Source organism: Macrobrachium nipponense, chromosome 23 (genome assembly GCF_015104395.2).
Source record: "Macrobrachium nipponense isolate FS-2020 chromosome 23, ASM1510439v2, whole genome shotgun sequence".
Taxonomy (NCBI): domain Eukaryota; kingdom Metazoa; phylum Arthropoda; class Malacostraca; order Decapoda; family Palaemonidae; genus Macrobrachium; species Macrobrachium nipponense.
The window spans coordinates 31,337,900-31,402,899 of NC_061090.1; the positions used below are offsets into that span (position 1 = coordinate 31,337,900).

Sequence of the window (65,000 nt, forward strand, 5' to 3'; positions counted from 1 at the left end):
AGAGAGAGAGAGAGAGAGAGATTATAAAGTGATTCTATTTGAGTTCTGACAGAGCTTAAAGGACTGAGAGAGAGAGAGAGAGAGAGAGAGAGAGAGAGAGAGAGAGAGAGAGAGAGAGAGAGAGAGAGAGAGTATTTGATAGCTATCATTTAATACAAGGTGCTTTACCTGAATCCCCAACTTTATTTGAATAGTAAACAAATATATCCCTATATCAGTTATCTAAGACAGATGCAACTGAGCACGACTTAACCAGCTAGAATAACGTTCATAATACATGGCTTGAATTGTGTAGAATTATCCGAGTTAGAGATATTTTTTTTATTTATTCACCACCTCTATTTATGGAGTATAGTATATATAGTAGGTTAGTTCAGGATTATGTTGTTTCACACTTAATCTTATTGATAAATATAGGTTATATGAACAGCAGACGTCAAGTCATTTTTTTTAATATTTATCATGAAGAGGATAGATATTACGAAAATATTTGTATCTTGAATGTAGTAATATTACAGTATTAGATTAGAGAGAGAGAGAGAGAGAGAGAGAGAGAGAGGTGGGAGGGAGGGAGCCTTTGACAATGACAATAGCGACATCTGTGTTAACATGAAAGAAAGCTGAAATATTATGATGTATATACTAGTGTTTTATTCACACTTTTATAAGATTATATAAGAAGATTTTTATGGGTCTGTACATGGATTCTTGTCATGGAAAAAGCTTCACTAATGCATTTTCCTTACCTTAACTCACTCAAAGTTAGAGAGGTCATAACAGTTTAGGGTTTTGTTACAAAGTCAAACTTGGGCTAAACTTTTTGGTAACAGCAGTAATGTATACTATGCTTAAAAGAAGAATGTCCATTTCCACTGCCAGATGGTGGTCGCTTTATTTATTTTTTTTTTTTGGCTCAGTCAATATCTGTAAATAATAAAACCAGTTTTTTGAAGAAAGTTGTTCTCATATAGGAAAATGGGGTATTATCATTAGTGAATTATAATCGAGTGATATCCTTGACTATATTACAAGGGGAATTTTGTATTCCAGATGTTGTCCTCAACAAACAATCCAACCACTGACTTCCATGAAAGTACATTACAATTACTAAATGATTCTGACATGCGTTTGAAGTTGTGACACATATAAAGTTTTCATAATGTTTGTATGGTGTTTTTACATTGCATGGAACCAGTGGTTATTCAGCAATGGGGACACACATAAAGTTAATCTTTCTCCAAAACTTGAGCAAGAAACGAGTGTAAGACGGATTTGACATTGAATCCAAGGGAAGGGGACCAAAACTCCTGCAAACTTAAATACTAGTCACCTTAGCTAAAAGCTAGGTCACAACAGATAAGATGGTCATCAAAGCTGAATTGGAAACCGACAGTAAAAAGGTCTGATAGCTGCAACAGGAGGAAAACGTTTTGCCATTGCAAGTCAGAAGAAAGAGAATATGAATGAAGGTACAGGAAGATGAATGACAGAGGTTGCAGCTAGGGGTTGAAGGGACGCTGCAAAGAACCTTAAGTAATGCCTAAATAGCACGGCATGAGGTGCATTGATGGCAAGGCCCTTGTGGGGAAGGCTAGTTTGGTCAGATTGTACCCCGCAAGTAGTAGGAATGGTACAGAGGGAGCTAATGAATGTAAGCCTCAATTGTTTACTGTAAGACTGCATCCTAAGTTAGGTTAAGTTGCATCCCTATAAGTAGGATCATTAGACAGGCTACATGACATAAACAAGTAAAATAAGTGCCGAAGTTTCTTCGGCGCAAAGTTTTCTGTACATCGTATAATCAAGGCGACTGAACATAGATCTACTAGGTATAGGTAATTCGATTGTCTCAGTATAATGCTGTATGAGCTGCGGCCCATGAAACTAACCACAACCTGCCCTACATCATTACCAAACACACGATTATGGCCAACTTTATCCTTAAATTAAATAAAGCTACTGAGGCTAACAGGCTGCAATTTGGTATGCTTGATGATTGGAGGGTGGATGATCACATACCAATTTGCAGCCTTCTGGCTCGGTGGGTTTTGCGATCTGAGGGTGGACAGAAAAGGTGGCAGGGGCAGTCGGTGAGCAAAGCAAGCACAATACTGGGGCTTAGTCTTTTCTTTTTCAAAAAAATAAAAAACCAAAAAAAATAAAAAAAAATCATGACCAATAGGCATTTTTTATTTTAAAAGACATTTTGGTTATCTCGGGTACCCAACTCCTAGTAATGGGCCCAGCCACCACATTGGTCTACTAAGCCTGAAGGAAAAACAAGATTTGTAGGCAAATGCTTAAGCCTATCTGAACTTTCCAATGGGAATGAACATCAAATTAGACAGCATAACGTAAATAATTATTATCTAAAATAAATTTTATTGACTTTATGATGAATAGACAGCAAATAGCGTACGCAATTTAGGCCTAAATCCCAGTCTGCCCTGCAGGCCATTACGTAGACCTACTACTACCTAGTGGTACGTAGCTAGTACTAGCTACCTAATACCTAGCTAGCCTACTACCCAGGAGTACCTAGGGTTAAATATCTACTATGGTTGTTTTTTTTAATAACTTAATGATAACAAAGGTTTTTCACGCTAAATACATAGTCCTAGAACGAAGTAATGCGAGATATATTAGCTAGGTAGTAGAACATGGGCCTACAAAAAAAAACTTGGAAGGCATAGAATCATCCTACTAGCTAGGTAGGTATCCATTTTTATACAAATTACATTTTCGTTCTCACGCAACTCCATTTAGAAATTAAAAAACGTCCATATCACACTCACACACATATATATATCACTGGTATGAGATTACATTAACATTAGTATGAACAAATTGACATTCACCTAAAATAAACACTTTACGAGAACCAAAATCAAAGTGGCGGTCACCATAGTAGTAGTAGTAGGTGGGATATGCCTTTGAAACGGCTCCCTTGCTTCTATTATTCCTCCTTTGTGCTTGTTTGAGCTTCTTCTCTGTGACATACCCACTTTTCTTTTATAAAATCTTTCCTATTCTCCACTTCCTCCCTCAGTAGAACTACCAATAAGAGTTTGCTACTAATTCTTCTTTATTTTTTCTTGATATGGTTGCTGCATAAAGCTATATCTATTTCTAATTTCATTGTATGCTGGACAGTAAAGTAAGACATGTTTCTAAATTTTCATTTTGTTCCTCACAGTATAAACATTTTGTATCTTTTCCTTTTATCCTATTTCTGTCATTTAATCCTAGTTATACCTAGTCTGGCCTACTGATCAGCATTGTTTTTTCAGTGTTGTCATACCAGATTTCTTCTCTTATGTTTTCTTTATATTTTCTGTAGATTCTTAACGTTGACTTTTCATTCATTTCTTTCTGCCATGTTTTTCTGTACCAATTGTTTATCATTTCTCTTAACTGTTTATCTTTAAATGCTTCAATTTTACTTTAAGTTTATGTTTAGTTCTTTCATATACTCTTTTACTTGCATTATCCAGGGTTTTTTTTTTATACTAATCCATGGTTATCTCATATAGGAGCCTATTTCCACACTCTTCAGTGTGTGTTTCAGGTAGAATAGTTTATTCTTGATATCTCTAGAGTGGCAGGAAGAGGCCCCTATTTCAGATCTTAACGCACAACTTGCTGTGTAACTTGGCACTTTCAAAAATTGCTCTATATACTTTATATCTATCTTCTGAAATTCATTTATTGTTTTCCTGTAAAGTTCATGACTTCCCATTGCATACATTAATGAAGGAAGGCATCGCTAGTCCTTTCCAGTACAGTGTCCTATTTTTACTCTGCTACAGCATTTTATTGATGACTGCATTAGCCATATTTGCCATCTGCTTTGCTTTAATTTGGGCCCTTTTTTATCGTTCTCTGAAGCAGTCTTTCATGTTGTTGATGTTACTCCTAGGTATTTAATATTCTTAACTATTTTTACGCCTTCTATGTGCTCCACATTCTCCACATCATCGATACGGTACCAGTCGTTGTATATTAGTATGTTACTCTTGTCCTTGTTTATGTTTAGGCCACATTCACTTGCGATTTCCATAAGGGTTTTTATTGATTTTGTTATTTCTTCTAGTGTGTGCCTCTAGTATTAATCCGTCGTCTGCATATAATAGTGCCACTATCCTTATTACTTCATTTCTAAAACCTTCTTGTTGTATTTCTAATTTTTCTATTATCAGGTACGTCATTAATAGAAAAATATGGTTGAGCCATTGCATCCCTGTCTTATTCCATTAGTTACATTTAGTTCTTTTTGTTGTATATTGTTAAGGCATAGGCTTGTTACATCATTTGTATATATCTTTGCAACTGCATTTATTACTTCTGCATGTAGCCTATATTTCATCATGACCTCAATGAGCTTTTTTCTATTAACTGAGTCAAATGCTTTTTGGAAGTCTATTGATACTACAAATAATGGGTCCTTTCTTCTGTACGTTTCTTGTATGCAGTATTGTAAGATATATAAATTATCGATTCCACTTTGTGCGGTAAAGCTTGATTGCAGTTCATTAATTTTTTCCTATATTTCTAATATGTTTTTCTATATTGGTTTCTCAGGATCCCCATGAAAATTTTATATGATGCATTTGTTAGAGCAATTGGCCTTAGTTTTTCAGATTAACATTCATATAAGGACGTCCTTCCTCTGTAACGGCACCTCCCATAACTCACAAATTCTTCATAATTTTTTGTTTCTTTTAGTATGTTACAAAATAAGCTTTATTTCGTTTGTAATTACGGCGAGCAACCATTTACACGACGATGAATGAACGATTTAAGCTGCAGGCAATGCAAAATAGGATAACTATCAAAGACGAACTGTAGATAAAACTTTCGTTAATTCGATCTTTGTTTTGCTTCACTTCTTTCGGTATTCTGATAAAAATTCTTTACTTAAGCGTACTAAAAATACGGACTAAAATATGTAAACGCTTTAGGATATTCAGTTAACCAATATGAGGGAAAACCTAAAAAAATTCTTCACCGGATGGCTGCAATTCGTATTTGAATAGCTAGGCCTATATAAAAAATGAAATTTGTTTGTGGAAGAATTTATCTCATTACTGATGAACAAGAAGGTTTATTCTGTGAGTTTAATCATATAACAAAAGAAAATTCACAAGAGGATTCCGTTCATTTGAGATATTTTCTCTGACAGGCTTTTTTTTTTTCTCTCTCTCTCGCTCTCTCTCTTTAGCGCCAGAATAGGAGGAAGAAATAAAAAGAATGAATTGGAAAATAAGGAAATGGAAACGAAATTCGCTTTTAATCCTTCAAAGCGCGAAGGTCCATTGGACTGGGAACCTAATGCCCATTTCTAGCCTAGGCCAAAGGGAAACTGTAATCATTAGAAGAAGAAGAGGGAGGAGGATAGGTTTTAATAGTAGTAGTGATTTTCCTTTGAAACGGCTTACAACATTTCATCGTGAAGTAGACATTGCAAGATAAAGGAAGACGAAAACACAGAAGAGAGAAAATGACAAAGCACAGTGTCGCTTTCGTATCATTTGCAAACAAACTGGGGGGGAAAATCCTCCTGTGAAAAGAAGAATAGGAAATCCAGAGCGAAAGACCGAGAAGGGAAAAAGGGAGTGAAAAAGGGTGCAAGAACAGCGCGAGAAATTACTTTGGATCAAAAGATACGCTGAAATATGTGATAGAATCTTGCATGAAAAGTGGGGGATAAGGGCTTCGAAAGATTAATAGGAATCGATATGGAGAAGAGGCACGAATGAGGATCGCTTTGAGGTTGATAGAGATCAGAGAGAGAGAGAGAGAGAGAGAGAGAGAGAGAGAGAGAGAGAGAGCAGATTGCTCCGCTTTTATCTTTTGGCCTTTTTTTTCCCTTTGATGGTGGTGGATTAGGATAGAAAGGGGGGGGGGGGGGTGGGGGGGGGGGGGGGGCGAGGTCTGGATGTGACGCTGCTCCTTTTTGATTTTCATCTTTTTTTACATCAAGGTATTTTTGTTTTGTGGAATATTTCCTATTTTCTATTTTTATATATTTTTTAAAACTTGATTATGTTTATTTCATATACGTATTTTACAGCACTGTTCTCTCCTTTTGTTGTACTTTTCAGAGATTCTTTCAACACGCAGGTATTGTAACGCCAGATAATTACATTTACACCCAATCAGTTACACCGCCGGCGTTTTACCTGAGATATATTTTTCAATATTCATTTGTTTTTCTGCAACTTGTCTTATCTGGATTTTAATTCCTTTCTGTATTTTATCTTGTTTCTTCTTCTTGTTCTTCTTCGATATTCTAGTCTTGCAAGTCATCATTATCTGTGGCTTAGTCCCTCTTATGGACGATTTGTCAAGTTAATTCACCCCTTCCCCCATGGGGACTCGCCTCTTCCTCATGGTGATGCACCTCTCCCCAAATCCGACTCACCTGCTGGCATAAGGTCGGTTTGTTACTTTTATTTCATTCTCCCTGAAGATAGAATCGAGAATTTCCGAAACGTTTAGAATTTAAAATTTTTTTTGTACCAATACAATTCCATTAAATTTTTACCTTACAATAAAACAATAATAAAACAACACAGTACTCATAAAATAATCCATGGAAACCTCCCCATGAAAAAAAAAAAAACAAAAAAAAAAAATCAGGGAAGAATTGATTTACAAAAAAAAAATATCCCGAATTTCATCCCATCCTTATTATAAAAAAATATTTTTTTTTCATCATCATACATAGCGCAGCGACTCATTAATATCTGTCGTTCGGGGGCGGCACAATATTTCAATTTCCATCGAAATGAAAAAAGCGCATGGTGATAATTCAACATCACGCAAAATACGCATCAGTTTTTCATCATGATTTTTTTTTTTGTCCTTTTTTGTTTTCACGGACCGATGGGTGTTTTAATGGCCAAACAATCTTTGTACTGTATGTTGTCACCTGTCAAAATTGCTGTGGATTCATGATAATATATATATATATATATAATATATATATATATATATATATATATATATATATATATATATTATATATAAGGTAATACCACAGGCAAATGATAGGCAGACATCTAAGCGCTTTCGTCGTTACTAAAGACACTGTCGAAAGTGCTTTGGATTTCTACCTATCATTTTCCTGTGGTATACGCTTATTTAATGAAGTCACGTGCGTCTACTGTGATTTTTTAAAGCACACACACACACACACAATATATATATATATATATATATATATATATATATATATATATATATATATATATATATATCAACGTAGCACAAAGGAACACGTACTTGAGAATATCCTTAAATCCACGGTACAGAGGTAAGTGAAATAGGGACTTGGAACAAGTACTTTCGTAGTATATATTCTATATTTTTCAAGTTCGTTAGCTTCTTTTGTGTTGATTGTGATCTTGAAAATGTGGAATATAGCACGAAAAGTGCTCGGTCCAAGTTCCTTGTTTCACTTACCTTTCTATACCATGGATTTAAGGATATATACATATATAGTTATATATGTGTGTATAATTACATTCTAGACCTCAAGATTTTCATATTGAAGTAAAACTCAGTTCACGATCCCAAAACGAACTCTTGGTACAAGAAAGAGTCCGTTTCATTTTCTCCCTTCCATTAAACGGGACAGAGGAACATACGAACGGAACAGAGTGGACAAAGACTATCAAAACCACACTATCAAACGAGGAGGAGGCGAACCTTCTTCCTCCGATTTTTTTTTCGCCATTTTTGCGTACTTCATTTGTTCCTTTCGATTTAGTGTCACGTGTACCTTTCTCCCTTCTCTCTGTTCCTTTGTTCTATCTCTAAAACTATTTCAAATACTTTACTGTCCTAAGAATTTACGCAATTAGAAGCCTCTCCCCCCCAACCCCCACCCAAATGCTCGGGAACCAGGCAGAAAGGACACTACGTATCTGTTGAGAGAGCATTGTCATAAATTGCAGCAATAAACAGTCATAAATTACATCAATTACAGCAATAACCAGTAAACTGGAAATTTGCAACGACGATAAACAGCCCTGGCTAAGTGAGAGGTTTTAAGCATCACTAATAATACCAGTAATATCGATGAAGGTTTATTAGAAAAAGTTCACGTAATTGGCCTCGGGTTATTAAAAATAAAATGAATTTAAACTAAAAAAAAATTGTCTATGAAGTGTGGTTGGTTTAATGACATTATATTTTAGTCAATGTTTAGACCTAGTTATCAGACAGTTTTTTTTAAGGATGCAGGCCTAGTTTATGTCTTAAAAAAAACTAGGCCTACATTAGAATTTAGATGCAGAATCTAGTCATTTGTCTTAAATAACTCTTTAAGGTGTCTTGTTAATGCTTATATTTTTTATGTTCCAATTAATAAAAAGAATTGTCCGATATCAATTTGGTATTGAAAAACGACAAGGAATTTTCACTGAAGGTTGGTTTGTTCCAAAAGTCAGAAACGACAGCATTTACAACCGCTACCATAACAAAATGTTACCCCCAAGTGCTCAGATTAGGTCTAAGGTCTACGGGCTGCTCTATGAGCAAGAGCCCGTGCTGGCATAAGGCCAGCTTACTCTCAAACAACAACAACATAGGTCTAACCAACAACAGTAATTTCTACAACAAAAACTATCACAATTTCTTCGTCTTCGCTATCACAGTGAGCACAAAATCGTAGCAAACCTTACGAAAATCAGCATTAACAACAAGTTTTTACAACAAAAATCATCACAGTGTCTTCACTTCCACAATCACAGTGGTCACAACCACTCAAAAAACCTCAAAACAAATCACCAACCACCACAACATCTTCACAGTAACGGCCTCACCAACTTCCACAACACCCCTTTACAACCTTGACAAATCAATAACACCCCAACAACCTCCCTAACAACCCCGGGAAGGAAAACAACCGCTCGTGAACGCGTAATGGCTTCATTAGCGCACGAAATGTTTATGGTTAGCTAAGATACACAGACCAGTCATCTAGAAGCAATTTATGTTAAGGGGTTCCGATACTTGGAACAAATGAGCGAAATACATTATATCTTTGACATATGGTTTCTTGGTATGACTCAATGGTACTCTTCTTCAATAACGAGAGAGAGAGGAGAGAGAGAGAGAGAGAGAGATTTTTGACACGAGTCAAGAAATGTGGCTTTACGGAATCATACATTATGGTACAACTGAGCAACGAACAGAGGTAATGGCAAATAAAGCTTATATATCTATATCATATTATTATCATTATTATTATGGGTAAACTCAGGCTTATTTTGATATTGCTGGTTGACGGACAGATACAAAAACACAACAAAATAAAGAAAGAATAAGGGGAATAACAATAAAGCCACAGAGATGAAAGTAGTATGAATTCCCTTACACTACGTGACGCTATGTTGGTCTAGGTCTCTAGGAGAAACTACTGTGAGAGAGAGAGAGAGAGAGAGAGAATTCGCAGGCTTTGAACTTGGCTCAAAAAGACAAAAGCCTCTGTCGTTGTCAGCTAAAAAAAAGGCGACAGAAAAGAGTCGACGACATAAATAAGCCCAGTAACGACAGCATCTTCGAGATCTGGGGAGAGAATAGACGTTGCGCGGGAGAACTATGAGCATTGCGTCTCAAAAGGAATCCGGAAGAAGAAGAAGCTGAGGAAGAAGAAGAAGAGGAGAGATAATGCCCTCTTTTTAATGGAAGAGGAGAACGTGTATGGAGGAACTAAGAGGGAGAACGATGTGTAGGCAAAAAAAAAGGAGGAATGAGATCAAGCGAAAAGGGGAGAGAGAGGAGGTAAATGAGGGAAAATAGTCCGATGCCTGTATTTCATTTTTTGTATAAGGTTTTTCCTTCGTGATGTATATTATAAATAGCTACTACATTTATACTTAGATCCTCTAGGAAGACAGTTGCTTAAACCTCTTTCTCGTTGCAGATGTGTTTTCTAAATGACTGTGTCTTAAGGAAGCTTGTTTTTGTTTTATCCTTCAGCCATATTTAGTATTCTCTCTCTTCATCATGAAATATTCTTGAATCTTGCCAACGTTGACTGATTGAAGCAAAAGCCTACGTGACAGCGCGCATTGATATATTTGGGATTTCCGTCATAATTATATTTCTAATCCTTTGATATCATTCACTTTTTTTTGGTGAGGAAATCCAGTGGCCAGCTATCTTATCAAAGGGTATGCGTCACCCTAGCTCCCATTTTCTCTGTCCTCTGCCTCTTTGTTACACACTCTCTCTCTCTAGTTGTCTGTATCCGTCTTCATCTGTCTCTGTTAGTTAGATTCCAAGCCTGCTTGTCTCTCTGTGTTGGAATCTCAGGCTCCCTCTCTTTCCCTCAGTTGGAATCCCAGAATGTTTCACTGTCTTTCTCGTTGTTGGAATCCCTGACTGTCTCTGTTTCTCTCTGTTGGAATCCTCGACTGTCTCTCTCTCTGTTGGAATCCCTTATTGTCTCTTTCTCTCTGTTGGAATCCCTGACTGTCTCTGTTTCTCTCGGTTGTAATTCCTGATTGTGTCTGTTTCTCTCTGTTGGAATCCCTGACTGTCTCTGTTTCTCTCGGTTGTAATTCCTGATTGTGTCTGTTTCTCTCTGTTGGAATCCCTGACTGTCTCTGTTTCTCTCGGTTGGAATCCCTGATTGTGTCTGTTTCTCTCTGTTATGAACCCAGCCTCTCTCTCCCTCTCTTGCTCTCTCTAAACCAAAGACAATCTCGCGACACACCATTTTCCAAAATGTTTTAGGTCATGTCACTCATGCACAAATACGTAACCCCGTGACACTCGCAGACTAGCATTAAAACCTAATTAGAAGGACAGTCGGTGCACAGGGAATCCCAGCATCCTTCAGTGAGGGCTCGAGGCTGGCTCGGTCTAGGACAGAGCACGGCCAGGACCTGGTGGCAGTCGGTCTAACATTGCCGGAGGTGAGGGTTAGTGTTTAGTCTGATGGTGCTGAGGCTCAAGTTTACGTGATTGTGTAGGAGACTGGTTTGGGCGAAGTTTCGTCACATATACACACGCGTGACTTTCATTTACTCTCGAATATTAAGCCAACAAGTATCAATGAATATCAACTTTATTTTGCGAATAACTTGCACTAAGCGCATTATAATTGATAAAGCCTCGATTATTGAGTCCCAAATATCTACCGAATTCACTTTATTTTGGGAAGAACTTACACCCATGGGGAATGATAGCTGATAAGTTCATCTGGCCCGCCCAGGATTCGATCATGGGGCTCTTGTTTAGTTACAGTGATGCAGTCTACTTAATCACTTTCAGTTATCTTTGGACAAAAAATGCGCTTATCAGTCATAATTTCCCTCGTGTGCAAGTTATTTTCATGGGAAAAGTGAATTCGATATTAAGAGATATTTGTGGCTAATTTGTATTTAGTTATACATAGTCATATGCTTGTCACTAAATGGCGCGTGACGATATATTCAGCTAAGGCCACATCTTTTATTTTTTATGTGGCCTTAGTTATGTGTATATATATATATATATATATATATATATATATATATATATATATATATATATATATATATATTAATAGGTTTTCTAGTATATTGTAAAGTAATGACGGCCTCTCCTGTAATTGTCTACTGTGAAATTGAACATTTTTAGGAAAATACTCATTTTAAATACTCCCTGTAGTGCTTTCTAACCCTGAAACTTGCAACAAACTTCAACAGTCTAGTGAAATTGGCAATGGGTCTCAACGGCGATCGAAAACAAGCAAAAATAATGATCAAAAGGGAATTGTGTAACGAATTTCACATTTCTAATTTCGTCCGAAGGTTCGACTGAACGAAGATGACCAAGATGGAGTGGTCTGCAGTCTTATTAGTCTTTCTGTCCACGATCATGTGCACGACGGCATTCGACAGCGACTGTCCAATAGGCGACGCCGAAATCTGCTCGACCGTTATGTCAAACCAGCTGAACATCACCGAAGTGAGAGGCGGTAAGATTTTAGACACTTAGGCCTTTGTCTCATTTTCTACGTAATTTATGTACTACAATTTTAACTTTCAGTTATCTGTGTGTGTCTTGATTTCTTCCTAATATTTCGTACACTTTTTTTTATTCATTTATACGTTTTCTTTCCCCATAATTGATTTTGCTTTATAGTTTTCAAAACCATTGTTCTGATATCTTCTTATGTATAAAAGTGAATGTTTGTATGTTAGTCTGTGATAGAAATTCAAACTGCCTGACCGATCAGGGACAAATTTGGCAAGTGGGTAGGTATCAAACCCGCACCCCTTTCCCCTCCCTTTGTAACCAATGTGGTACATACTCTCTACGGGTTGATCATACACATTTAGTGTACTAGAGACCATAGAAATATATTATTGAAAATGCTTATCAGTCGCCACAGTAATTCCTGGATTAAAGGGTCACACAGAACAGCAATATTTGGATAAAAGGGACAGATCATAGTAATACCTAGATAAAGGGGACAGTCACCACCGTAATACCTGGATAAAAGGGACAGAAAGCACAGTAATACCTGGTTGAAGGGGACAGTCATCACAGTAATACCTGGTTAAAGGGGACAGTCATCACAGTAATACCCGGATAATAGGGACAACCATTTCTATTGTCCTTCCCCCTACTCGTAAACTGTCATTCAGAGTTTTCCCAAGCAACGCCAGGTTGGTCAGCTATTATATATATATTATATAATATATATATATAATATATATATATATATATATATATAGTCGTGTGTATATATGTATGTATGTATATATATATATATATATATATATATATATATATATATATATATATTAGTTGTATTCCACATAGGAAAATGAAAAAAGGTATATCTCAGAAAATGGCCCAACAGTTCCGTCCTCCAATGGACCTCTTCTTGGAGCGTTTATTAAGGAAAGGCTCTTTCCTTAATAAACGCTCCAAGAAGAGGTCCATTGGAGGACGAAACTGTTGGGCATTTTTCTGAGATATACCTTTTTTCATTTTCCTATGTGGAATACAACTGAATTACTATATCTTCGTGCCTAAGAAGATTACCAGTACTATATATATATATATATATATATATATATATATATATATATATATATATATATATATATATATATATATAGTCGTGTATGTATATGTATGTATGTAATATATATATAATATATAATATATATATATAATATATATATATTATATACATCATACATATATACACACGACTAAACGAACCCAATTGCTCTCCGAATATCTGGCCTGACAAAATTCCCTTTTAACTGTTGATTAGTTGAGAGGAATCCAATTGGTGGGAGATAGACTGCCTCTTTCCCGGTCAAAATAAACGTCACATCTTTTCATCAGATCGTTTGGCAACGCAAACAAAAGATATCGTTAGATTTAAATTTTTTGTTTTGATTGTTACTCAGTTGTCATAAGGAGGTTTTTCTTGCGTTGTGGTTTTCGATGATTTTTTAATAGACTGAATAAATTTTCAATAAATCTGAATACATTTTCGGGACGTATGAGGTCATTCAGCGCTGAAACATAAAATTGACGATAAAAAGTTTTCGAAGGTGTAACCAAAGGAAAATCTCGTAGTTGCTGCTCTATTAATCAATTGCTAAAAGACGGTGGGAAGTAAGAAGGAAGAAGGAACATATGAAAACGGAAGAACAACCGAAGAAATGAATGGGGTTGCAGCTAGGGGCCGAAGGGACGCCATAAAGAACCTTTAAGTAATGCTTACAGTGCACCACAGAAAGAACTGCCACACGGGGGCATCCCATCCTCAGGCTAAACTAAACAATTACCCAGTTCCTTTCTCCTTTTCAGAAATGGATCAAGTTCTCGCAGACATCAAGGACGAGCTTCGGAAAAACAGAGAGGGTAGGTCTAGAATCCAGAATCACAAAGACTTAATAATATTCTTATAATATTAGCATAAAGTATGTATATATCTCCTATACATACACATACATACTGACAGCTCTACTTAGTCCTATGAATACATAATTTTGAATTTAAGCATCTGGTTCCAATAATCCTGAATTAGATATAAAACAGTCCTGTTAATCTTATATGTTTACCTTTATTTATTTACCAGACATGAAGGAGCTCATGGTCCACTTACAAAGGGACACAGCCCAGGAGGCTTTGAAAATCGAATGAAGGTGAGAAAAACTAGATGTGTTTAATCTCTCTCTCTCTCAATGTATCTGGTTTTCCCCAGACCCACAGGTTTCCCATCTTGGTACTTTAAGATCTAAATATCCACTGGTCATTACTTTCAAATCCTAGACTTATAGCAAAGTCACCAATTCTCACTAACGCCGAAGCCTAACCTATGGACGGACTCTCCCACTTCACTATAGAATTGGAGTACAAAATATAGGCATAAGACCAAGCGCTGAGACTAATGACGTCAGCGATGGTAATAACGTCTTCTTTTTTTCCCCTCGACGAACAGAGCTCGCCAAATGCCAGACACAGACCAGTGAGAATGTCGAAGTCAGATCGAAGCTCGAGACTAAGAAGAAGGAACTCATGAAGGAGACGCAGAAGAAGTTGGACGCCCGCAACCAGTTGCAGGAGGAAGTGGAGTCCCTGAAGCAGAGGAAGGAAGCGGCCGCCTCCCTAGAAGAAGATCCAGTGCCTGAAGGGTCAGATCAAGAGTCGAGAGGAGCTGATCGCTAATCTCTCCATTCTGGCTCACGCGTAAGTCTAAATGTTCGATTTTTCAGCGTTTTGGCTCCGGTTGTGGGTCTAGAATGCACGCGCGAATACATTTATCCGTAAAAGCGTACGGCATACATACTATGTTGGTCTAGGAATGGCATATATAATGTAGGACAAAGGTCAAGCGTATGGTGGTTCCAGGTATGGTTGCCAATTGTTACTAGTCATTCTGCGAGACTCAAATCAAATCAGATGGCTTGAACAAGGTGGATCCATGACTAAATTCCTCTTCTTTCAGATGAAACTAAACCTACAAGCTATGCGCGGGAACAGAATGCGCGTCTAGAAAAAAAACAAGAGCAAAATGCGCGGGAACTCAATGTGCATCTGTTAAAAAAAAAGCACGGGAACAGAATGCGCATATGTTAGAACACCCCCCCCCCCCGCCCAGTCCCCCCCCCCCACCCCCCCCCCCCCTACACAAATGCGCATCTGTTAGAAACAAAAAAAGAAAGCAATATACTCGAGAACAAAATGCACATTTGTTAGAAACCTTCCCTCCACCCCCCCTCCCCAAAGAGCAAAATGCGCATCTGTTAGAAAACAAAAGAAGCACAAGCACAAAATGAGCATCCGCTACAAACCGATAGCATTGCCACAACCTACCAAAGGAAGTGCAACTGTACGTCACCGAGATAAGAAAAGTTCGCCCTTGGTGATTTCCTGCGCAAAACAAATGCAGGAAAAGGATGCGGTTTATTCTCTAGGCGTCCGAATCCTCAGTCGCTTTTGTTTATTAGTATCTCTTAGAGTTAAAGAAGTATCTGAATTAGCTAAGTATCCCAACATTAGTTGGGAAAAACTCTCTATCGCGAGAGTATATATATAATGTTCTAAGAGGTCCACAATAATAAAAAAAAAAAAAAAAAAAAATGTTGCGAGTTCGTGTATGATTTAAGAAACACTTCACAAAGCTGTCGAACCCTTCCTTGGGCTCATCTTTAGTCCTGGGTTCACCTTCAGTCCAAATATCTGGACTGAAGATGAACCCAGGGAAGGGTTCGAAAGCTTTTTGTAAAGGGTTTTTAAATTATACACGAACTCGCAACATTTTTTTTATTATTGTGGACCTTTAAGAATATTCCAATATTATTATTATTATTAATATAGACCGACTTTAAATTCAAGCTTCCAAAGAATATTAAGGTGCTCATTAGGAGGCAAGGAAAGGTGAAAGGTAAAAGGAAATATAGAAAGAAGAAATCTCATTTATTAAAAGGACCAAAAAATTAGTAGATAAAAAGTAAAAAAAAAAAATGCAGAGAAAAGCCCTGCATATTCTCTTGCACTTTTGAGTTTACCAAGTTAGTTAAAGTAACCAAAGCGCTCTGAAATTGCAAGATATAATTGCACTGTTATATAGCTTCATTGTCTCAACCTCTTCATACGAATTCATTTCCTTTAAGAATAACATAGAATATAGAATTTAGCCAAAGATTTGTTTATATGGTGTTTTTACGTTGCATGGAACCAGTGGTTATTCAGCAACGAGACCAACGGCTTCTATCACCAGAAATATACATCTCTCACGCCTCAATGGAATGCCCGAGAATCGAACTCGCGCCCACCGAGGTGGTACGCCAACATCATACCGACCACGCCACTGAGGCGCTTTTAGGGCCAAAAGTGTCAAGAGCTGGGACGTATTCAGAACTGAGAAAGAAACTGATAGCAAGAAAGTTTGAAAAGCTGTAATTGAAGGAAACCTCTCAGTTGTACTACGGAATTCTTTTTACAGAGAAGATAGAAATCCAGATGGGAGAGAAAGAATATGAAGGGAGGTACAGTAAAAGAAATGAGAGAGGTTGCAGCTATGGTAGATTCACATCAAACGTGCATTTGATGTCTAGGCCAGTCCCTTACGACGCTCCTGATTGGCTGTTGATAAGCCAATGACAGGGCTGGAAACTCTCAGTCTCCCTCGAGAGTTCATATAGGGAGGATGTATGTTCCACCTCTCCTGAGGAATGCTTTTGGAAGACGTATCCCTCAGGAGAGATGGAATATACATCCTGCCCATGTGAATTCTTGAGAGGGACTGAGAGTTTCCAGCCCCGTGACTGGCTTATCAACAGCCAATCAGGAGCGTCGTCAGGGACTGGCCTAGACAGATGCATCGGTGATGTGAATCTACGATAAGGAACATTTCCTTTAAATTCAATAATTTTGTTCAACTTTCAATTTCATTTTCATTTCAGACCTCTGGATTGCGCAGACTTGCAACTGAAAGGACTGAAAAAGAGCGGAGTTTACACAATTCACCCCATGCAGTAAGACACTCCTTGTGTTCTTCAAGAGAGAGAGAGAGAGAGAGAGAGAGCAATGTCACCCCCAAATTGAACATTTATAACTAAGGAGAAAATGCTTATGATGACTAATACTTAAATAGTTTTTAATAATACAAGTTCACAATGCTTTAATGGCATTGTGAACCACAGATTGTAAAAACACTTGTAAAAGCATGTATGTAGAAGCATGTATGACATTTTCCGTATAGGTTCAAATGGACTATTTTACATGTAAATAAATATATATTGAAGCGTTATTATTAAACGATAAGTTGTAAAAAGTGTCAAAACTATTTGTAAAAAAAAAAGTAGAAAAAGAAAACGTTTCACCCACTAAAACATCTCATTCTCTCTAGCGTTAGTGATACAGAGAAAAGGTTATTCTGGGGATAACTTGCTCAAGATGTCCTGATTGTTTCAACATTCTTGAGAGTCCAAAAATATTTTTCTTTTGCTGTTTCCTAAAGACTTACTTTTTTTCCCCAAAAAACTAAATGCTTAGATTTCCAAGAGGACTGAACCAAATTCAGTGGAACTTCTATACTGTGTAGCATTACTATACTATATCTATAATTACAAGATGGAAAAATGATCGTTGAGTGTAACTTTTTTTGGGGGGCTATATTATTTTGGAAGTTTCAAAACTGTTCTTTTAACAGCAAAATTTATGACCTTAGAGGTCGAATTTCTTTATTTCCTCACTGGTATTTTTTTCAGTATTAGTTGTATTGTAAGTGGTAAAAATTTAAAATGAATCTCTTCAATCATAAGGTAGAAACAAGAATTTACTTTACGATGGGCCTATATTTAACTAGTTAAAATAACATTTTAATGAAAGGCATTTAACAAATTAAAATCAGATTCCAGCGAAGGAAAATCACCTTGCACTGAATAAAATATAGTGGCTCATTCAGTTAATAATATATTTAATATATTCACCAGGAACGAAACTAAGCTCCAAGTGGTATGTGATTTCGAAACAGACGGTGGAGGGTGGACCGTCTTCTTCAACAGGGCAATTCAGGTCAATCCTGTGAACTTTAACCTCCCTTGGAGCGATTACAAGAACGGTATTGGAAATGCCTCCGGGGAACACTGGATGGGTCAGTATCCTTTAACGTGGGTCAACATTCTTTAACTTGGGTCATTATCCTTTAACATGGGTCAACATTCTTTAACTTGGGTCAGTATCCTTTAACTTGGGTCATTATCCTTTAACATGGGTCAACATTCTTTAACTTGGGTCAGTATCCTTTAACAGGGGTCAGCATCTTTAAACTTGGGTTAGTATCCTTTAACATGGGTCAATATTCTTTAGCATGGGTCAGTATCCTTTAACAGGAGTTAGCATCTTTTAAACTTGGGTCAGTATCCTTTAACATGGGTCAATATTCTTTAACATGGAGCATATTCTTTAACATGGTTCAGTATCCTTAACATGGATCAATAATCTTTATCATAGGTCAGAATCCTTTAACACAGGCCAGTCTCCTGTAATATTGGTCAATATTCTTTAACACAGGTCAGAATCCTTTAACATGGTTCAATATTCTTTAACATGGGTCAGTATCCTTTAGCATGGATCATATTCTATAACATGGGTCAATATTCTTTAACATGGGTCACTATCCTTTAACATGGTTCAATATTCTTTAACATGGGTCATTATCCTTTAGCATGGTTCATATTCTATAACATAGGTCAATATTCTTTAAAATGGGTCACTATCCTTTAACATGCGTCAATATTCTTTAACATGGGTCAGTATCCTTTAACAGGGGTCAGCATCTTTAAACATAGGTCAGTATTCCTTAACATGGATCAGTATCCTTTAACACTGGTATTACAAATATCCTTCAATTAATTTAGAATTCGCTCCACCTTGGGAATAACTTACACTCCAAAGGGAGGCTGGGATTTGAACATAGGTACTTTTGGATTAGATATAAGGATAGGCTGTTGATTCATCCATTCAGCTATCAAAATGGATAAGTAAATGGATAAGTTGACAGCCTACTACCTCTGTATCAAATCCAGGAGCCATTAGTTAGAATCCTAGGTGGGGTAAAACATACAATTATACAGTATATAGTATATACATACGCACACACGCATATACATATATATGTGTGTGTGTGTCTGTGTGGATATTACTTCTATATTAACACAGCCTCTACTGGCACCTGTATCCTAAGTATTATCCTTTACAGGACTGGACTTCCTCCATCTGCTGACGTCCTATTATCCGACAACCCTGCGATTCGAAGCCTCAGACTTCAACAGAGTCGAGAAATTCGCAGAATATAACACCTTTCGAGTGGACAACGAGGAGAACAAGTAAGTTTTTTTCTTATCACCAATAGATGTTAACAATAACGTCAATATCCATAAAAATGTCCAGATGTTCAATAAGGTTCTCCAGTGTTACTTAATTTCATGACTTAATTTCAGTTACAAGCTCACCCTTAATGGCTACCAGAATGACAGCACTATGCTCGATAACCTGTTGATAAACAACGATTGCTACTTCACCACAAGTGACAGAGACAATGACAATTCCATTTGTAAGTATGGTCAAAGTAAGACAGCAGCTTCAATCTCTGTAGTACCATGTTGCCAAGTATTTCTATTGGAGGGCATCAACTGCGCTTTGAGATAATTTCTTTATGAACCCTAATTTTTGTGTTGTCTTCTGCAATTTCTAAAACTAGGGAGGCAAATGATTGTAGCCTGCAGCCCCGTTAACACGGTCGAACTTTGCCCGACAGACTTTGTTCAATGTAATGTCAGAAGTGAAGAAACTATGGATAAGGTTCTGACTTTTTTCGCTTCTGGTGTCACATCGAACAAAGTCTATCGGGCAAAGTTCGACCGTGTGGACGGGGCTTAATTCACCTGAAACCTGCTAGGCTACTGACCCCAGAACATTTACTATCTGTTATCCTCATTGTTTTTTCAGTGGGAAACTGTGCTACATACACTAACGTGGGCCATGGAGGATGGTGGTACTCAAATTGTGGTTACAGCCGTCTGACAGGGCCCCTATTCAACTCGGTGACTTGGTCTTCAGCTAGCGTGTATAATTGGGACAAACCCAGGACAACTGTGAGCTTGAAGACGATATCATTGAAGTTCAGACGCCATAACTACAAAGACTTCGCTAATGTTAGGGGATCGGGCATCTGAAAAGGATACTAGAACGGCGCTCTCAGCTGAGTGTGGGGTGGGTCTACGCCACTTCTAACTCTTTCTATATTTCCCTTTCTGATATAGGTACTATTTCCCCCATCTAAACTATCTCACACCTTCCTCTGCCTAACCTTAGCTTTAGTGAGATGCATATTAAGTAGGAACCTGTCCCTAAGAAGAATGTAGTGAGGTTAAGGTCACTCCTGACATCACACTAAAGAAGAAGATTTGAGTCAGTTCTGAAGTCAGAACCAAAGATAAAAGAGAAAAAATTTGACAGAGAATTTTGTTTTATTTTTTTATTTCAAGCATCCCCACTTTGATTGCTCCCCCTACTGGCGCCTACCAGAAACAACTAAAGCACTCATACAGTATCATCAAGAACTCCAGACAAAACCCATCTGGGTCTGTTACACAAGTCCTGATTGCAGGTCATGGTAGCTACAGATGTTGTTGCACAGTCTACAATCTGACAGTTATCACTGTATGCTATACCTGGCAAAACTCAAGAGCATCCCAATTAATCATACTTCCATCTATCTGCTAAGTGATGGTAAGGGATTATCATGCTGGTATATGTGCTGTTATATCAAGCGTCATTAAAACACTCTTGGCAGAGTATTATAAATTTATTATTAATGTTCAACCTCTGTATTAGACTGGCGGAATTAATTCAATACTATAAATAATAAATAGTCCTACAGTTAGCAACTTTATATGGAATTGTTACAACTAAATTTCCTGCTAAGTTATGAAGATATTTTCACATAAAACAAAGGTGAATCCATTTAATTCCTGACAAACGTTTATTCGTGAAATTAAGATTTATATTAATATCTTTTCCTAATCATTAATAGAATACATAATACTTTTGTGTAACCTTTTACTCTAAAACAAAATAGGCGAGTTGTATGATTTCATATTCTGTAACGTAAATTTGATACTTAATCATGCACATAATTGAACAATAGTTTGAGGAAGTGGACCAACGAAAAAAATTAACAGGAAAACATGAAATCCATGTTGGAAATTACTGCTTGTATTTGATAGAAAATTCAGGTAACTGAAAACTGTACCTACCACTGCATTCAAGGTATTGATAAGTTACTGTAATGGACCGAGAGACAATTAATCTGCACATTTAAGTCTGCAGGTTCTTATAGCATCTAGTAAGGCTCCTTCTTGTTTCTGAACTCACAAGTAGGGGACATACCAGTACAGTCACTGGTGACTCAGCAATTCATCCCAATTTAGCTATATTAATTTCCAAGCCAACATGTACATTAGCATTCGCTAGGTTTATAAAAAATTGGTTCTACTCTGCTTTTCCTTATTTACTGGTGCTTTTATATGTAAAGATTGAGGTAATGTAACAGATGCACATCTTCACACATTTTAACACCTACGCCAAAGCTGCATACGGGAATGCATCCTAACCTAACCTGAAAAGATAGTGGCTCAGGAGCCTTTCATAGAATCAACCTTAGGAATATGGTGTCAAAATGCTACTTACTACAACCAAACCTAACAATAACATTGAATGTAGTTGCCTAGGTAGCCAAAATGACTAGTAACAGGCAGCAATAGAAGTCTTTGACTATCTAGCCTATATTGTAAGGTAAACTAACCTAACCTGCAAGGCATTTGAACCCTGACTCCTGAGTCCTGACCCTCTTAACCTTGTACAAAACAGTGTGAAAATGCCACTCAGAGGGATAAAACCCAACATAAACCTAACCTGGTATGCGATCCACATAGTCGCAGACAGCTTGGCAATTATGCCTAAGGCTGTCTCCAGCTACCACCAAGCATTTATGCAGATGTAGGCTAAGCAGCTCGGATGGGAAATTTGTTTTACCTCCCATAACTACAAACAACAGGAAATACGTAACAAATAATTAAGATACAACGTCCTACACAAAAGTGGGGTGGGGGAGAGGAGGGTGATGGTCGGGGCACCTGGTTACTCATTAACATTGGTCACGTCGCCGGAACATGTTACTTACATAGTTTAATCTTGACCTGTCGTATGGTGCATGGGATAAGTAGCTGCTACTTAAATGCAATTAAGGCAGACGTAACATGAGAGAGATACTTGGCTAAGTAATCAGATTAAAAAGAAATATTAAATATGCGACGAACAAAAAATGGAGGGAGTCTTACATCATTGATAGAATAGGCCTATACACCACGATACTCTTTATTGATTACTACTAAATTTTAACAGCAACGTTAAAATAATAATAAAAAGTACTTACTCATTCACACTGTTCTTGCTGTACTACCGTTTCACACTAACTTCTTCAGAAAGTTGTAAAAGACGAAAACAGCAGCGGACGGAACAGCACTGTTGTCCTTGCACCGAGATAGGTATTTTCTATTTACCGCTTTTCTTCACTAAACTTAAGGCCGATTTCAACAACAGCGTCAACACAGTGGAGGAAAAAACAAAGGAATTACTTTCAAACTATTCTTGCTAGACAATTTCACACTTACAACTTCTGAGGAGATTGCTAAAAAAACTTAATACAGCGATAAATGTGGTACGAGCTCGTTTACATTCAGTCGATTGCTGAAGTCACCTGACTGAAGTTTGAACAAAATTTACACGTGTTTGTATCCACTGAAGAAAACAGTGGATAGTAGTGAACGATTGAAGCAGAAGCATCTATGTTTGACGATAATACGAGGGATTTCAGCTTGGTATAACCCCAAATATTAATCGCATAAAAAATCAACATCTGGGACAACCTATAACAATTTTCTTCGAAGTGACATTTGTAGACATAGGTCTAGGAAAGTCCACCATAGTCTTTGTAACATTTCAGTTGTGACTTACGTCAAATCTCTCTCTCTCTGTATCTTCGATCAGCTCACCTACCTTCGCCTTCTCTGTTCGTAAGCTCGCGCTCTCTCTCTCTTTATTTATCACTTTATCAGTCTGCCTGTCCATTTGCACGACCAGCAGCTCCCCTATCCCCTTTGTTCTCTTCTTCTTCTTCCCTGTTTACCTCTTCCCCTTGGCTATTGACCAGGCTTTGTTTTTTTTCTTCTCCCCCGTTATCCGTCATTCTCGCATTTCCATTCGCCCATCCACAATTCACCAGCTTTGTTTGTTACGCAAGCGTTGCTGCTGCTGCTTGCTGTTGCATTTTTGTGAGGCGCGTTTAGGTGATTATATATATATATATATATATATATATATATATATATATATATATATATATATATATATATATATATATGTCATACTATACGCTGTCTACATACTACTTGATTTCATCTAATCTCATTAACTTCCGTATACCACTCCACAGAGGTTCAGTGGACGAAACACTTGATATCGTCCGAGCTTTCATATGTGAAATTTTCACATTCATAGCCACAAACTACTGATTTCATGTGGAATCAGATCTCATACATTTACATTGACCAACATTCACATCTCTGGCTGCAAAATAGGTTGATCTGAGCATATTCCACGCGCTCTCATCAGGAAACTTTCTTTAAAGCAGCTATTTTTCATGGCAATGATTTGGACATTAATATATTTTACAGTTTCATGAGAAATGTTTCGGTAATTAATGCAATTCTAAAACAAAACCCGATGCCAGGTCATATGTAAGGTTCAAGAGCAAATATTCACTTGAAGTTTTATATTTGTCATGAAAAACAAAAACCAACTCGAAACAATCTGACATCCGTCATTCCACTACCGAACCATAACAAGACGAGGTAACGAGATTTACCGTATGAAGAAAGATCACATTCCCACAAAATTGAACCCGTTGGAGAGGGGGGGGGGGGGGGCGGTTAGTACCGTCAGTGTACTACTCCATACGTTGCTTGCAACCCTTTCACTCCTTTTATTGTAGTACCTCTTTTCACCCTTTTTTTCCATCTCACTTTGCAACTTCGGTTACACCTTTCAAGACTTTTTTTTCCTGTTAATTTCCGTTTCGGGACTGAATGACCTCATGGGTCCAAGCTCTTGGCCTAAAACCTATACGCTCTACTATCCCCACCAAAAATGACTTCACTTTCGTGGGGCGGAAGCGGACGAAATTCAGCGGGGTTAATCCCCGGAAGTGAGTTGAGAGCCTTCAGCCATTTCAGGCGTTTCAGACATCTGCGAAATCCCGAGCAGCACAAAGGCGACATTATATCTCATTGAAATGTTCCACATAATGAGATGCACCTCTGGGAATACCTGCGTGGCGTTATCGCAGCGAGGAGAATTTATTTGTGAAATCAGATAGGCCTTCTCTCTCTCTCTGTCTCTCTCTCTCTCTCTCTCTCTCTCTTCCTGGCTGGTTAGTCGGTGTTATGTGATATTCCCGAACGTCCTCTGCGTTGACAGCGTCAGCTTTTGTCAAAGGTGTTTGGATTAATTATTCACGGAGCTCTGTAACAAATGCTGTACGAAATAAAGATTAACAAATTACGTCCATACGTAGGTTCCCCAATGAAGGGACAGTCATGTCTTTCGTTTCTCCATACAAGAATTTCTCGTCAGATACAATATATAGCTATGTCATGGGAATTGAACTGAATATAGAATCATGGAGGCAAGCACTGATTGGGACCTTATGTGGTCATTCAAGGTTTGAAAGTGTAACAGGAGGAAAACCTCAAAGCAATTGCACTAGGAAACAAATGTCAAGAGAGGTTGGATAGCGAGGCAGAAGCAAGAAAATGTGAATGGAGGTACAGTAAAAGGAATGAAAGGGGTTGCAGCCATAGTAGATTCACATCAAACGTGCATTTGATGTCTAGGCCAGTCCCTTACGATGCTCCTGATTGGCTGTTGATAAGCCAGTCACATGGCTTTAAACTCTCAGTCTCTCGAGAGAGTTTCACATAGGCGGGTGTATATTCTGCCTCTCCTGAGGGGATACTTTTTGTAAGACGTATCCCTCAGGAGAGGTGGAACATTCATTCTGTCTATGTGAACTCTCTCGAGAGACTGAGAGTTTTCAGCCCTGTGACGGGCTTATCGACAGCCATCCGGAGCGTCGTGAGGGACTGTCCTAGACATCAGATGCACGTTTGATGTGAATCTACTATAGCGACCTAAGGTTACTATTGTTGTCATTGGTCAGTTAAGAAAACAAGTAGTTGCCAAATGTCACTATGTACGAAAACTCTTGAGTTTTTACTTGCAGAATTTACCGCTGATATTCTGTGATGAGGTGGAACTGCTTGCAATATGAATGACATTGTAAGTACAAAAACATCATGTATATTGATATAAAAGGGAAACGTAAGTTTATTTACAAGAGAGATGCCATTGCTTATTTCTCCAGAAGACGAAATTTCGCAGTATGGACAGATCACAAGAAATATTCGAGAAAATAAATATTCTAGTAATATTGTTCAATACGTCCTAGTTAATTTCCTACTATTGAAACATGAAACACCAACAGAACAACTAAAACAAAGGTCTAATTTATCCTTAAAAAGGGATTTTATTTACATTACTAATCTTATTTCATTGGAACTTCGCTGTATTTTTATAAACAGTATTGTTTGCAAATTTTCTAACGATATTGGTCAATAAGTCCTTATTAATTTCCTACTATTGAAACATGAAAAACCAACAGAACAACTAAAACAAAGGTCTAATTCATCCATAAAAAAAAAATTTCATTTACATCACCAATCTTATTTCTAATTAGTTTCTTCTTTGCAACTTTGCTGTATTCTTGTAAACAGTATTGGTTGCCATGGTAACAGGGTCAACCAATCAGAATTCGACGAATTTCAACGCAGTCTGTGCTTCCCATCTCAGCTTTATGAAAAGCAGTTCAGAGGACTAGGGCTCTTATGAATGACTCTTCTTTCAATCATGCACACAAATTACTCATAGCAAATGTAAATAACGTGTGTTGAAATAAATAACACAGCATCTGAAAATCAATATAAGCCGTTTACTGACTTTTTGGTAAGCATTTTCTTGATCTCAGCGTGAATCCAGCGCGCTGTTTTTCCTCGCCTGTATAGAATATGCACGAGGATGATCCAGATGCTGGAATCTGCTTTATGTAAATGCGAGAGATTTGCTGGATCTATGTAATTCACACACGTAGGACTCTGATTTGGTTCTAATTTTACTTTTATTTTTCAAAATCACTTTATTTTTTCCCCCTAATTTTTGAATTTTTTACTTGTCTTCTCGAAATAAATTAAAACTGTGTAAAGGTAATTTTATATATAGTTTTTCACCAATCTTCGAAAAAATAGGCTGTCTTAAAAATAGCCAATTGCAAGGGAATTCTATATATTGTTTTCTTTTTTTTTCTAATCTTTGAAAAATAAAAAAATAGGCCGTTCTAAAAATCTAGAAATAACCAACTGCAAAACATACGAAGGAGATCTCCTCTGAAGGTCATATTATCAATGAAACAGAGAACCCCGCCATGCTGGCAGTTTAGCCAGATCACAATGTTTACATTTAGAATACTTTTATATCATGTGTGAATATAAAGTTTGACTGTATATGCATTCTAAAACTGTAAAGGTGTTTTAACCCCTCTTATTGAGAATTAAATCTAATCTCTACTCATGCACAAATAAAACATTACTTTTATATCATGTCTGAGAGTAAAGTTTGGCTGTATATACATTGTACATCTGTAAAGGTGTTTTAACCCCTCTTATTGAGAATTAAATCTAATTGCTACTCATGCATATACTGCAACATCAGCTTCATACGACCAGGCTTTCAGAGATACTGAATTCGAGATTTTAATTCGAACCTCAGCCAGGAGCTTATGACGATCAAGGAGTCCTTTCTCGAGCAGCTGTGAATTTTATATTTATCGCTGCAATAAATAATCTTTCCGTTTTTTGTCATTAAGTCGGAATTTGTTCTAAGAATTCGAAGGTCTCCGAGTAAGTCAGTGAAAAGAACTTCGTTTATTCTTTTTTTTTTTTTTTTTCTTTTTTGAGTATTTTAGCTAGAGAGAGAGAGAGAGAGAGAGAGGAAGAGAGAGAGAGAGAGAAAGAGAGAGAGAGAGAGAGAGAACTTCGGTTCTTTCAATTTTTTTTCATTTGGAGTATTTTAGAGAGAGGAGAGAGAGAGAGAGAGAGAGAGAGAGAGAGAGAGAAGAGTTGGGGAATGATTAGGAAATATTCGTACGGCAAAATCCTCGTTAGTGTGTTCAGAATCAAAGATTCCTTTTTACCTGTCGTGCTTTGAGGAGAGAGAGAGAGAGAGAGAGAGAGAGAGAGAGGGTTTTCCCCTGAAAAATTAAGGGTTATTGAGGAACGCATATTGGGATTAATTCTCTGCTTTCCGGCACTGGTGGTGTTTTATATATACGTATATATATATATATATATAAATATATATATATATATAATGTATGTATGTATGTATATATATGCATATACATAATAAATATATAGTCTATATACATATATATATTACCGTTAGTTTCTTTATTACGTAAAACTACCGTAAAAACATTGCAATTTGCGATAGTTAAAGGAGGAGTGAAATTCCCGTAGGGTTTTCCTCTCAGGCACCTGATCATAAATTACTTCTAAATCATAAAATATAAAAGTGTGATTTGTCATTCTAAAAACGCTTGTGTGTGGTCTGGCGACAATGTTCCATTCTAAATAAGAATTTTCGTTTTATTCTACATAAGATATACATAGTTTAGCACATATACATTTTGTGTATGAGCGGTTCAGGATTTCATACAATGTATTCTACAAATGAATGGGAACGTGAAAAGCAGTTTATAATTATAATAGCCTCAGGTGCTCCTTTATAAATAATCTTAATTGTCAATGAACAGGTTATACGACCCGCTATTGAACCGGACTGAATACAGAATTTAGCACTGGGACTTATGAGGTCATTCAGCGCTGACAGGGAAATTGACGGTTAAAGGTTTGAAAGGTTTAACAGAAGCAAAACCTCAAAACAGTTGCACTATGAAGCAATTGTTGGGAGAGAGTGGAAAGTAAGATGGAAGAATGAGAATATGAAAGGAGGTACAGTAAAAGGAACGAAAGGGGTTGCAGCTACCTTAAGTAATACGCCTATTGTGCGAGGCATTAAGGGCAGTGACGGCACTACAGTAGATTCACATCACCCAATCATCTGATGTCTAGGCCAGTCCCTTACGACGCTCCTGATTGGCTGTTGAAAAGCCAATCACAGGACTGGAAACTCTCAGTCTCTCTCGAGAGAGTCCACATAGGCAGGATGTATGTTCCACCTCTCCTGAAGGATACGTCTTTCAACAGTATCCCTCAGGAGAGGTGGAACATATACATCCTGCTATGTGAACTCTCTAGAGAGACTGAGAGTTTCCAGCCTCGTGATTCTTCATTAACAGCTAATCAGGAGCTTCGTAAGGGACTGGTGGCCTAGACATCAGATGCACGGTTGATGTGAATCTACTATAGTCACTGACGGGGCGACCCACCATTTCTATAACAACGACAAAACAAAAAAATAAGAAATAATTCGTAGAATAGAAAACCTTGACCGCAGCAGGAAGTAAACATCAATTTTGAAGCCGAGAAACTTATTTCGGTGAAGGAGGAAAGGGAAAATAGCATTACGGCTGTAACTCCTGAAGGGCCCTTTAGTTTCTTCAGGTAACCTGTAATCAAGGCGATTGAGGTAACCATCGCGTGATTCTCTCTCTCTCTCTCTCTCTCTCTCGCTCAGGCTTCCAAGTGGCAATATATCACGGCAGGCCTATCTGGGGTCTTCCTACATCTTCAAAAAAAATTGTTCATGTATATCTATAAATATATATGCTTGTGCTACCATATTTCATAAGATATAACATCTAGATATATGCACGCCTATATATACAGAGAGAGAGAGAGAGAGAGAGAGAGAGAGAGAGAGAGAGAGAGAGAGAGAGAATGTTTCTGGGTATGTATATGACGAAATGATCTATTACATGAAGCAGACATACACTAATATAAAAATAACGTCATTATTTCAACCAGTATCTATTACGCGAAGCAGAAATACACTAACATAAAAATAACGTCATTATTCCAACCAATAACTCCTAATGCACATCGTATGATTGAATCATTACCATAAAATCTGTTGACATTTGTTTATCACAGAATGCACCAGGCACCCCCACCCCCACCCCCCCACAAACCCAAATATATCAAACTAAATATTAATGTTTACAGTATAATGCCTATTATCTCTTCCAGACTTCCTCTTCATCTTCCAGGAACCTCCCAAACGAACCCTCTTGGAAATAAAAACAAGAAGCAACCAACCTCACCTAGGACGCGAGAGACTCTAGACAACATTTTCGAGTCGTCTACCAACATTAGGAATTCCTTCTCCCCACCCCCACCAGGTCTGGTCAAAGACCGAGCTTATAGCAAGTCTTGGGGCTCCCTGGTAGCTCTAGAAAATTCAATCAAACTCACGTGTCACGAATAAGTAATTGAGTAATCACTGATAGAAAATTCTTCCCATAACCAACGCAGGTGAATCTTACCTCAGGCAAGGATTGTGGAGGATCTCTATCTGAGGAGCTAAGACAGGCAACGCCATCTCTCTGTTAAAAGGAGCATTAACTTGAATGAAACTCTAATTCCCCTGGATCTCACTAAGTGGTGGGAGGTCAGGAAACACATACGTTGTCTGAAATGAGTTTCATTTCCAGCCAGCAACACGAAATATTAATGAATGAAAGTTAATTTCTTGGGAGGATAATTCTGCTTCACATGAATGATTCATTTTCAAAGAGCTAAGGCAGAGAAAACCAATTATTCCACAACATAAATGAGCTGATTATTCCTTTAGGTACAGGTAATAACACTAATTATTAGTGAATTGAATTGAATGTAGAATTTAGGCCAAAGGCCAAAGCACTGGGACCTATGAGGTCATTCAGTGAAAGGTGTAACACGAAGAAAACCTCGAAGTTGCACTATGAATAGATTGTTAGGAAGAGGGTGGAAGGTACGGTGGAAAAATGAGAATATGAAAAAAGAGGGGCAATAGTAAAAGGAAATAAATCAGCCTCTAAACAGGAGTGGAATGTAGAAGTTATGGGGTTATTGTTACTCCGGGGAGATCCTGCCACATCCTAATGTAAGTGGCCTAGATTTCCCGTGACTCAGAAACTGCTTCAGTCTGACCTTCTGTCGTATTCTTAGTTGACAGAACCCTTAAGACGATTTTATGTCTTCAAGGTTAGTCTCTATCTAATGTTCTGGAACGATGGACCTTCTGTCACTACCCACCGCAAACTTCTCCTTCTTCTTTTCTTCTCAGCTTAATCCTTAGTCGGGATAGCTGTCTTTCCCAAGTGTTTCTGTGTTGTGTCCTTTCGTCTATTTCTCCTCTTGAATGCAGCCTCTCCGCCTTCTCTAGTCAAATAAATCTATAATACTAAACAAAATTAGTGTTTCATTACAAATACTCCGTTTTATTTAATACAACTGTTTCCAGACCTACCTTATATTCGAGAAATGTAAAGAAATCGGGGCTCAACTTTAATCAATTGGAGATTCGCCATCGAGATGTTTGTTTGTTTGTTTGTTTGTATGGTGTTTTTACGTTGCGTGGAAACAGCGGTTATTCAGCAACGGGAGCAGGCTTCAAGTGACTTTCGAACCACGTCGAAAGAGCACTGCTGTCACCAGAAATACATAATCTCTAACTCCTCAGTGGAATGCTCGAGAATCGGTCTCGCGGCCATCGAGGCGACAGGACAAGACCATACTGATCATGCCACTGACTGAGGCGCTGAGAGATGGATGGATGTGCTTTCTACTCTCCAGGGTAGATGTCGCTAGCGAGCGAGCGCTGTGTCGTCTTCCAGAATCCTCGCCCGAGGATCAGTTTAGATGGAGAATTCAAATTGAGTTCTCATGATTTTTCTGAAAGAGAACTGCTTTTGAGTGAAATGGTTTTGGGCTGCACATAATCTTTCCTTCCGAAGTTTCCTATGTTTGGAGAAGACAAACATTGCTTGGGTTCCATTATTTGCGGATAAAATACCGTTGTAAGTTTTACAATGAAGTTTTGTGCTGTAAATATCACTGGCGGGTTCTGGAGGAATTCCTCGATTTCAATATGAAAGATAAGTGAATTGCATTTAAAATAAATCAGATGGTTGTGAAAACCAAGTTAACAAATAAACCAGATAAAATACAATATTCATAAAATAGATCAGTAAATGAAATGCATCATTGCATAAAACAAAACAGTTAAAACAATACGAATACTGAAAACGCAACAGACAAGTAAATAAAATAATACAAAATAAAAACCAAAATAAAGCAAATTTAATGAATTAATAAGTAAGATGAATAATGAAGAAAAAATGATATGAGAAAAGGAAATAATGATATTCTTCAAGTTTTTCTCATTTATAAACAAGTAAGATAAAACAAAGTAAAATAATTAAGATAAAAAATATTAAAAGTAATGAGTAAAATGAATTATTAATAAAACATACCTGTAATATTTTAAAGGAACTAATTATATTTATCAGACATTATTTGACTTGACAAACGAGTTTAGATGCCAATTTCCTCAACAAAACAAGTTAAAAATGCTGTATGAAACTCTCATCCACGCCCCCATGAAAGTCTCAGCCGGCCGTGGTGGCCTTTGTTGTTACGGTATACCAGCCGAACGACCAGGGCTAACTTAAACCTTAGATAAAATAAAAACTGCTGAGGCTGGAGGGCTGAAATTTGGTACGCTTGATGATTGGAAGGTGGATGATCAGCGCATCGATTTGCAGCCCTCTAGCCTCAGTAGTCTTTAAGATTTGAGGGCAGACAGAAACACTAAAACTACGAATTTATTATATTTGAAACCATTTAATCTATTCTCGCGAATGGTTTTAAGCTCCAGCTTATTATTATATCCCAAAGAAACATTTTAATGAATAAATCCCTCTACCTGAAGCAAAAAAAAAAAGTTAAACCTTTAACGCCGACTGGACGTATTTTACTCGACATACAAAAAGTTTTTTTTAAAATTCGCGGAAAAATACTTATAGGCCTACCAGCCTAAAACTTTTGAATCACGCGCCTTGGGGTATGCTGGGAGTTCACGGATCAAGGCCTTGTTTTTGTTTTGAAGCGTGACCCAAGTGCGCATGCGTGATATCCCGTCACCTTCTCGCGACCAGCCAGCATCAGTAGCGCATCATCCGAGAGCGATCTTTCGTCAGAAGCGTGTTTTCTGGACTTGTGCGAGACTTAGAGCATTTGTGTTGCTACAGGACATTCCTAGATATGTCTCAACGACGTGTGGACCGCGAAAGGCGCGTTTTACCCGTCGGAAGGGATCGTGTAGGCGAGTTTTGGACCTGGATGCTGGCGAGGGGCCAAGCACCCAGCATGACCCCGCGCCTCAAGGCCGTTCTGTGCGGCCACGTGGCTGAAAGTGTTTTAGGAACACAGCGTATGCCTTTGGTTACCCCTAGGAAGCATGTGGGCGTCCTTAGGGGCATTCGTAAGCATTTGGGAAGGCCTCCAACCAAGGGACATAGATGAATATCTATCGGAGCTTGATCGGGACATGTCGCAGTCTCATTTTGATGGCGGATGGTCATCGAGTGATGAGGACATCAGTCCCTATGAAAGTGAGGATGATATGCCCCCAATGTCCGTCGAGGCTCACATCCCGAAAGTGAGCTCGAATTCAGTGGGTTCAGTGCTTACGAGGGGGAATCTGAGGAGGGGGAGGATGGGGATACGGGTCAAGTTTTATCGCAGAGGACGATACAGAAAGTGAAGGCCTAAGTGAGGGTGATGGGCCAACGGGGGCGGGTAGTAGAGTGCAATATCGTGCCCGCACCCGTGCGAGTGCGGCCACTAGAAGGTCGGCTCGATGCGCCAGCCAAGGTGAAGGTCGGTCGTCGGAGAGTGACGAGGGGTGGACGGAGGACCCCACCCCTCCTAACATGAACCCCTTCACGGCAACCCCTGGGATCACCGTACCAGTTACCCCTGACTGTTTTGGGGTTCATCCAGCTTTTCCTGATGCGGGAATTGCTGGAATACCTGGTACACGAGACGGTGGACTACGCTCGTACTGCCGGTATGATATGAGCTGAGGACGACCTTGTCGTATTACTGGCGGGGGGGGTTGCAACCTCCAATCAGGTTGACATGGCGCATTTTTTTGGGGCTGTACATTTATTTTGGTATGAACACCCTGCTGCCGACATCAGGCAATATTGGAGGAGAAATTTATTTTTTATGTATGCCTAATGTGCCTGGCGTTATGTCCCGTGATAATTTCCTGCATGGAATTGGAGGTACTTCAACGCCTTCCAACCGAAGGGCCATACCCGGATAACAGTGATCGCCTCATTTTAGTGCGCCCAGTGTTGGATTTATATCTGTGATCGGTGTAGACTCTCGTGATTCCTGGAAAGAACCTGTCTTTGGATGAGGGGATGATGCCTTACAAAGGACGTCTTAGTATAAAAGTGTATAACCCCAAGAAGCCGAAGAAATATGGTGTGAAATTCTTTCTTATTACCGAGGCCAACACTGGATACGTTGTGGACTTTTTTCAGTGCATTCCGGGGTCTTCTCCACGCTGCGTGACACTGTATTCAATCTTGTGGGACGTTTCCGTAATCAGGGGGGATATCACCTGTTTATGGATAATTATTATAACTCGGTATCCCTGTCCCAGGAACTGTATGAAGCAGGTGTTCAGGTCAGTGGTACCCTTCGGTTGGTGCGTGGGGCCCCGAATGTCCCCTCAAGAGGTTCGCTAGTCATCCCCGCAACACCTGGCAAAGGAGAGGAGACAGAGTGGCGGCGGAAGGGCGCTGTCTTCGTCATCCTGTTGGCAAAAGGATTGTCCGAACCTCGTCCCCATGATTACGACGAGTCATGAACCCATCCAAGAAGAAGAATCATACCAGTGGAAGAAGACACGTCGACAGGGCCCGAGTTTGTGTTTTGAGGAGTTTCGTATCGAGCGGCCTACCGTCATTGGGCACTACAGCAGGCACATGGGAGGAGTTTGATCTCTTTGATCAGCTCATCCAGTATTATCCCTTTGCAGGAGAACCAGAAGGTGGACACAGAAGCTCCTCAAATACATCTTTCAGTTGGCTTTCCATGCCCTCCAAAATGCCTACATACTGTACTGTGGGTAGCCAGTCGGTATGACAATAATTCCCGACGGTTGAGACCACCCACAATGACAGGTTCCATAGAGGTAGCCGGGAAGGTTGCTCCCTCGAGGATCAACTTCGATTCCCGGGGGTCCTATGAAGTGTGGCCTGTTCCCATAACTGGGGGAGGAGACCTGCCCCCTGCCCCCGAGCTGCAGATCTGCCCCTAGAGGAAAGGGCAGATAGGAGGGCCACTTCGCGCCACTGCCGCGCTGCTCGACCCCTGCCTGCGCCCCCCCCTGCTGCCGCCGCCCCTGCTGACGACCCCTCTGCCTGCCGCCGCCCCTGCTGACGACGCCCCTCTTGCTGCCGGCCCCGCGACATCACCGCTTCTCGTCGGGTAGTGGACCCTGTGTGTCGGCTGCAGCCAGGGGATCACATACTGGACGCCTTACAAGGCGAAGGCAGAAACGGTGCCGGGGGTGGGTGCCATATGATGGCAGAAGGAGAGACACCCGGCTTCTTCTGTCGTCTTTGCAAAGTTGCTCTTTGCAGGATAGGGGAGTGTGACCGAAAGTACCACACTAAGGTCATGTATTGGAGCGTGCCCCCCCTAAACCGACAGCGGAGGGCGCACGGGGCCAACCGTCCATCAGCAGTAAGGGCGCGCTGTCTCCCTCCTCCACCTGTACCTCGTCATGTCGAGTGGAAAAAAATGCAAGACTCTTCAATGGAGGAGGGAGAAAATAAGAATAGAACAAAGAGTCAGGATTACGAGTGAGTATTCTGCATTATTTTATATTTATTTTTATATTTATTACAATTTTTATATATCCGTATCTATGCATGATAAAATAATAATAAGACATTTCATTGTATGCGAAAGAAAGTGTCACCTGCATTCCTTTTATTTATGTATTGGTCCCAGAATCGAAGTTTAATGTAATATATATATTTTTACGTATAAATATTATATAAGTATATATATATATTATATAGTATATATATATATTATAGATATATATATTATTTATATATATATATATATATATATATATATATAGATATATAATTAATATATATTATAATATTGCTTTTTTTAGGGTAAGCAAATTACTTACAGTCTAGTAATATTCAATCATTTACCTTCCACTTTAAAACAAATTGCAAGTCTCTAGAACAATATCTCGATTTATGGTGAATATTTGAAAAAAATATTTTTATTCCCTCCCGCGCGCGCGATTCTCGGCAGCGAATCTCCGAAATGCGTAGGTCACATTCTCCTAATATTTGTGCCTTTTTCATATTACGCTTTTTTTAGAGTTTTATATATGGAAATGTGCGCAAAAACATGCACAATATAACAAAAAATATTGGAAGGTTGTAGCATTTCTCATTTTGAAATATTTGCATATAAAAAACGATAAGTACGAAAAAACTACGATCGGTCAACTTTGACTCAACCGAAATGGTCAAAAAACGCATTTGTAACATAAAAATCTTACAATCTAGTAATATTCAATCATTTATCTTCACTTCAAACATATTGCAAGTCTCTAGAACAATATCTCGATTTATGGTGAATTTTTGAAAGAAAAAAAAAATTCCCTCCGCGCGCCGATTCTCGGCCGAAAAGAAAATCCTTCCGAAACGCGTAGGTCACATTCTCCTAAATATTTGTGCCTTTTCATATTACGCTTTTTTTAGAGTTTTATATATGGAAATGTGCGCAAAACATGCACAATATAACAAAAAATATTGGAAGGTTGTAACATTTCTCATTTTTGAAATATTTGCATATAAAGTACGATAAGTACGAAAAAAACTAAGATCGGTCAACTTTGACTCACCGAAAAGGTCAAAAACGAATTTGTAACATAAAAATCTTACAGTCTAGTTATATACAATCATTTATCTTAATTTTAAAATAAATTGCAAGTCTCTAGAACAATATCTTGCTTTATGGTGAATGTTTGAAAAAAATATTTTTTTTCCGTCCGCGCGCCGATTCTCGGCAGCGAATCTCCGAAACGCGTAGGTCACATTCTCCTAATGTGCCTTTTCATATTACGCTTTTTTAGATTTTTATATATGGAATGTGCGCAAAAACATGCACAATATAACAAAAATATTGGAAGGTTGTAGCATTTCTCATTTTTGAACTATTTGCATATAAACTACGATAAGTACGAAAAAACTACGATCGGTCAACTTTGACTCAACCGAAAAGGTCAAAATACGCATTTGTAACATAGAATCTCACAATCTAGTAATATTCAATCATTTATCTTCACTTTAAAACATATTGCAAGTCTCTAGAACAATATCTCGAATTATGGTGAATTTTTGAAAAAAATTATTTTTTTTCCCTCCGCGCGCCGATTCTCGGCAGCGAATCTCCGAAACGCGTAGGTCACATTCCCCTAATATTTGTGCCTTTTCGTATTACGCTTTTTTAGAGGTTTATATATGGAAATGTGCGCAAAAACATGCACAATATAACATAAAATATTGGAAGGTTGTAGCATTTCTCATTTTTGAAATATTTGCATATAAAGTACGATAAATAGGAAAAAACCTATGATTGGTCAACTTTGACTCAACCGAAATGGTCAAAAACGCATTTATAACATAGAAATCTTACAGACTAGTAATATTCAATTATGTATCTTCACTTTAAAACAAATTGCAAGTCTCTAGAACAATATCTCGATTTATGGTGAATATTTGAAAAAAAATATTTTATTCCCTCCGCGCGCCGATTCTCGGCCGAAAATATTCTCCGAAACGCGGTAGGTTCTACCAACTTCTCCTAATATTTTTGCCTTTCATATTGCACTTTTTTTAGAGTTGTATATATGAAAATGTGCGCAAAAACATGCAAAATATAACAAAAATTATTGGAAGGTTGTAGCATTTCTCATTTTTTTTATATTTGCATATAAAAAAAAATTTTAAACAAAAATTCGACATTCGGTCAACTTTAACTCGTCCGAAATGGTCGAAAACTGCATTTGTAAGCTAAAACTCTTACATTATCGTAATATTCCATCATTTACCTTCATTTTTAACAAATTGCAAGTCTCTATAACAATATTTCAATTTATGGTGAATTTTAAAACAAATTATTTTTTTACGTCTGCGCGCTACGAATTCATGCATCATTTTGTGATAATATTTTCTCTGTGTTGCTTTTATCGTTTTACAATGTGTTATATACCAAAATGATTGCAATTTAGTCCACATTACAACGAAAAAAAAGTAACTTGTTACCTCTAACTGTTTTGCGCACAGCGCGATTTGAATACAATTATATATGAAATTTTGTTTTTGCGCTATCATATATCGCATTATTTATATATGATAATGATAATTTTTTTTTTCATTTCTGATGGTTTCATACTAAACTTCAAGCAATGATAAAAAAAAAAAAGGAGCCAAAAATCAAACTCTTAATCTTGAAAACTAGCGCGCTGTGATTTTTTGAAAAAAATATTTTTTTCGCTTCCGCGCTCACTCTCAAACCCCTCCGGCATATAGGAGTCATTTTTTTATTTACCGCTCCGGCGTTAGAGGGTTAATTAATTCAGAGAATATGGAAGAAGACAGAGATATCCACGTTCTGTAAGTAAATGACAACCAGGAACACTCCGTTGTAATAAGTCTTGTGTGTACTAATATCTGATGGTATGAAGAGATATCGGATCTCCTCTCTCTCTCCTCTCTCTCTCCTCTCCTCCCAGAACTGCGACCTTCTCTCCTCTCTCTCTCTTCTCTCTCTCTCTCTCTTCTCGAACATGCAAAAAAATAGGTTATTATTTACCCAACACTTATTCTTATTACTGTCTTTAAATTGGGTCAAATTAATATCCAATGACTGGAATTTCCGAATCCCCATGAACAGCAGGAGTGGTAGTCTTCCTCGTATCATATAACCTATCACATTCCAAGGTATGTAATTTTATACATAATCTCATTTTTTTTTTGTCTATCTCGGCCAGCCAGATAAGGACTCTCAAGTTGTTTGCCCTACTGAACTTTTAAAAAAAAGTTTTTTTTTTATTTATTTATTTTTTTTTTTTAGTGATTTTTTAAAAGGAAACAAAGTTCAACAGATAGCTCTAGTCGTCGGAGAAAGCTTCGCGTGGGTCGTTCTACTGACGCTTTTAAGCTGCAATGTTTTCTTTTGACCTTTTGTATAAATAACATATAGACTCTCAGACGAAAATGTAAACATCAGACCACATGACACAAGACCTTTATAACTGTATTTCACTCGTCATTTACCACGACTATTTCTGTATTTAGTTTATCACAACTAAATATGTATCTTTGATTTGTTCCAATATAAGTTAAACTCCACATGAACAGTTATGATGATTGTTTCCTTGTTTCCCACCTTTTGTATTAATATAAATTCCCAGACGAAAATTTAAACATAAGAGCATAAGAAACAAGATTTTTATAACCGTTTCTCTCGTTTTTGACCACAACCATTTCTGATTTCAGTTTATCACAACTCAATATGTATTGTTTTATTTGTTCCAAACCATGAAACTCCATATGAACTTTTGTGATGACTTTCCATTGGAAATGTAGGTGCAGAGACTTTTAATAATCTTCCTGTGACTTCCTATCCAGAACAACCACCCCGGTATTCATGACGGTCAGGTCCTTAATCGGTTCGTAGCAAGTCGCTTCCTTCACGACCTCCAACCCGGCGACGACCTCCCCGAAGGGGCACGAGAACTTCTTGTTGGGATTCCCCCTCGTGCAGATGTCGAAGCAGCCGTCGTAGTCGTTCCTCCCTCCACAGGCGAACACGACCATCCCTTCCCTCTTCACGGAGCTGTGCTCCCCGCTCAATTCCAGCCCTCCCATGAGGCCTCTGGAAGCCAGCGTCCCATCTGTCCTGACGTAGGGGCTCACTCGCAGACACTCGCCGGGTTTGTCCTTGCTCTCCACCTTGTTGCATCTTGAGCCCTTGTAGGAGGGACCCAGTAGCCCCGCCGTTCACAGAGCCAGGAGTGCTGGGCCCGGCGGAGCTCCCCCCTGATTCTGATGTAGACGCGCCCTAGGTGCACGCCATCGACGCCAAAGTCCAAGAAGACCTCGGGTGATCTTGGCAGTAGAGACAGAATTATTGAAAGCTGTAGGATAAACATTTTTAGTATTAGACAGGAATACGTTGGTTTGATTTTTAATCTGGTTTTATGTGCTACATTTGTGTTTAGGTTTATGAAATTTGAGCAGAGGAATGATGCTTTCAGGCACAATTTCCTGATTGCCAGAACTGAATTTACAAAGGCTCCCAAGGGTTTAATTTCATGGTCAAATAAAAGACTGTTGGAAAGAGAATGACACAATATGGCTTTTGGATAGTACTGACAGGCTATACTTCGTGCGTGAGAAACGAAAATCTTCAGTAGTGATCCCTAGTATCATAAGCAACATTATTCATATGTAATATACAAATATTTTATTGTAACAGAAGCTTGATAAACCAAATTGACAGTAGGCTACATGCGCCAGGTATAGTATGAAGGTCGACGTCAGCTGAAAGAGTCAGACCTAAAAGTAGAGTGCACGGAGGAATATGATTGATTGATTAAATAAATAATTTAGGCCAAAGTCCAAGTACTGGTACCTATGTCATTCAGCACTGAAAACGGAAACTGGCTGTAAAATGTTTGAAAACAAAGGTGTAACGGGAAGAAAACCTCAAAGCAGTAGCACTATGAATCAAACGTCAGGAGAGTAAGGTGGAAGAAAGAGAATATGAAAGGAAGCGCAGTAAAGGGAACGAAATTGTTTGCAGCTAGGGGCTGAAGGCACGCTGCAAAGAACCTAAAGTAATACCTACAGTGCACCGCATGAGGTGCACTGACGGCACTACCTCTCCTTCGAGGTGGAGTAATATGACGTGAGATGATGAAGAACAGACCACTCGCCTTGATTGTCCCGTGAGAGTTATGGACCTCGTCAGTCAGCGTGAACAGGTGAAGGCGCCCATCCTCCCACCGAAAACCTCCCCCTCTCGCCCATCGTCCCCCTTCGCGGACCACGACAACCACCCCGCGGAGGCGGAGGGCAGCAGCCCTCCTCTGAGAAGCGGTCATTCTGCCTCAGCCGAGCTCCCTCCAGAGACTGGCCTCCACCGTCTTCCATGTGCTCCCTGGATCGTCGTCTACGCTATTGAACCCTCTCGCGAATTCGAGGGTTTCTGGGGCGTGCGCCCCCCTGCTGGTGGTCTCGGTGCTCTGATACTCGCTCCTCCTCAGCATTATTCTCGGGTTGACGTCGGCGAAGTCTGAATGATGGTCAGAGAGTCTTGAGTGTCTGGCAACGACGCCTCCAGTGCTTCTACTGTCCTGCAGAAATGCCTGATCGTCATCTGTTTTGGAGTCGTCCATGAGGATTTGGTAGACGCCGTGACGAGAACCAGCTGCCAGGGAAATTAGAGAGAAGTGAAGTGTCACGGTTATTCTCTGTGATGGTTTATACATTAGAAAGCCTGGAAGACGTTCAGCATTGCTGCTGAGATATTCTGATACAGATGAGCGTAGAAGGAATCGCTTCAATAAAAGGTAGCCCCTGTTTATGTGTTCGATGACTGCCAAACGTCCTATTTCACTAAAGGCCTGTCCACACTAGGAAACATTGTTTGCAAACAATGTTTCCTAGTGTGGACAGGCCTTAAAGATGGATTGGTAATGAAGACTTTTTGACGGTGAATACAATCTCTTAACACCTTCCCATTGCTAATCAAGATACCAAGATTATTAAAAAATATTTTTTCAAACATAATAGAGATTTACGAGACGTTGATAAAGACAAGTCTCTAAAGTACATAATGATAAGACAATGATAAAGATAATCAATCATCATGTGTATAACTTGATAACACTCTTGAGCTGTGGTATACCCACTGACATGTACAATCTATACATATTTTCTTATTAAATCAAACAAAAAGATCAGTTTCAGTTTTACAAAGAAAGTGACAAATGATATATTTTACAAAGAATTTGTGCGAAAGAGCAAAAATATGATGACTGGCCCTGAAAGAACAGTACTCTGAAAGGTTGGTCATACATGACTACTACTACTACTACACACGCACACACACACACACACACACACACACATACACACGTCTTTTGGAGAGAGCTATTTAAATGATACAGGAAATACTATGAAAAAAAGAAGAAAATATCATATTCTACTTACAAGAGCACCCCCCTTACCTTTCGTGTTGTCAGCCAGGGGCGAAGGAAGCTCAGACGAACTGGCTTGACTACATAAGGACGGAACCTCATCTGACGGAGGGCAGGTATTCTTGCATCTTCTCGTGGACGCCGATGGCACACTCCATGCTCAGGGTGTTCTCCGCGTCTGCCATCAGTTCCTTCACAGTCATGGCCTGGGCGTTCAAAGATTCGGCGTTGCTGCATTGGTCAGCCACCGCTTCAAAGTAGCCGTGGATCTTCCTCATGGCTAGCGCTTTCTCGGCGTCAATGCTTTCCAGGAACCTGGAGCCAGCTCTCCCGATGTCTACTTTCTTTTCGTCCAGGGCATTTTTCATCACTAAGACGTCGTGATTGTTTTTGCAAGGGCTCTCGAAGAAGCAGAACCCACAGAGTCCAGTGTGACATGTCTAGCACCAGAAATCAAGGGTGGAGTTGTGGCTGTCACATAAGCCGAACTGGAAAGAATGAAACAAGTATGGGCTTGTCTGAATGCAAAAGTGGGCAGAGCGTCGTGTCTGAACGATCTCGGCGGGAATCTGTCATACAGTGTTACCGACCGCAGGGTAATTGTCCTACAAGTAGGGTAATTTGACCAAATAATTTACACCTTAGGCCAATATTTTTAAGAATAGGGTAATTGTAACAATACTTGTATTGTCAACACTTAGGTAATTGTCCTACAAGTAGGGTAATTTGACCAAATATTTTACACCTTAGGCCAATATTTTTAAGAATAGGGTAATTGTAACAATACTTGTATTGATCAACATCTTTATTAGTATTGTTTCTTATTATCACAACCTGAGAATGTTGGGTAATTTCCAGTTATGTAGGGCGCATAGGGTTAGAAGGGTTGGCATTACTGCTGTGGGCGGAGCTTCGTGTCTGAACGATCTCAGCGGGAATCTGTCACGCAGTGTTAACAACCGCAGGGTAATTATCCTACACGTAGGGTAATTTGACCAAATATTTTACACCTTAGGCCAATATTTTTAAGAATAGGGTAATGGTAACAATACCTGTAGTGATCAACATCTTTATTAGTATTGTTTCTTATTATCACAACTTCAGAATGTTGGGTAATTTCTAGTTATGCTGGGTGCATAGAGTTAGAGGGGTTGGCATCACTGCTGTGGGTGGAGCTTCGTTTCTGAACGATTTCAGCGGGAATCTGTCACGCAGTGTTACCAACCGTAGTGTAATTATCCTACACGTAGGGTAATTTGACCAAATATCTTATACCTTAGGCCAATAGTTTTTAAGAATAGGGTAATTGTAACAATACCTATATTGATCAACATCTTTATTACAACCTCATAATGTTGGGTAATTTCCAGTTATGTAGAGTGCATAGGGTTAGAGGGCTTGGCATCACTGCTGTCACGACCAGGTTGCTGGCTTGCGACTTAATTAAGTCTGTCATACACAGGCCGTTCAATGTTTGTGTTTGTCTGCCGATATAACGCTATCGCGCGCCTCTCTTTGAGAGATGATGCCATGTCTTCCCGAGACAAAATCTTTGTTCAGACTGAAATCGGTGCAGAGATCGTTCATACTGTATGAATAGTGTGTGTGTGTGTGTGTGGGTCGATAAACGACAATCGTTCAGACAATCGCTCAGTGTATGGGGGCTTTAAGAGGTAAATTTTGCTATTAGGGGGCAAAATAACAGGTAAACTCAAAGCAGAATATATATGATCATATATGGGTGATGATAAGTGATTATATCTATAGTATCGAGAGTTATCTACAGTTATTCAGAAGGTAAAATCTTTTTTTAAAGCTAAACCTAACTCATATATAACCACATTTCAAAGGTTGCACTCATTCTTCGGAATACATAAGGCAAAAAAGTATTTTTTTTATAAGACAGAACTAAAAGAAAACATTTATTTTTAAAAATCGTGGAAGAGGGAACCACTTCCTAAAAGCTAGCCTTTGGAAAACTTTAATTAAAGGAGACCTATAACAATGCTTATGATTAAACTACCTGTTATTTACAATATTTTATTGGTATTTAATATACATTCTTCCTACGTTCTATCTATTTATTTACCTTCATGCAATTATTAATTATAAAAAAATGGATAAAATCTTAGGGTAAAACCCATTCAACCTAAAATCCAATAACCTCCCTCTTACCTTTGACCTCCTGAGGTATTTGGTGAGGTTGAGAATGGCATAGACGGTCGCTATCTGGGCCACGGGGGTCCCGGGTGTTTGGTCCTGCAGTAGGGGCAGCTGAAGTTGTCCGTCCTCTCGATGCTCAGAAGGCACTGCCTGCAGAAGGTGTGACCACATACCGGCAGGGTGACGGGTTCTCGCCTCCCTTCGAGGTATATGTCGGAGCAGACGGCGCACGTCAGTTCGGTTTCCATGGTCTGAGGTTCTGCAGGACGTGAACGGAAGGAGAGATTATTATTATTATGAATATATTAGTAGGAAGTTAACCAAAAGAAAAATTGATATTAATAGCATTTATTATTATTTTCATTATATTATTATTATTATTATTATCGTCATTATTATTATCATTATTATTATTATTATTATTATTATTTTTTTTTTTTTTTTTTTTTTTTTTTTTTTTGCTCTATCACAGTCCTCCAATTCGACTGGGTGGTATTTATAGTGTGGGGTTCCGGGTTGCATCTGCCTCCTTAGGAGTCCATCACTTTTCTTACTATGTGTGCCGTTTCTAGGATCACACTCTTCTGCATGAGTCCTGGAGCTACTTCAGCCTCTAGTTTTTCTAGATTCCTTTTCAGGATCTTGGGATCGTGCCTAGTGCTCCTATGATTATGGGTACGATTTCCACTGGCATATCCCATATCCTTCTTATTTCTATTTTCAGATCTTGATACTTATCCATTTTTTCCTCTCTTTCTCTTCAACTCTGGTGTCCCATGGTATTGCGACATCAATGAGTGATACTTTCTTCTTGACTTTGTCAATCAACGTCACGTCTGGTCTGTTTGGCACGTATCACCCTATCCGTTCTGATACCATAGTCCAGAGGATCTTTGCCTGATCGTTTTTCTATCACTCCTTCAGGTTGGGTGCTCGTACCACTTATTACTGCAAGGTAGCTGATGTTTCTTGCACAGGCTCCAGTGGAGGGCTTTTGCCACTGAAATCATGCTCTTTTGTACTGGTTCTGTGCAAGTGCCGGGCATTCACTTGCTATGTGGTTTATGGTTTCATTTTTCGTATTGCACTTCCTACATATGGGTAGAGATGTATTTCCGTCTATCGTACTTGAACATATCTGGTTCTTAGGCCTGATCTTGTGCCGCTGTTATCATTCCTTCAGTTTCCTTCTTTAGCTCTCCCCTCTGTAGCCATTGCCAATTGTCGTCGCTGGCTAGTTCTTTAGTCTGTCTCATGTATTGTCCGTGCATTGGTTTGTTGTGCCAGTCCTCTGTTCTTTCTGTTTCTCCTGTCTCTGTATATTTCTGGGTCTTCGTCTACTTTTATTAGTCCTTCTTCCCATGCACTCTTTAGCCACTCGTCTTCACTGGTTTTTTCAGATATTGCCCCAGTGCTCTGTTTTCGATGTTGACGCAGTCCTCTATACTTTGTAGTCCTCTCTCCCTCCTTCCTTTCGTGTTATGTATAGTCTGGTCCGTATTTTGCTCTTGGGTGTAGTGCTTTGTGTATTGTCCATTTGTTTCCTGGTTTTCTGATCTATGCTGCGGAGTTCTGCCTTCGTCCATTCCACTATTCCTGCGCTGTATCTGATTACTGGCACTGCCCATGTGTTTATGGCTTTTATCATATTTCCGGCGTTGAGTTTTGACTTGAGTATCGCCTTGAGTCTCTGCATATATTCTTTCCTGATCGTGTCCTTCATCTCTTGGTGTTTTATATCTCCTCCTTCCATTATTCCCAGGTATTTGTATCCTGTCTCATCTATGTGTTTGATGTTGCTACCATCTGGTAGCTTTATCCCTTCAGTTCTCGTTACTTTGCCTTTTCCTTTTTGTATGTTGACTAAGGCGCATTTTTCTATTCCAAACTCCATCCTGATGTTCCCCAGATACAATCCTTACAGTCTGATTAGGGTATCTATTTCCTTGATACTCTTACCATACAGCTTGATGTCGTCCATGAACATCAGATGGTTGATTTTGTTGCCTCTTTTCTTGAGTTGGTACCCGGCATCCATCTTCTGTAGTACTTTTGTCATGGGAATCATGGCTACTACGAAGAGTAGTGGGGACAGTGAGTCGCCCTGGAAGATCCCTCTCCTGATATTAACCTCTGCTAGTCCTTATTCCAGAGCTTGTAAGTATTGTATTCCAGTTGCGCATTGTATTTGAGGAAGCTGATGGTATTTTCCCTCTGCCCCATATATTTCAGGCATTCTATTAGCCATGTGTGTGGATCATGTCGAAGGCTTTCTTATAGTCTATCCATGCCATGCTTAGGTTGGTTTCCTTCTCCTACTGTTCTTCATTACCATTTTGTCCTATCAGAGCTGGTCTTTTGTGCCCCTACACTTCCTTCTGCAGCCTTTCTGTTGGTGGGGGTGGGGATGGTGTTTGCTCCTCCTCTAGGTAGTTGTATAGCCTTTCACTGATGATACCTGTTAGTAACTTCCACATTATTGGTAGGCAGGTGATAGGCCTGTAGTTACTGGCTATATTTTCCCTTACTCTTGTCTTTTTGTACTAAGGATGTTCTTCCTGTGGTCATCCATTGGGTGCTTGGTGATTTGAGATACAATGCTGGAGTTGTTCTGCTATTCGTGGGTGTAGGGCCTTGAAAGTTTTTGAGCCAGTATCCATGGACTTCATCGGGACCTGGGGCTTTCCAGTTTGGCATTTTTCTTTAGTTGGTGTCTGACTGTGTCTGTCGTGATCTCTGTGAATCTTTGTTTTATTCTCCCTGTTTCTTCTTCCTTGACTTCCTGGAGCCATGTTGCATGTTTGTTGTGTGATACCGGATTGCTCCATATGTTTTCCCAGAGTCTCTTACTTGGTTCGGCTTCAGGAATTTCTAGGTGGTTGTCTTCCCCTCTTAGTTGGCTGTATAGTCTTTTCTGGTTGGTTCCGAATAGTTTTGTTCTGTTGGTATCCCTTATTCCTGTTCATGTACCGTTGGATCTTGTGTGCTTTGTTTGGCCTTAAGCCTCTGTTTTACATCTTCTATTGTGTTGTTTATGTCCCCTCTCTTGTACTTTGTATTTCTCGTTGAGTTCCTCCCTTGTTTTCTGCTTCTTAGCCTTTTTTCTGCCATCTCTTTTCAGTTTACTCAAGTCAGATCTCATCACCATGATTTGCTTTTCCAGGCGCCTTTTTCCAAGGAGGTTGCTGTTTTGGTTTCTGTTGGGCTGGTTGTGACGGTGGTGTTGGTGTTCGAATCCCCATCAGTTCTGCTACTAATCTTGCTCCTGCATATGTCAAGTTATTTGTTTCTGTGATACTGGTGGTGTGTATTAGGCCCATTATTTTTCATTGACCTCACTTGTTTTCTCCCTTAATTTCTTGGTGTTGTAGGGTTTCATGGAGGGGATCTTTGTTCTCTCTGTATCTGGCTCCATCCATTGTCTAATCTTTTCTACCCATTCCGTCCTCTCTGTTACTTCGTCGGTGTTTCTTCGTGTGTCGTTGTTTGATACCTCATCCTCCCTGTCGTCTTCTGTGGCATCGTCTCTCAGTTCGTCTTCGTGTAATTCGTTGTCGTGTGACATTTCCCTTTCCAATTCTTCTCTTTCTGTTGGGGAGAGCCAGTTCTTTTTCTTTATGTTCCTTACTTGGTCTGCCAGCCTCTGCTCTGTTTGGGGGGTGTTATTCCTCTCATTCCAGATGTTGACCAATCTTCTTCTATATCCTCTCTCCGTCGGGTTGCTTCTGATGTAGCATCTCCATATTTCCTTATTTTCTTCTCTCGTCCATTTCTTCCTTTTTGCCTCTGTAGCTCCAATCTCAGGCTGTGATTACTGTCGTTGTGGTGATCAGTTGCTGGATGACGACCTCCAAGTACCTGACCGTCTTCCCCTACAATTGGGTTGAATACCTGGTTGCCGGACGAGGCTCCTCTGTTGCCAGAGGTTCCATTTACGTCGTTGTCGTTTATTCCTTCATTTCTTTCCATCATTGCTGAGTTTTTGCTATTTAACCCATAGCTGGACCCTACCCCATCAGGGATAGGTACTCATTCACAGCTGAGTAGACTCAGGAAATTATGGTAAAGATCCTTTCCCAAGGAATCAACGCGAGTGGAGAGCCGGTCACCCATCCAAACGATAATGACCAGCCCCAATGCTGCTTAACTTGACTTAAGTCTATTGACGACCTAACCCACTCCTCCACGGCGCCACATATTATTATTATTATTATTATTATTATTATTATTATTATTATTATTATTATTATTATTATTATTATTATTATTATTATTATTATTATTAGGAAGTTAACCAAAATAAAAATTATTATTAATTATTATTATTATTATTATTATTATTATTATTCTTATTATTAGTAGTAGTAGTAGTAGTAGTAGTAGTAGTAGTAGTGTAGTAGTAGTAGTTGACCGAAAGAAAAATAATTAGTATTAGAAGTTAACCAAAGGTAAATATTATTATTATTATTATTATTATTATTATTATTATTATTTTTTTTTTTTTTTTTTGCTCTATCACAGTCCTCCAATTCGACTGGGTGGTATTTATAGTGTGGGGTTCCGGGTTGCATCCTGCCTCCTTAGGAGTCCATCACTTTTCTTACTATGTGTGCCGTTTCTAGGATCACACTCTTCTGCATGAGTCCTGGAGCTACTTCAGCCTCTAGTTTTTTCTAGATTCCTTTTCAGGGATCTTGGGATCGTGCCTAGTGCTCCTATGATTATGGGTACGATTTCCACTGGCATATCCCATTTTCCTTTCTTCTTATTTCTATTTTCAGATCTTGATACTTATATATTTTTTCCCAATCTTTCTCTTCAACTCTGGTGTCCCATGGTATTGCGACATCAATGAGTGATACTTTCTTCTTAGACTTTGTCAATCAACGTCACATCTGGTCTGTTTACACGTATCACCCTATCCGTTCTGATAACCATAGTCGCCCAGAGGAGCTTTTGCGTGATCGTTTTCTATCACTCCCCTCAGGTTGGTGCTCGTACCACTTATTACTGCAAGGTAGCTGATGTTTCTTGCACAGGCTCCAGTGGAGGGCTTTTGCCACTGAATCATGCCTCTTTTTGTACTGGTTCTGCGCAAGTGCCGGGCCATTCGCTTTGCTATTTGGTTTATGGTTTCATTTTTCGTATTGCACTTCCTACATATGGGAGAGATGTTATTTTCCGTCCTATCGTTCTTTGAACATATCTGGTTTTTAGGGCCTGATCTTGTGCCGCTGTTATCATTCCTTCAGTTTCCTTCTTTAGTTCTCCCCTCTGTAGCCATTGCCATGTGTTCTTGCTGGCTAGTTCTTTAGTCTGTCTCATGTATTGTCCGTGCATTGGTTTGTTGTGCCAGTCCTCTGTTCGTCTGTCATTCTCCTGTCTCTGTATATTTCTGGGTCTTCATCTACTTTTATTAGTCCTTCTTCCCTTGCACTCTTTAGCCACTCGTCTTCACTGGTTTTAGGATATTGCCCCAGTGCTCTGTTCTTCGGTGTTGACGCAGTCCTCTATACTTAGTAGTCCTCTCCCTCCTTCCTTTCGTGTTATGTATAGTCTGTCCGTATTTTGTTCTTTGGTGTAGTGCTTTTGTGAATTGTCATATGTTTTTCCTGGTTTTCTGATCTATGCTGCGGAGTTCTGCCTTCGTCCATTCCACTATTTATTATTATTATTATCATTATTATTATTATTATTATTATTATTATTATTATTATTATTATTTTTATATTATTATTATTATTATTAGAAGTTAACCAAAGGATCAATTATTATTTTATTATCATTTTATTATTATTATTATTATTATTATTATTATTATTATTATTATTATTATTATTATTAGAAGTTTACCAAAGGGAAATGATGATGATGATGATGATTGTTAAGAGTGAACGAAAGGAAATATTATTATATTATTATTATTTGAAGTTTACCAAATGGAAATGATGATGATGATTGTTATTAAGAAGTGAACGAAAGGAAATATAATCATAGTAATAATAATAATAATAATTATTATTTTTATTATTATTATTATTATTATTATTATTAATAATATTATTATTATTATTATTAAATAAGGTCAAACAGCTCGTAGGAAATAGAATGACAGATATTGCCCACAGTCTGACGAGAAAGAGAAAATAAAAAGTCCTACCCGAAACAGTGAACAAATGAGGCTCCACAAATAAATATCAATATTCAAGTGAGTGACGCCCCGCCTCCACCCCCACCCCCCTCCCCCCCCCCCCCAAAAAAAAGGGTGCGTCCTCGAATAATTTATAACTTGAAACGTATCTGAAATACCGGAACAAAATCATCTATTTCCACGAGGCCTATTTGGCATCCGAATTATGCAACAGGGAGAGAATAATAATAATCGTGGAGACGCTATACACGCCCCAGAGATATAGCTGGAAAACGCTGGTCACCCTTTTCACTCATTTCTTAAAGGCCCAGAAGTCTGACTCTTGATCTCGCAGCTCTTATACTCCGATCAAATTGTCAGAGGCAGCGGGGCACTCGTCCTCGCTCTTACGACCAGGAGTAGCAGCCTAGGTGCACAGAACTCCAGTCAGTTCTAGAGGCTCACTCAGATTCCTTCCACCAATCAGCGAGTCTTCCTATTGTTAAAGGAACGAGGGTTTGTATTACGTATCGGAACAAATCACAATTTGTCGAAAATTGTATTTTTCCTAACTATACAAACCTGAGGTCCTTTAACAAATATGCCCACCTCATGCCACCCCTCAATCTGAACCTGGGCCGAAAGGCAAAGTGGAGTGTTTACATCCGGGCAGGTTAGCCTGCCCCACGGTGGTTACTGCCTAACCACCTTGTTCAAGATTCAACGGCCGTAATTCCAGCTACGCCATAAGTACATTCCTATTGTTAAAGGACCTCAGGTTTTCGACAAATTGTGATTTTGTAGCCTTTGATGACGTGGAGAATTTTTTGAATGAGAAGCATTAAAAAAGTGAAATTGCTGAGTTGGTCAAGAGCTTAGGATTTACCCCTATTCAGTCGGCGTTTTGACAAATTTCTTGGTGTTCATTGTATGAGTTTGTAATGAGGCGGCAGGTAAGAGGCAGTCAAGGTGTATTCTGATTTATCAACACAAAATCCCCAACAGGTCAAGAACTCTTGCGAGCGTAAAAGTAGCATTTGACATTAGGGAGAAATAGAGAGATGTCTACATCCAGCCAGATGTGTTTTCTCACCCATGGAAAATGTTTAATAGTTCTATATAAAAATGAGAGAGTTCAAACTCTCTATGATTGGAAAGCTTGCAATGTCTGACATGTCGTATTAGTAATTAAAGTTTTAATGATGTCATAGAGTAGCTTCTAAAAAATTTTTAAAGATTGCTTGAATCAGGAGCCCCCAATAGGCCTAGGAGAAGTGGGTCATCATCTGGGACAAAGGCTGGCAATAGCCTGTTGGTGGAGACTCCAGGTATCACAGCACATAAGGGTGGGTTTCTCTCGCCAAAGTCGCCATTGGTCCACATCATCCTTCTGGCCGATGCTATTTCAGGATATGGTATCCTGCTCTAGACAGTGTTGATGGAGTTTCGGGAAAGAGCGCCTGCCACATTGTTCGAAGAGTCCTTTAAGTATCTGATGGTGCAGGAGTGTTGGGCTATCGATGGTGGGTGGCGCTGCTGTCTTGCTGACCACCCGTCTCCACTTTTGGCGAAGGCGTGAACCAACTGTTGGTGGTCTGTCTGCACAACAAATTTTTGTCCTTCTAGCATGTGATCAGAAGTGGCGGATGGCTCTGTGGACTGCCAGTAACTCTCAGTCGAACATGGTGTACTTTTGCTAAGCTGAATAATGCCAACGGGTGACAACCATCACCTGTCTTGTTTGAGTACCGTGCTCATCGCTGTGTTACTCATGTATGTCTTTCTATACCAACATAATTCTTGGAATGATTTGATTGTTATCGGCTTTGGGAAGTTGGTGATTACTTAGGCCTTTGTCGGGAAGGGCTTGACCTCGTTCAGGAATTCACTACCACTTTTGCCAATTCACATTTGTCCTTTTGGACTATAGCCACCCCTTTTCTTTGAGTATTTACAAGACCTGCCTGATGTTTCTCACGTTGTTTGATGTTGGGGCCGAATAGGAGTATTTTATTGAAATAGACAATGAAGAAGGGTAGGTTGCCCAGGATTTCGCCCATTAGACGTTGGAAGGTCGCAACTGAGTTCCAAAGGCCGAAGCAGCTGTAGTGGAAGGTGCCAAAGGCTGAAGCAGCTGTAGTGTTAGGTGCTATGTGCTGAAGTGGGTGATAGTAGCAATCAGGACTTGAAAGTATCCCTTCAGCAGGTCAATCTTGGTAAATATTTTGCCTTCCATCTGGTTTGTTATGTTGGCAATGTTCGGCAGTGGGTACCTGTCAGGTACTCTCTTGATGTCGAGTCTGGAAGTTGCTGCAGGAACCTTATGTGCCGTCTGGTTTTGGTACCATGTGGAGAGGAGATGCCCAGGGGCTGGAGGGTTTTTCACATATTCCTCATTGTTCCATGTCTTGGAAAGCTTGTCTGGCATAGGCAAGTTTTTCTGGGGCCAAACGTCTGAAACAGGCATGCACTGGGGGACCTTTGGTGACTATGTGGGATGTGGTGCTTTGCAGGTTTGGTCAGGTCGTGCTGCAGGTCATTCTTTAATGCCTCTGGGAACTCCTGTAGGAGGCGACTTATCTCTGGTGCTGGCATCGAAGTTAGTGGGGCTATGGGGGAGGGTTGTGTGATCAACTGCTGTATTGCTATGTCCATCAGCATGTTGTGGGATTTTAGAAAGTCTACCACCAAGTAGATTGGTAAACCTGCTGTGATGAACGTCCAATTGTACTGCTTCCTGCCGAATGACAAATTCATGGTCCGTTTCCCATATACTTTCAGTGAGGCTCTGCTGGCAGTTGGTACCTGTAGAATGCTTGGGTTGGATTAAGTCTTTCGTGCAGGTTAGCTGGCACAAACGACTTGCATGGGCCGGTGTCGACAAGGAACTCTGTACTTGATCTTTTGTGTGTGATGAAAAAATCATGTGGTCTTCTTGCCTGAACCTCAAAGAAACACAGCGGAAAGCAGGTGCAGTTTCTCTTACGAGGCAACCGGTCTGCCAGCTGCTGACATTTAGTTTATTGCCTTTTGCATGTTTCCTGACATGCAGCAGTAGTTTTCACATTTTCGAGCCTCATTCCCAAACCTCCAGTGGTGGAAACAAATGCCTTTGGGATGTTCTCCTGTTATGGGCTTGTACTTGAGTTTGTTTTTTCCACCCTCGAAAGGTCCAGTTAGTGGTTGGATTCATGGGGGGGGGGGGGGGACAGGACCTTTAGGGTCGCTGTCCATCTCTGTGTTGGTCTGCTGTATCATCTATGGGTGGTTGAGTAGGTTCTGTCGACTTGTGGGCGAGGTGGACGGTCCTATTACTGTCGCCACGTTGTCTGTGAACTTCTTTGCTTTGGTCCGACAGAGCTTCGTAGGTGACCGTGGTCTTTTGGTCAATGAGCCATTCTGTGATTTGTTCAAAAACATCTTCTGGCAGGAACTCGAGGATGGCGTCGGCTTTGCAGGATGTGGAGATTTCTTGGACTTGAAGATGACCTTTGCTCTGAAGAACCAGGCCTCTGGGTTGTGAATGGTGACAGGCAGATGCTTACTGCTGTTGGTGCGACGTTGTCGCTGGACGGGCTGGTTCTCGCGGGGTTGGTCATCTTCGCAGTCACTAGTATAATGAGGCAGTGAGTAAGAGGCAGAGTCAAGGTGTACTCTGATTTACTGACACAAAATCCCCGACAGGTCCAGAAATCTTAAGAGCGTGAAAGTAGCATTTGACATCAAGGCGAAACAGAGAGATGTCTATATACAGCCAGATGTGTTTTCTCACACTTGGAAATTGGTTAGTTTATACAAAAATTAAAGAGTTCAATGCATATCGTTGGAAAGCTTGCAATGTCTGACATGCATTAGTAATTACAGCTCCTGAAAAATGTGTAAAAGATACCAGATACAAATGTTAATACAAATTTCTTTTACATATGATTAAGGAATTATTTCCTGTCATCAATTTCACTTAATGGAACAAATTTCATTTCTTGCTGGTAACCAAAATATTAATATTAATTTTTTGTTAAATTGCTTTAAGATGAAATGTCCAAACAGCAAAATTTAATTTTGAAAGTTTCATTGAAAATGACCAAGTCGTGAGGTATGGTTGTCCACATGTATAAATCAAGAGTACAATATCTATTTAATGACTTTTCTGATCCCTTTGAGTGTCATGCTGAAAACAACTTTAATCTTTTCTTTTAGGTGGAGAAAACTGTATGAAGCACTAAGAATCTTAAGGTGCTAGCTTTAAAAGCACTAGCAAGTCACTTTGGAGGGTATTTCAACTACAATAATAATGAGTTTTTGGATATAACCAAATTAGATCTTAAAAAGGTAAGGCTTAGAGGTAGCATTATTGTCACTTGAAATACTAATGACTAATAATCATTTTTGAAAAGGACCTTGGGATGAATCTTAAGATTTGGAAAATTATAATATTTTGAGCATGACATAAATAGTTTGTTTTAGTGAATACTTTACCTCTTGCAATCAATGCAATGAAGTCTGATCTTACTTTTCCTTTGGACATTTAGTATATTATATAGTACTGTCATAAACAGATTCATGAAGGAAAAACATAAAAAGCAAAGTGTTTATGGTAGTATTTAGAGTACAGGATATGATTTTGAGATAAAAAAAATTGCTTTGCCTGCGTTCTGGTACATGGTTCCTATAGCCTTACCATGCTCATGTAGAATTTACAGATTCAGGTCATTTCAGGAGTTTATTAAAATTAGTTTTAAAGGCTAAATAGTGTTGCATGACTATTTCCTTGCTTTAAATGTTACTTATATATGTTCATGGAAATTTTCATTTAAGAAAAAGATGGTTAGTATTAGTATTAGGCTGAAAAGAAAACTGTGAAGTTGCATTTTATTATAGGACAAACTATTTTGCTGGTTTTTTAATGAAAACTGCTGTTTTAGTAATGTAAGGTCTTTCTTTTGGGAGTATGAAAGAAACAAACCAGTTTGCTGGTTTTCTAATGAAAACTGCTGTTTTAGTAATGAAAAGTCTTTCTTTTGAGTGTGAAAGAAACAATTAGGGTACTGTACTAGCAGACGAAGTTACTAATTGGCTTTGCTTTCATCCATTCACAGCTTGCCAAATGTTTCGGATTTGAAACACTCCCACGTCTGCCGAATGTTGTACAGAGGCAGTTAGATGAAGCCCTTGGTCCACAAAAAGACCAAAACGTCAGAGCGTACAATGCCCCAAGTAAATTGCAGCACCGTAAGGGAAAATTATACAACACTAATACTAAACCACAATACCAAAAAGGAAAATCATACAGTGGCATGACTAAGCCACCGCAAAAAATGGAGAAATCTTACTAAGGTGTAAGCAAGGTAAAACACCAAAAGGGAAAATTCCCAAAGGGTAAGAAAGCTGTAAAACCAAAAGAAGCCACTTAAAGAGAATGACGAAGATACACAGTTTTCTATTTACATCCTTATAGAAGTTAAAGATGGACCTGGGGAGAAGTGTACCGAGATGGTGAATTTATGCATAAACAATGGGTAAGTCAGGAATGCACTGATAGCAATTTGATTAATAAGGTACAGGGATCGAGCAAAGACACGAAAGGGAGTATTGCAGTTAGTAGGAAATACTTATATGATGTATATGTTTGAGGAAGTTTTGATGATAACTATTGAGATTCTAGCACTGCTGTATTTGTAATTATTTGATATTTTGTAAAATACTTTACACATGCATATATGTACATTGATTTTTTATTTGCAAAGGTTGTACTTTGCAAGAATGTTGTTGAATATTATAAATAAATACAGAGCAGTAATTCATATATGATAATGTCTTAATTCATATAACTTATACAGAGTTGGCAAACTACAGGGATAAACTGGTGTTGAGAATCAGTGCTAGAAATTGTGTAACTGTTTAACACTTCTGCTTGTAATAGCAGCACTTGGTAAGTTTTGATTTTTTTTTCCATACAACTCATAAATGTGAAAAATGTTTCAATTTGGATTTAAATAACAGCATTGGTGGTAATTTTGGGGATCAGAATTTCATGAAATATTGGAAATATCTAGGTACCATTGCACATTACTATAATTTCTGCAAGTTTGGACTTTTACATGAGAATCTCTCATCACTGGAGATGTTGTTTAATAACTTCATAAAATTTGACTCCAGGCTGTTAATCAGCATGCCATTAAGCAATTTAAGTACCCCAAATAATAAATGGAATGGTAAATTTTGCAATTCATGTACCAAAACAAATTTAGAAAAAAAAGGCATTGTAGATATTTCATCAACATCTCCTCATGCTTTTAAATTTATTAAGTGACAAAATATTGTTGTTAATGTGACAAGACTAACTTTCAGTTCATTAAGTATTTAACACAGTATACAACACCAGAAACAAATTGTGAATGTTTAAGGTAACATGCAATCTTTAATATTTCCTATTTTAATAATGTAACAGAGTGGCATGCAGTACATGAAATATTTGAAAAATGTACAAAATTTGAAATACATATTTTTCTCAATGGTTTGGCAACTATTTAATCCATTATATAATCAGTTATAAAAATAAAATTCATTCCTTATAAGTATTAGTAAAAATTGTTAAAAATATTCTTAATAAGATGAAAATAATTTTGTGCCTCATACTGTGACAATGGCACAATTTAAATATCAAATATAGTATAAAATATGTTTATTTCATAAAGGAAATCCTTACTTTTATACCTTAATGCCCAAGGCGTATGGTGAAATTGAGCTAAATGCTGACTTTTCAACACAGGATTACTTTGTAAGCTTGGTGTGACTTCTTTCCTCAACAAATAAGCCATTTCATTCCATATTGGATTGCTACAACAATCATAGGGGATTGGAAGGAATGGACCAGTATATATAAAAAATAATTCTGTATTCATGGAGTGTAAAAAAACACTTCAAACCTTTGCATGCTCAAAACAAACTTCAAACTTTTGCATGTGCTCAATACAAATTTCAAACTTTTGCATGTTCAAAACAAACTTCAAAACTTTTGCAATTGTTCAAAACAAACTTCAAACTTTTGCAATTGTTCAAAACAAACTTCAAACTTTGCATTTGTTCAAAACAAACTTCAAACTTTTGCAATTGTTCAAAACAAACTTCAAACTTTTGCATTTGTTCAAAACAAACTTCAAACTTGCATGTGCTCAAAACAAACTAATAAAGTCAAACAACTACCTACTTGAAGGAGAGATTATATGTGTGTTGGTCTGTCCAGTTCATCCAAGTGGGAACTTCAGTTGTGATTTGTTACCACAAAACTTCACTAGATTTGTGGCACAGGAAGGAATACTCTCCTCAGAGATTACTAATATCATTATAAACTAGTTTGACAAGACCACTTGGATGGCTCACCTTGAAGGATTGGTCATCAATAAAAGGTGAAAATTAGAGCAAAGTGAGAGCAAAGTTAGTTACATAAATTGAGTAGATATGTAGCATGAGACCAAAGGGAATGATGAAAAGTAAAAGGTAGAGAGCATTGCAATTATGGCCAAAATGATGCAAAGAACTAAGTACCATCTACAGCTCCTCAGACAACTGTGTGTAGTGTTAGTACATGTGGACACTTTCAAAGGACACTGGCAAAATCATACTCTTAAGAATGAGTAAGAGCAAAAGGAAAAATACTTAACCAATCAAAAACTATAAAAGTGGCTGAATAAACAACCAGTTTCACATCCCCATCATATATTTCATCAGAACCTATGACAAAAACAACACAAGCAAATACTATATCAGTTGCAATATGAAGTGATGCGACTTTGCCACAGTACTGAAACACAATGTGCTGGTCTCACCTTGTAAGAAGCAACTTTGCTTGTTTATAAGTGGAAAGTTAACACAAATTTCACCATACATCCTGGGCAATAAGATACTGGCAAAACACTTCAAGACATATTTGTTATAATGAATAGATTTGTACTGAAGCTTTCCATAAATAAATAAATGTCTTTTATATCATTTAATTTTGTAAACTATAATGGCATTGCACCACTGCACATATGAATTTTCATATGTCTACTAAAAACTACAATCTTAAATAGAGTATACATTCAAGCTAACTAGCCCACATGCTCCAGTTTCTTCATGATAAACTTTGCTTTGACTGCCAAATCTTTATATCATTTTCTGGATCCAATTCAAATGCATTGATACAATACAAAAGAACACCTTCAGGATTATTGGTCTTGAACTTCCTACACTCTAGTCTCATTGGTCGACAGTGACTATCATGAGAACACAAGAATCCAAAGGCCTCGTCACTGATGACATGACCAGAATTCCCCTTCAAGTACTGTGCGCGGTTAAAGGAGAGCTTTTTGCCACTCTCTGTAACTTTGCTGCTTAAACTGACTATAATCTTCATCTGTTAACTGTAACAGTAACCGCAGATTATTTGGAGAATCCATAAATATCTGGGCAGTCTCGCTGCCATCATCTATAATAACTTCGACATAGACGCTCAGCACCCCTCCCTCTGGTGACGAACATCCAACATAGCTGCAGCTCCCTTCCACCATTTCTGATTTACAAGCAATGCAAATGCTTTTCAGAATAACTTTCTGAATGCACTCAATGTGAGCAATAACTTGAAAAGGTTCCTCCTGCTCGGAGATTTCACGTAAGTACCGATGAGGTAGTTTTGGTGAAACAGGGCTAGGAGGTGGTAAGGAAAGGGGGGTAAGGACACTGAAGTTAGAACATCGGAGGTAAGCACGTTTTGTGTTCTTCGAGATCTTGCGCATTACGCAGGACGCTTCGATCTTCATTTCGGGAAGTATCCCAAGAGGATATTGTGGAATGTAATAATACTGTGAACCCATAAAATATATCCATATTGTACTATTACCTTTACATTCTCGACGAGGTCTTTACTCCAAATTTCACCTGTCAGGTGGCCCAAGAATGACAGCACCAAAGTGATGCTTCCATCAAGTTCCCAGATACCCAGATCCTCATCGATAGCCTTTGTAACAATTCCCTGTTTGGAATGAGACTGTTGTGAGATCACTGATTATAACAGAAATGGCAAAAGTATTAAAAATAATCTTTTTATAAGTGTAAGTAAAACTCACAGAGCAAGATTTTGAAGGGACCATCACTTCCTCTTGTGAAGAGGAAGGGAGACTACCCTTTGAAAGTGAAATACATTACTTTTCTCCATTTGTGGGTTTTATTCCATATTGAAGCAAACTGTTATTTTACTTGAATTGTTTATTAGCTAAAATCAAAATGAATTGGACTTTTGTAAATAGTGTTGAATTAAAAAAATATTTCAGAATTTACGGAGTTCAGGAAATGCTTCAAAAAATTTCAACACCTATTTGCCTTGAGTAGGTTCTGTCTCCAACTGATAGATAGTTAAATAACTTCCTTTTTCAGTAGTTCACAGTTATGCAATTTCTGCACTGTGAGGAATAATGACATGCATCAATAAGTTCCACAGAGTTACCAACAAAATGTTTAACTTGGTTTTGCTGTATATAAATAAAAATCATTATGTAACAACTTTGACAATACTAATACACTAAGGCATAGCCTCTGAAAAGAAAATGAATTGAGGACTTTAGAGTTGGCGAATATAAAAGATGGCTACAACTTACCTTGTAGGATATCAAACCACTTATCATGGAGGCACCTTGTAGATCACTTTGTTCCAGATCCTCGCTTAGCTCTTGTAGCCGAGATGTTGAACGAGCAACATAAGTTAGCAATCTCTCCTGAAAATTTCCAAGGATAAGCGATGGCAGTTCTTCAGTTCTACTAAAATAAATTTCCATTACAAATACAGGAAGTTAAAGAATTCTGAGTTTTACTTTCTTTTACATATAGGAAAATAAGGAGGGTAGAAATAGCTAGTTACTTATGTCTTTAACACTGAAATCCAGAGTTAATGTGGAAAACTGTATATATTAATTTTAAATTAGAAGCAGACCTACCACTAATTTGAACTCATAATACAATGCATACTTAGCACAGAGAGCAAGAGAGATAAGTGGAAATACAGAATTACAGTAGAGACCCATATCTAAATACTAGAAGATAACAAAGGTTGAAGAGAACAGAATAAGGAAACGAAAACCTATGACTTAATTTCTCAGCTAAGGACAAAACTAACTTTGCAGATATTTTGTGGTTTCAGGTTGGTGATTCTATAACGGCGCTGTAGCTGCAATGAATTGCGCCTGGGTAGCTGGAATGGGTGGCGCACCATGATGTGATATGCAGATCCTTTGCTATAGAGTTCCATCAACCAGAAAATGTATTCACCCACACTACAAAATTGCAAAAAGTGGTTAGAAAGATGCAATGAAAATCATTCTTCAACAACTACTGCATTTTCACTATCCTTTTATGAATTTTTATCATCAGTGAAAATGTATGAGAAAAGGAACCTTAACTTCTGAAAGCATTCTTGACCAGAACAGAATGACTATATGTCATGGTAAAATGTATACATATGAGAAAAAATGCTAATTCTTACAATAAAATATACATTTTTAAGGTACTTACCCTCCATCAATTGTTTCAACTGCAACTACGCGGTGTGGGTTCGACAAGTGTTAAAATGGGAACAATTGTTAACTAATGAGGCTTGGAGCGAACGCTTACTATCCGAATGCCTAACTAGAGACTCTGGACTCCTTCAGGTGGCTGCAGGCACAGCAGCATCGTTCACTATTGAACGCAACTGATTACCTGACTCAGGTGAATAATCTCTATAATAATCTCGGGACAACGGATTAAAAAGTGAAGGCCTAGACCTTTTCACCCTACCATGAATGTCTTTAGGCGAAGCATGATCTACCTTTGTCCTATGAGGACTGGGAAGCAAAGGCAGGAGAAAGAGAGTACAGTCTACATAAATGAAACCAAATTTCAGAGCACTTGTCTACATGATTGGTACTATATATAGTTCATCAATACGAGAAATATAAGCAGCCAAACACCCACTGTCTTGCCACCCACTGTAAAAAGGGTGGGGGAGTAACATTTAGGAGCATTCATTTGGTAATGACAACTTCAATTTTAACACTTGCTGGACCAACGCCAAGTAGTTGCAGATAAAGCAAATGATGGAGGGTAAGTTTCACTTTTAAAAATTCCATTTGAGAGGAAAGATGGGAGACCCTAACTTGGCAGAAAAAAGGTTCTACATATTGCTGATAATAACTTTCCACGTTTATGTAGCTATCTAGTGCTAGTGCCGATACTGTGAAAACCTATAATCGGTATGGCTTATACATTAATTCACAAAGTATACATTAATTCATAAAGTAAAATAACTAAAAATTAAATAATTACTCACAAGAATGTGTAGCTGAGGCCAGTTAAGGTTCCCTCTAACTCTGAAATTGTCTCCTGTTTCTCCATCACTAACCACCAGAATACTAGCTAATGATGCAGTCCTGAAAGATATATGAGGTTTTAATGTCATAGTAAGAAGTAAGAAAAAATATATATATAAATCCAACAAATAGTTCTTCTGTTTCAACATAATATTATATTTACATCACTTATATCAAAATTACTCATAAAAAAGATTCAATAACGTCTCCATTAGATATATAAAAAAAACTACTACAGTTTTATCAAGAGTAGCAATGAAAGGTAAAGCAACAGAAGCAAATATTTCTAACTACGCTATTTGTAGCAAAGATGTCACAGCTATAAAACCAACTGTGGCAAGGGTAAGGTACTCGGACTCTGAGCCGGAACGCCAATGGAAGACTGTAGTCGATGTAAATAGAAACAGACTCAAACCAGAGTTGAAATAAAAGTCGGCCTTCCATTAAAACCAGATGGAAGCCTCCAAAGAGCCCTCATTCTGCTCAGCCCTCCCCTCTCAAAAAAAAATCGACTCAAAAAGTAAATTGAAAACTTGAAATATCGTGATGAGTTTTGGGTTCAAAAATAGATGTATTTCGGGACCAGCTTTGGTTTTTGTTTTTCCTATCTCCTTCGCTCGTTTTTCATCTTTTTTCTGCTCGATCATTTTTCTTTTCATTGTGGCTCCATTTTGGGCCAAAAATGTCTTCATTCTGATGCTATGTAAAACAGACATGGTTTTGTTAGTTTATATACGAGATAGACAGAAGTTAGATAACCTTTCGTAAATTTCATTTTAGACGAAGATAGTAAAACGAGATCTTAATCATACAAGTATTATTTCGAACCACTTTTTACTAAAAGAATTAAATAAAAATAAAAAAAGACTTTTAGGCCAAACTCAGATTATGCTAATCAGTCTCCAATCCTTTAATCCTTTGTGTTCATAAGTTATAGAGATTAATTTCCGTTTCAAGGCAGAGATAAAAAGAGGAAAATGCTGATTGGATAAAACTGATTATCCTGGTTGCTCCGACGACTGAAAAATGATCGCACGATTCAAAATAAAAGTATTGCAGAACTTTCCCTGATATGTTCGTCACAAACTAAATGCATATTATTATTTCCATATTGTGAACTTGAGATATTCAAACTTGTTAAGTTACCAAGTATTTTCCAGAAAGTTTAATCTTATGTCATATTCGCTTAATGTGGTTTTTAGAAGTCCTATATATGATAATGTTGACTTGTTTTTGGTCATCAGACATAAACTACTCTGATAGATTTGACATTCAACTTGTCAAAACTCTTGCGTTACGGCCTTGTTGAAGTTGAAACGTCTCACAGTCGTGTCTTTAAAAAATAATGTGTCCTGGAGGCTACTAGACTGGATTCTCTCTCTCTCTCTGTACTTTCCTCGCTTGCTGTACGTTTTTTAACTCTATCTCTCTCTCTCTCTCTCTCTCTCGCTCTCCTCTCTCTCTCTCTCTTTCCCCCTCACTCCTCTCTCTCCTCTCGTCTCTCTCTCTCCCCCCTCTCCCTCTCTCTCATCTCTCTATCTCTTCTCTCTCTACTTCCTCGCTTGCTGTATGTTTTCCTAACGCTTTCTCTTTCTCTCTTTAGCTGGACCTTCCTACTTACTGTGCATCTCTCTCTCTCTCTCTCTCTCTCTCTCTCTCTCTCTCTCTCTCCCCCTCGCTTGCTGCACGTTTTCTAACGATTTCTTTTTTTCTCTCTCTTCACCTGGGCCTTCCTTAATTACTGTACGTCTTATCTCTCTCTCTCTCTCTCTCTCTCTCTCTCTCTCTCTCTCTCTCTCTCTCTCTCCTTCTGGACCTTCCTTGCTTGTTGTCTCTATTTTTACTGGTTGTTACAGACTAATTGCATTTCTATTGTCATCAAGGTTATTTTCTTGCTTTTCATAAAAACGCCAAAGTAGATTATTTTATATTTTTCATAAAAAGCTAATGTAGATTATTCCTTTTTTTCATTAAAAAAGCTAAAGTAGATTATTCCATTTTTTCATAAAAAAGCTAAAGTAGATTATTTCATTTCTTTCATAAAAAAGCTAAAGTATACTTTTTTTTCATAAGAAAGCTAAAGCAGATTATTTTACTTTTTTCATAAAAAAGCTAAAGTAGATTACATTATTTTTTTCATAAAAAACCTAAATTAGATTATTTTACTCTTTCATAAAAAAGCTAAAGTATATTATTTTTTTTTTTTCATAAAAAAGCTAAAGTAGATCATTTTATTTTTCTCATAAAGAAGCTGAAGTGGATTATTTTATTTTTTCATAAAAAAGCTAAAGTAGATTATTTAATTTTTTCATAAAAAAGCTAAAGTAGATTATTTTATTGTTTCCATAAAAAAGCTTAAGTAGATTATTTTGTTTTGTTTTTCATAAATAAAGCTGAAGTGGATCATTTTAATTTTTTTCATAAAGAAGCTAAAGTAAATTATTTTATTTTTTCATAAAAAAACTAAAGTAAATTATTTCATTTTTTCATAAAAAAAAGTAGGTTATAGTAGGTTATTTTATTTTTTTTTCATAAAAAAGCTAAAGTAGATTATTTTATTTTTGTCATTAAAAAACTAAAGTAGATTATTTTATTTTTTCATAAAATGCTAAAGTAGATTTTTTTTCCATAAAAAAGCTAAAGTAGATTATTTTATTTTTTTCATGAAAAAGCTAAAGTAGATTATTTTTTCATGAAAAAGCTAAAGTAGATTATTCTGTTTTTTCATAAAATAGCTGAAGTAGATTATTTTATTTTTTTTTCCTTAAAAAAACTATAAAAAACAAAAAAAATAGGAAATGAACAGAAAAATAATCAAGATAAATCTGATATCATAGAAAACAGCTTAAAGGAAACATCACTGCCAATAGCTATATTAAGTTTTAAGATGACTCGAAAAGCCCACGGCATTTCCTTGATTAGCCTCCAGACGTAAAACCTTCAAGATTTCAGAGCTTATAAACAGATTTGTTCTGTATGAAATACATTTCCCCCAGACTGAATCCATCAGCACAAAATGTCCCTCGCCATTTATGGCGAAATCTTCGCAATAACTAAAGGAAATTGGTCGTTGGAAGACCGTTCCCGCTGGCTGGCTCCCGGAATTGGACATAAAAGAGCTCGGATATTGTGTGAATTTGAATTCTAATCCTGGTTTTATTCTCTTTTCGGACTAGAAATGGTTTGCGATTAACTCGGGTTTTCTTATTGTTTACTACTTCGGGATTTCGTGTGTGGGTGTGTGTGTATATGTATATATATATATATACATATTTATTATATATATATATATATATATATATATATGTATATATTTATATATATATATATATATATATATATATATATATATATATATATATATATATATATATATAAAGGTTTTTTTGCCACGAAGGAAAAAAATGAAAAAGCGAGATAGCCGAGTACTTTCGGTCCTATTCGGACCCTTTACTGAGGCACACTGATTTTACAAAGAACACCATAGTCAAAAGAAGGCTTAATATACAAACTGACACTACCAGATTAGCCATAATGGCGATTTTCACTCTACAGAGAGGGGGAGTCGCCATAGGCTAGCCACACCTTGAAGGATACCCGCAGTAAACAAGTGATTCTTCCAGAAAAACAGTACATTTTGAAAACAACACGGGAGCATATACAATTTAATATCATGAATTTTTACACAAATTTTCCCAACAAAAATTATTATTAATGAAAAGACGAAATAAAATATAAATATATATATATCGAGCAAGAGAAAGAGGGAGAGAGAATATCGAACCAGAGAG

General features: G+C 38.2%; 2 protein-coding genes and 2 long non-coding RNA genes across 4 annotated transcripts; 3 read left to right on the forward strand and 1 right to left on the reverse strand.

The window, feature by feature from the left end:
* The first annotated feature begins 10,771 nt into the window (after nucleotides 1–10,771).
* On the forward strand, nucleotides 10,772–14,697 carry LOC135197559 (uncharacterized). Its single transcript, XM_064224615.1, has 5 exons — nucleotides 10,772–10,931; nucleotides 11,811–11,977; nucleotides 13,837–13,890; nucleotides 14,108–14,168; nucleotides 14,469–14,697. Exons 2-5 carry the CDS (start codon nucleotides 11,827–11,829, stop codon nucleotides 14,695–14,697), a joined length of 495 nt encoding a protein of 164 aa, XP_064080685.1. The 5' UTR covers nucleotides 10,772–10,931; nucleotides 11,811–11,826.
* On the forward strand, nucleotides 14,627–20,472 carry LOC135200184 (ficolin-1-like). Its single transcript, XM_064228556.1, has 6 exons — nucleotides 14,627–14,718; nucleotides 16,938–17,009; nucleotides 17,970–18,130; nucleotides 19,238–19,364; nucleotides 19,479–19,591; nucleotides 19,987–20,472. The coding sequence occupies exons 2-6, from the start codon at nucleotides 17,005–17,007 to the stop codon at nucleotides 20,211–20,213; spliced, it is 633 nt and encodes a 210-aa protein (XP_064084626.1). The 5' UTR covers nucleotides 14,627–14,718; nucleotides 16,938–17,004; the 3' UTR covers nucleotides 20,214–20,472.
* Nucleotides 20,473–53,860: 33,388 nt separating this feature from the next.
* On the forward strand, nucleotides 53,861–55,634 carry LOC135200238 (uncharacterized). The gene is made up of 2 exons (XR_010311228.1): nucleotides 53,861–54,160; nucleotides 54,928–55,634. It is a non-coding gene; the product is annotated as an uncharacterized LOC135200238 (long non-coding RNA).
* On the reverse strand, nucleotides 55,307–58,687 carry LOC135200243 (uncharacterized). The gene is made up of 2 exons (XR_010311229.1): nucleotides 56,934–58,687; nucleotides 55,307–56,843 (listed from the first exon to the last, which is right to left on the reverse strand). It is a non-coding gene; the product is annotated as an uncharacterized LOC135200243 (long non-coding RNA).
* Nucleotides 58,688–65,000: the final 6,313 nt, after the last annotated feature.

Excerpts from the sequence above, each read along its gene's own strand:
- LOC135197559 (XM_064224615.1), top strand. The coding sequence starts at position 11,827 with ATGACCAAGATGGAGTGGTCTGCAGTCTTATTAGTCTTTCTGTCCACG. Across the intron at positions 13,891-14,107 it reads GCTTCGGAAAAACAGAGAGG|ACATGAAGGAGCTCATGGTC; the intron begins GTAGGTCTAGAA and ends TTTATTTACCAG. Across the intron at positions 14,169-14,468 it reads CAGGAGGCTTTGAAAATCGA|AGAGCTCGCCAAATGCCAGA; the intron begins ATGAAGGTGAGA and ends CCCTCGACGAAC.
- LOC135200184 (XM_064228556.1), top strand. Across the intron at positions 18,131-19,237 it reads CTCCGGGGAACACTGGATGG|GACTGGACTTCCTCCATCTG; the intron begins GTCAGTATCCTT and ends TATCCTTTACAG. Across the intron at positions 19,592-19,986 it reads AGACAATGACAATTCCATTT|TGGGAAACTGTGCTACATAC; the intron begins GTAAGTATGGTC and ends TTGTTTTTTCAG.